The following is a 72,089-nucleotide window of genomic DNA, read 5'->3' as shown; positions in this document are numbered from 1 at the left end:
AAAGAAAACAGTCTCCTATCATACTTTATCTTATTTTATTCAGCAATTTTGTACGTGTACACACTTGGTATAGATTTTCACTCAAGCTATCACTCAGGCTAGAGATCAAGTCAAATCATGTGCTCCCAGGATCATGAAGATATGTGATGCCAGAGATGTGTATATTTGCGATAAACCTTGCAAGGCAATGTCTGAATGATGATACAGGTTTTTAACTTTATCTACACATTATTAAATAACAGAAGTTATTTTCAGTTGGAGATTCTCTTGAACGCTGTTATGATGATGGAAATTCATTATTTAAGAAATCGCCTTCCTTGTGCTCAGGATTGTTATGTGTTCTTTGTTCTTGTCATGCATATTGCATTGCTTCTTTGTCATTCAACTAGGAAAGTGTGTAGTTAAGCCCATTTTTGTAAGCTTGCCGCAATTCTTAATAACCATGTCTCTAAAAGTAGTGATGTACTTGCAAAATCTGTTCCTCATTTTTGTACATACAGTATACTGTATGAAAGAAAGAAAGTCAAAATCATTGCGAATTTAGGGTTTTTGTTTGAGACACAGATGTAATATCATTTTCTGAAGTCATGCAGGACAGCAGGAAAAATATACATTTTTGCTTTATTTGTTAACAAATACTAGCCGTGGGTGATGTATTTTAAGTACTGTATATGACACATTATGCAATGTACTATACATGTATAATGATATTGTATGAATTTGATTAAGGCCTATTTTATTTTCTGTCAATGTAACTTTATTAAAAGTGTGTGCTGCAAAGAATTGCCAGAATTTATGACATGCAGCATTTCTAATTAATTTTCTTATGGGTGAGCAATATACAGTATTTCAAAATATTAACATATAAAAGCAGTAAACACTACTTAATAAAATACTTTTTCAATATTTCACTCCTGTCTGGAATAGCCATTGACATTGCCAAGGAACTGGGGTGGTTTTGTAAAGAGAACAATATACAGTACATTGCTTTACAGTGGAGTAAAAACATGCCAAAGGACACATGTCAGTGTGTTAAAAAGGGGTAGAAATGTATTCACTTTGATAAATTTCAGTATTCAGTATACTCAGATCAGAAAATTTCAGAAGATTCTATAAAGGCTGTTCTCATTGTTAGAACACAATATTAGTACAACAGTAAGATATATGAGGAATAATATATAAAGCAGAAAATAATTCAATGTTCCATCAATAAAAATAATGAAATATGTTTGTGATCTAATACATGTGTACTGTATAATTCAATGCGTAGTATATTATAATCTTGTAAAATCATTTAAGTGGACGGGAATTTTGAAGGTCTTAACACAAGCAAGAATTTGAATTCTTGATATAAATGGAAGTCTGTAGTACTATACTGTATTTTAAAAGACTTCTTAACTTACAGTACAGACGTGTGACAACCACAAAATAATAATATCTAATATCAGAGTGACTGGGTGCATCTGTGTGCAGTGTCTTTTGTGTGTTCTCCCTGTGTTTGTACCAGTTTTTGCTGGGTGCTCTAATTTTTTCATACAGTTGAACGACATACTAGTAGGTTAATTGAGTGCTGGGAGAATGACCCTGGTGTGAGTGTGTGTCTGTCTGTGCCCTGTGAAGAGCTGGTGTCCCATCCAGAAAGTATCTGGCCTTGAGCCCATTGCTTGCCAGGATAAGCTCTGGCTGCTCCCCTGCAAAACTAAATTGGATAAAGCATTTAGAAAATGGATAGATATTAATATCAAGACAAATATCCTGACATAATGATCAGTCCAATTCTAACCTCAGCCACTTCTGCTCACTACATATTAAGTATCAGGATTCTGGTGTACTTGACTATTAAGTTTTGCCGATAAATTATAGACATACTGTTGCACCTGAAACTTAAGACATTTTTGGATGCAAAACAAATATGAAAGAAATCAATTGCAGAAAGAATGTGCCTACATTCACATATATCATCGAGTCCCTTTTAAAAATGAAAAGGTAATGTTTTAAAGATTAAGTATACTTTATGGACTTGTTTAAGTGCTTCATTGAACTTATTATGAATATGTACAGTAGAAAACACACAGAAATGTTTGGAAGCTTATTAAAAATATGTATTTAATTCAGTTAATTCAGTTCCAAATTTGGCCAGAGACATTACTGAAATAATTATTTTTTTCTTTATTTGATATACTGTATAAGCATGTTAATTTGTTCATATTGGAAAATTTGGAACTTCTGTGCTGTGTTTTCCCATTAAGTAGTAGTAGATTGTTCTAGATGGATCCGGATTTAACAAAACACCCTGCCCCCCTAACTAAAGCATTTGAATTAAACTTTATTTAATAGATAAGACAGTTTTATGAGGGGGAAAGTGATTCTCATACGCACATGCTTGTTGTGTAGCATTCTCTCATGATTTCATGCTTTACTGATGGAAAATTAGACCCTGGCGTATTAGTAAACGAACAGGGAATTGCAGCAGAATCAGGCTGTTATTGCCTCAGGACATTTCACTGACAACAAGAAAAAATATTCCGACAAAGCAATGTCACTGGTTGCTAATGCACTCTAAACAAAATGATAAGAACTCCAAATCCCAAGCGTTGTCAAGGAACTTCAGAAATGTCTTTTTTTTTTAAATGCTAAACTTTATTCAAAGCAAATTTTTAAGATGAAATAATGGATTACTGCTACCAAGTGACATAGTGGGTTATCTAAAAGCTTATTTCCATTTTTTTTTCTATTCTATATACTGTATACAGTATACTGTACGATCAGACTAGTAGATGTTACTTTGTGGCACATTTTCATCTAAATAAATGCTACCATCTGTATGCTTTATATGTGCATTTTAAGAAAAAAAATGCACTTACTGTACCTTATTAAGTTAATTTTTTTTGGCATATCGGCTTGAAAAAAACATTGATTTCCGTGATGGCATAATCATTAGCACCAGCAATTGTGACCACAAATCCTAATTTGCACTGCATATGTTTTTTAAGTTTGTTCTTCAGTTTAGAAGACAAGGATGCAGCTGCCAGTTCGTTAAATAACATTTCTTCCTAATGCATCAAAAATCTAAGGATGGGGGCTAAACTAATGATTCACATGACACAATCTGTTCTCATGGGGAATACTTAAGAAAGACCATCCATAATGGAAATAAGTGTTCAAAATGTACAGTTTTTACTTTTGGTGATTAAACACTTGCATCTCTTTTGTACATCAAATTTAAATGAAGATGATTTAGAGGTGGACCGTTCAGTGACATTATGCTTAGCACTGCTACCTCACAGCTTTTAGTCGCTGAATTTAATTCCAGATTAGGGTGCTTTCTGTGAGGAGCTGTCAAGTGTTCACATGGGTTTTCACTGGGTGCTCCAGTTTCTTCCCACTTAATAATGGCATGGCTGGATACAGTAGGTTAATTGGCATGTCTAAATTGTCCATACAATGGATCAGCATGCTTAAGTGTAAGAAAAAAAGTGCCACAGAAAATGAGGTTCGGGAGAATAAGAAAAAAAATGTCCCTGAATGAAGAATCAGATTTTCGCAGAATCAAAATGTGTTTTTCTTTAAATACCCAATGAGTGTGACGATAAAGATTCATCAATCTGATTTTAATCAACCAATAAACCAATCAATCAATACAAATACAGTGCAAATAGATTTTTGCTATAGACAAAGAACAGTAGTTAACATTTTTTTAAATAATCACCCAGTAACAATCAAATATTAAGTAATATCAAAATATATTTGTTAAAGGAGTTTCATTTAAACATACTGTATGAGGTAATAATTATCATCATTTTTAAAATGGAATTTTAACAGTTCTGTTCAAACTACAAAATAAATTATTGATATAAGTACTTTCTTTCTTAAAATATGTACTGATGCTTTGTGAAACAAAAAAAAGATCATTATATGCAATTTGAAAAAAAATCTTTAACAGACTTAGGGGAAAAATATGCTACATCCATCAACAGAAGAAATGAAAAAGGAAACAATTGCTCATAATAGCCACGTTAAAGAATTTGTTCAATCATGCATTTTCATTGTATAAACACTGTACATAGTAGTACTCATGATAAAGGAAAAAAGGGCAAAAAGAATCGACATTTTGGCATTTCATCAAGGAATTCTTGTCTTAAGATCAAAAAGGAACACAGTCATTCCCTCGACACTGCCAGGGTGTCTCCCTTAAGATCCTCTTTGAACAGCAGAATACTTCAAGATCTTCCACCTTATAGTGTATTCAAGAAATAGCTTCCTCATTTTCTCCCCTCAGCAGCTGTCTTTCTATAAAATGCCCCATGGTGACAGTACAATACATACAGAACACAAACATGCCGTTACTGCCCTCCAATAAAACAATACGTTAAGAGATGGGGAACATGAAATAAAAGTTGTCTATAACAGTGGTTTTCAGTCCTGGAGAGCCCTGTGTCTGCCAGTTTGGGTTCCAACTGGGCGTTTAATCACCAGTGCTAATTGCTGCCAGTAATTGATCTGCTTGCTTGTTTAGGTGTTTTTTTTTCTGTAATCAGGCCTTTGTTTCAAAAACACCCCAGTACAATGGTTCAGAGGTTGAACAAGACTCAAAATTTGTCTATAATAGTGGTTGTCAGTCCTGGTCCTGGGTAACTCCTGTGTCTGCTAGTTTTTGCTCCAGCAAAACAGAGTCATTTATCCTGTGTTTTAAAGCCATTTTTACATTTTCTTTTAGCTATTGAAAAGCTGAATGTTTTTTGTAATTGGTATGAGTTCTGTGCTAATTAGTGTGTTTCAGGACTATCCACATGCAGTTGTGCAGGCTCAAATATAACCAATCGGACTTAAGCAGATGGAAAATACTGAGTCAGTGGTAGTGTCTGATACAGTGTCATTCCCACCTGTGTCTGCTCTTCATCATTTGATCGCCCATTTCAAGCTGTTTAGTCAGAAATAAGGAAGAAACTTCTTACTTGGCAAGTTGAGGACAGACTGTATAAATTTTTTTGTGTTGAAATTTCTGGTAATTCTGCATTTTAACTGGGGTATTGAAGCAAAGGACTGAGTGCAGACAAGCATCACCCCAAGCCAGTAAACAGGTCAGTTGCAGGCACCAATTAGCACTGGAGATTTAAGGGTCTAGTTTGCACAATGCCTTTTCCTTAAGATGTTTAGTGTTGTTGTAGGAGCCATTAAAGCTATTTTACTTGACAAAATAAAAACTTTCTCTAAATGTTCTTTCTCAGCATGAAACAAAGCTTATCCCATCACTAGCCACAAACACCTTTATTAAAACATGCACTCCAAGGCTTCTATAGTTGTTGGGACTGTGCTAGGAGAGAGAGCCAGAGACATGCTACTGATGTCACATGCATGGAACAGTGTTATACTCTGCATACTGTGTGCCTACTAAACATAAACCTTGATTGTCCTTTGGAGCTAGTTTTTGTTTGTTTTTTTCTCTGATCGCCTTTCAGTTTATTCACCTTTTCTTAGCATTAGTTTAGGAACCCAAGTGCAATGTACTGTATATTAAAGCATTTCCATTGATTGATGTATTGATCTACGGGAATACAGTATTTAGGAATTAAGTGTGGCTACTGCAGATCTGATTTTAATTATTTAAGGCTTTCTCCAATGTAAACCAACACTGACAATAGTGATATACAGTCTCCTTAAAATTATTGAAACGAAGATTTTTTTTTTCTTTAAAGCTGTAACTCGCATGAGCCAAACCACCTCCTTATAATATCATTATTTTATGGCAAACAAAATTTAACATGCACAAAACATTCTTCCAGGACTTATCAACACAACCACTAGTGCTAAAACAATAAATCGGACAAGCATTTCACACAATTTCTGAAGTGCCTAAAGGCAAAAGATTTTTGATGCTTCTCAATTCCTATTAATGTAAAAACAAAATACAAACTTAGTTTGCATTTATTTTGTAACATGGATCAGCAAATGTTTTATCTACAGACTTACTTTTTAAACTGTAAAATCCGAGAGTGTGTTCTTAAAATTCATACTCCACCAACATCCATGATTTCAGTAACTGCTTCAGGGTGGACCACTGATGCTTGCTCCTGACAGGTTTTAAATTATACAAATAAGTTAAAATATACAACACTGTTGAATTTGAAAGAGTGTAAAATTCAATGTATGCTTTAAAAAATAAACCTTAGTTTTTCATTTACAACAAGGATTTGTAAAATGCACATAAAAGATGTAATTGTAATTACAGTAAGTGTACTGTATCTAGTATAAAACTTTATTTACAGAAGTGATTACAGGCAGTTAATTGTTGGAAACACAAGACTGCATATTAAAAAAAACAATCTCAGGTTTAATTGAGACGCAGGAGTGATTAAAGAGGAACCAGCTGAATTCTTTTATTATTTTTTGTTCTGGTAAGTTAATGGTTCTTGACACAGCATTCCATTGTAACGTGTGATTAAGCAGCTCCAACAAACTTTTTCACTGCTACTGAGGTATTTGTTTTGGAATTTGCACAAAGGATGTGATTAATGATCCAAAATCTTTACGCCATTTTTTTTCTGTGAAGATGTGTTTAAATTGTAATATTGAAAGCAACATACCAGCCAGCTAGCTCCCAATACCCTCAGTCATACAGTTCTTCAATCCCAAACATGACTCAGACACGTTGCCATCCTACTGTAAACTTCATGGCTCAGGCCATTAGACCAGGTTCAGCTTCCAGTGGAAAGTTGACCTGTACTGTAACTGCCTTATAATATAAAAGATTAAGTGGAAACTAGGTAAAATAATCTCCTTCTTTAAACTCTTCACCTGAATCTTCAGTGGATTGGCAGATTTGTAAGAATTAAAATCAGATTTTGTTATTGTGTTGCACAACTATCAGGATCCTGGAATGGAACTTGAATAGTTTGTGAGGAGAATGAATCAAACCTGCTTTAATTTACAAGAATTCAGAGTAGCTGTTGTGCTGCTAAGAAGTGTTTTGAATTCAAATAAACTAATCTTCACGTGCAGTGTACCTATACGTAAATGACCAAGATGTCAGATGAATTTGCAGATTAATGCATTAAATTCCTGCACTCCTAAAGAATATCATCTGCAGGCCCCAGATTTATGCCTTGCGTTATTCCAAAGCAAGTTGTCTTGAGAAAAGGTATTGAACGATTTTATCTGACACATTTCAACGTCTAAATCATGAGGTATTATCATAGCATGTTACTATGTTTCACTGAAAATCACTTGCAAAGCCTTTGCCTTCATCGTTTGTTGCTATTATTCATAACAGTTGGTGTGCTGGCTTCCAAACAGTGCTTCTTTTCACAAAATGTGCTACTGCATTCACAATTTTTAAATAATTTGACTATAATTCAAAAATAAAATGGTAGAAGTACATCAAAAAGTATTCCTAAAATACATTAGATTTCCCGAATAAAAACAAATCAAATAAGTGATTTGCATTGTTTTGACCATTTTTCTGATTTTAATTCTATTTTGGAAGAAATTATTTATTTATCAAAGTGTAAGTCAGGGAGCAAGGGAAGAAGAGAATACCTACATGTCAGCATTCTTCAATACACTTAGATAATCCCTTATAAAGAAGCAAAGCAAAGGCATTTTGTGAGCCTTCTTTCAAGAATGGCAGACAGATCAGACAATCAAATCTTTTAACTTACCTGTTACAACTGGCTTTACTGTGCAATGGAGGGTAACTGTGAGGATGTCAACCAAAACCTTATTTCAGTTGCTTCATAATGCAAAGTAATTACTGTTGTATTTATAAACACCCTTGACTGATTCTCGGCAATAGAGAAAGTGGTCTTTCTCTTTGTGAGTGAGGCCCATTTGAGGGACCAAAGGCTAGTTACTGAACTCCCTGGATGGAAGACAAGGAACTTCAGGCAAACAAAAACAGAAAGAGCTATGGGGAACAGGTTCTGTACCTTTATGGCCTGACATTATGTTGTTTAAATAAGACAAAATTCTTCTAATAAGTTAAATAACTCCCTCTTGAGCAATTTCCTGAATGCTGATTTACAGCCAGACAAAACAAATGAAGCCCAGTACAACCATATTACATCATGTTAACAAAACAATGATTGTCTATTGCTGTAATTTGCCTGTTGAATGTAATTACAACCAAAGGTCCAGTAACAATATTGTTAAACTCAAACTATCTAGGAGTAATCAAATTCTGGGCAGAATGCCCAGGTGTATGGTGTTGCTCACTCCAGAAAACAAATGGAAATAGACACTTGTCTATTACTAACTGGCAAAGGAAATATATTCTAATAGCTCTGAATTAAGAATAACTGTGACTAAATTGGCCCAATTACCATTACATAAATTTACTAATACACAATGAATTGAAATGAAAACACTGCAATAAACCCCTCTAAACGTGAAGCAAAATAAAGTTGCTCAAAGAGTCTTTTTGAATCTTTAGTGTTGTTGCACTATAATGGATTATTATTGCTTTTGGAATAAAACATTGTGCTGTATTTAATGGATCTTGTTCCAGAAATTAATCTCTTATAGATGTTTGTTGTTTCAAAGAGAATGGTTAATCCATGAGTGAAATGCTGGTGTGTATGTGAATTGGATTCTGACACTATGTAGAGAAATAAAAAAACAGAACATACAATTAACTATTATATGACATTTTAAGACATTTAGTTTTTGACTGATCCTTGTTATTTATTTAAATCATTTCTGTTCACTGGAGTACCATAAATAGCAATGTTTTGTAGTGGATCGTCATACCTACATACTGATGTTCACAGCCACACAAATATAGAATATGCTGTACATTCAAGCCACACAAACATTGTAATGTTATATTCCAAACCGTGAGACACTTAATGTCTAATAGCAGTGTCACAGTCAAAACATCACTGAAGTGACCAGCTGTAGTTCCAGAATTTTATATGCTGTATGCGGGGTGTAGGGAAGTTAAAGTACATATTAATACAGTACAAACATGAAGTAAGTCTGGATTCAGAATAGAAGCAGTAAGGTATTTTGTTAAGTTCCAATAAATAATTGAAAAATACTGATCCTCTATTGTGTCTTTCTGCTTGTCCATTAGGCACCAAAGTATGACCGATTCACCTACAATGAAAACAGAAGTAAATTAATTTAAGAAAGGGACTGACAAATCCAAGACATTTAGCCGATTTATTCCAAGTACGCAACTAAACATTATGATTATGATCTTCAAATGAAAAACTGCAGTACATTTATGAATGGAACACGTTGCTCAAGACACCGTATAAGCTTATGAAGTTGTTACTCATGTGTGCTCTTTTTAAGATAAGTCTAGCTGTTTTACTGTGGCTGTAAGAATGAGTGATTAATCAGTGATCTTAAACAATGTCCCCATCTTAAGTTTTACCTTTAGCAATTTAAGTACCTTTTAATAAAACAGATGGCAATATGGACTTTAAAATAAAGTATAATTAGCATTCTAAGGCCAAGGTGGCTCCCAAAGCCTTTGAAAGTGTGTTTTAAGACTTGGCTAATATTTGTCACAGTAGCTGTTTATATTTTCATGTGCATTTAAGTTGAAGCATTTGCTTCTTCAATATGATTGAAAATCTGGTGTGCTGCAACAAAGGGTTTCACTAACAATGCTTTCCAGAGAAAGCTGACACTGGTGTTACTGCTATTTACATACTGGTAACACATTGGCAGGAATTTGCATAATGTTTTGTAGCTGTGTGCTCAGGGGAGCTGCATTGTAACATATTGGTGCTTAATGAACTCTGAAAAAATTGATTTTCCACAGAGTAAATTAAGAAATGCATTATAGCTGTTAAACCAATCTTGAGGGAAATCGGAAGCTTCCACTGCTAAACTATGCTTGGTAAGTAATAAATTACATGTTATACTTATTTGGCTTAATTCATGCTAATTTTGCCCAATTAATGTATCACAGTAATTCCAAAGCCTGTCACAGGAGAGCTAATTATTTATTGGATTTTTGTGTTCAACTCCCTGGGAGTCTACCAGCAAACAAACTTGTGATTGTCTTTCGATTTCAGTCCCAGTGACACTCCTGCGTGGGGGTGAACAGCAGCTCTGCCTTCTTCTACACAGCGAGAATGAATCATTGTTTACAAGACCTTGCTGTTGGTGACAACCTGCTCTCCTATCAAAGTTATGTGATACATTTTTTCCATTGTTTCACTACCTTCAGATGTCGTAATTTGGCCCTTTTGGGTTGAGAATTCCCACTGAGGAAGACATTTTCTTTTCTGTAAATGCTTTGTAATTTTCCAATGAAAGCAGGGCAGCAGTCATTTTGGCAAATTTGGATGAAGCAACCAACCTGAACAGACAGAAAAGAGACAATTAAAGTTTGAAAAGAGAGATAAATGCTGTGGTGATTTTTGTTTTCAATTAGTCAGCTTGTCACAACACTATTTCTTAAGGATCCTGATTGTGATTCTCCGTGAATGGTTCCTTATCACTTTAGCTTTTATTTTTTTCCTAAAAAAAGAAGCATATTTATGATAATTAAACAATTAAGATACAGTATAAATACTGTGATACTGATCTTTGAAATGAGACCTGATTTATATCAGAAAGTTTATATGAAGGTGTACTTGCAATTCTAAAATCAGAGTTGGAACTTTAAAAAATGAAACAGGTGATAAATGGCTTGTTGCCTTATGCTCTTTGTTGCATGAAAGACACAAGTGCATTATTAATTATAGCTATATATAAATAGCACAGTTTGTTGCAATAAAATGCATTAAACTTTGATAAATCCGACAGAAATCAGGAAAAAATATAAACTCACACCCTAATGGAACATTGAATGGAATGACAAGGCCTAATTGTTCTTAGAAAATCTGGCAGTGTTCCTGGAAAATGTTACATGCAGGCAAGCTTTTTTAAGCAAGTTGGAAGAAATAACATTTCTACTATTTTAACTTAAAGTTCAAAGAATGGCTTCATCAAAGGAACGTTTATTAAAAATAAATCTAGGAAGAAAATATACTGTCAATTTGAGAACTGGATTTTATTTCAAATTTGTAAAATAGATCAGATGAATGGCATGCATATTTAAGGTGGGTGATTGGTTTGTAATAAAGTTAATATGTGTTTTGCTCAAGCTTGACTTCTTAAGAACCTTGAAATATCTGTGATAATAAAAAGTAGCTAAAATAGCTATTGAAATCAACATATATTGATTAGTCAATTAAGGGCCATACTGTATTAACCAAGGAATTAATTAAAAATTACAGAATACATTTTAAGAATGGCTAAGGGGAAGTGTTTAAAGAGCAGATTAAACAAATGTTGCTCAGTAAAACTTACTGACAGTCACTTGACATCTAACATCTATGCAACTAACATTAGATAAACAGTGTCAAGCTGTGCAAATCCCAGGATTCTCCTTCATAACGGTTAGTGAATGAATAAGAAGTAGGGAAAGCAAAGCATGACTAGTTACTACTGTTTCAAAATGACACACAGTTCATTTTAAATACTAACATTCACATCCACACAAATGTGGAATATAGTTATGTCCACTTATTTTCCCTTTCAAAGCCAAAATTAATACAAGTCAATTGTCTCTTACTTTTTCTAGTTTGTAGGTAAAAAGAATTCATACCCTAAGGTCCTACGTGTACTTTTGCACTTCAGTATAAACTGAGTACATTTTGTATTGACGTGTTATAACAGCATGTTATTATGACATTTACGTAAAATAAAATTGCAGGACTTCATCTCTATCAAAGTGATGGTACTGCAGATTTTTAATGACAGACGTGCCATAATGGGTTTCTAAGTCATTGTTAATAAGTTTGAAGATTTACAGATATGACGAAAACAGAATTTTTAGCTGTGTTTTACTGTTTCAAAGTCCTTGGTAGGCGTACCTAGACATAGCAGTTCGAAGTGTATATTGCCTTCTCAAAGTCACAGTTTGCCAGTACAATGCAACACTTGACAGGTCTTACAGAAATTCATCACGCTAAGCTGAATTATTTCTGCCATGTGTTAATTTATTAACAACCAGTGCATGCTCTAATGTACAAAATTAGCATATACATTTTTAACCTGGAAACAGAATCATGAATATTCGTCAGGCTTGTGATTCTTCTTTTTTATATTTTTGGGGGACTGAGAAATGGGGGATAAGGGTGACAAAAGAAAATGATTTATATTCAAGACAACTTTGATCAGGGTGTCACATAATGAATGTGTAGAATTACAGACTATTGATGCAAAAAGGGGCAAGATGTAAACCGACGAAATGTCTCAATTAGTTTTTAGCACATTTTACAGGGTCCATGAGACTCCCTATTTTTATAACCTTAGCCCTTGATTACTGTTAATTCTTTTGTGAAACTTTGATAAATCAGTACTGTACCAATATCAAAACTAAAATACAATATGAATCTGAGATACTTATGTTATTTGCTCTCTATGTACGAAACACTCACACAAAGTCTTGGACTACAAATAACTAGTACCCTAATCCACTGTGTTTTATCTTAATCCATCAAAGAGATACAGTAGCATGCAGGCTTCCATATACTGTACTTTACCAAGACATTTCTATATTTACCTTAGGAAGAAGACATATCACCAAGGAATGGTGCAGGTCATTCACTATGCTTGCTGGATATCTCCTTTACCATTTATTTTGGTAAAAATAACCAAAATAAAGGGTTATTTTTACATCCTACTAAACACAGAAAAGAAAGCGGTTCCAGAAGATCATGAATAAAAATAAAGCCTGATCTGGTCTATGGAAAGGCCTTGCCAAGCATCCTTGACACTTTTTTGCTAATTTTCCAGCTCCAGTTCCCGCATGTACAATGGCAATTCAGCTGACCTACAGTATTTAGAGATCAATTTCACAACAATAACAATGATTAGAGGCATTTTGAAGTGCAAGGACCATTAAAACAAACAGCTGAAGGCTGCTGCAGCATGGATTACAGAGAAGCTAAGCAAATAAAGAACAGCAGATCACCAAAATATGAAATAATTTTAGAGTGATTATCTACAAGGCTGCACTGCTACCTACTCTCTACATTTGAAGATTCTTGTGGTTGCAGACCTGCTCTGTACTACTTTAAACATGAACAGAAATTAAAGAAAGCAGTCTACAGCAAATGTTTGCAACTTATGTCTTCTACCATTCTTCACTAGCTACTGAATGTTTTTTTTTTAATGTGAAATTTAGATCACACATAAAATTGGTATGTAAGACTAAACTGTTGACAGATTTCACTCAATTACTGGGGTATAGAATAATCTTCACATATTATCCATTTAAGAATTATTGGTGATGATGCAAGTGTGAATTCTCTCCTCTTAAATACACTTTCTTAAAGGTCTAGGAAAGCGGCAATTTAAAATAATGATAATAATAATAATAATAGTGAACTGTGCAGTATACTGAAATGAAATTTGGGGTTATAATAATTGTCATGCAGTTGCAAAGGACCCTGTCAAATAAAAAGGCATAGTTGTGATCTAACTCTCCATCTCCTGTATGCTTTAGAAGAAATAAAGGTGTAAAATGCATGTTTAAAAGATGCACCGATTAACTTGGCATATAAAAGAGATGCTATTAAAATGATTGAAATATTCCTGCTTGTATTCACTGTTGTTCTGGCAATGACAGATCCTGATTGCTTGTTTCAGCTTTGCGGTATCTAAACATAAGGCTCAATATATACTGTACTACCATCATCTGAAAGGATAATTCTTTACCCTGGCATGCATGGGAAAAATGCAAATTGTCATCATTTTTAAAAAAGATGCCTCACAGTCAAGCTTAGAAGTGCTCACACATGTGTCAGTCTAAGGCAACAGTAAAAACTGACAATGGCTACCTTCTTACTTCTTACAGCGTCTTACAACAAAGCAATTACAGTTTGCATGTGCTGTTTTATATGCTAGTATCTTTTGAAGTCCTGTTTTGTTTAATGGATACCTCAAGATGTATAACTCCCTTGAGGATATGATGTGCCTTGATACTGTTTACTGCTTTTTTTCCAGTAATGGTGAATGTACTGTACTTCGAGTGGGGAATAAAAATACAAGTTTGGCACTTTGTGAATATTTTAATAATGAAAAGTTCTAATACGTTTTAAAAAAATTGACAGTGCAAATCAATAGGACACCTGCCAAAAGAAATCAAAGCACTTACTTATTTATGAACACTTTTGTGTTGGATCCGCCCTGCTTTTAAGTATTGAACTCAGATGTGTTCTAGAGATTAAATGGCTAGAAAGTATTGGGTGCAAGTCTGGCATCCTTTCTTCTTTCAGGCTACAACAGATACCATAATGGCAGATATACTGTATATTCTGATCCAAATGGTGAAGGAAATCTCAGCTCATGTTTATTCCTCATTCTCATTATCTTATGATGTAAATATCAGAGTATGTTTAATTTGATTCAGCCTCTACTATGGTTGTTCTCCAAACAAACATAATATCTGAAATTTTACAATCTAAAGGTTTGACCTTGGGTGGGATCCATAAGCTTTGAAAGATAGTGAAAAAAGATCAATTTACAACAACAAAATAATAGTCTTTTGTTTGATTAAAAAAAGCAAGCTTCAAGTTACAACTATAATTTAAATTGTGTTTCTTTATAAGAAACATTTATTCTGTTGTTATAAAAGTTTTTTTTGCAAGAATAAAAGTAAAAGTTACAGGATTTAGTAAAGCACACAAATTAATCATCTGACTTATTTTGTTCACTCCTCTCAGCTTGCACATAATTATGAACTGTAGGTGCTAGAATTGCTGAAAAACATATGAATTGGAACAGAATTGGAACTGTAAAGTTTTTACAGTTTATCAAATGCATTATCAAATGCATTTAGCAAAAACATCATCCAGGAAAGAGATTAAAAAGAAAACAAAGAATAATAATCTCTAATTACAGTAACAGGAGGATCACCTATGAACTACTTTTTTGATTCTGGAAAAGGGGAGGGATGAGAGACTGAAATTTGGCAGGAGCAGAGTGGCTGAGAAGATGGCAGATAAGAACCAGAGTTTTGAATCATGATGCAAAAGGGAGCCGGCAGAGAGACTGGAGTCAAAGAGTTTCATGAGGGAAACAATGAGGGGAAAACATAAGGCAACTGGCAAAATTCTCCATGAGTTAGAGTGGACAGATGGTCAGAAAGACTAAGGTGTGATAATGTAGGCAGGAGAGTATCATGGCCTTCACCAGAAGCTGTGTAGATCAGCTGATAAGGAAGGGGGGCATTAGCGCTTTTTAGATGATAAGAATAGGACTATGTGTTGGGAATAGGGCAGGGAGGGATCAAGAGACACAGCAGGATTTTTAGCGGAGGAGGAGATGGAGAGGGTGGTGGCTGAGCCAAAAAGGCGGGAAAGAGAGGGAGAGGCCCACAGAGGAAGAGGAAGGAGAAGGAAAAAAAGATTCAGAAGGAAATGGCTGTGCGACAGGTAGAGATTGGATGAGGTGACATGAGAGAGGTTTGACTTCCATCAGGATCTGTTGTTGTTTAAATAAATTGACTTCAGAACTATACAGCAGGGAGAAAACATAAGTTTTGATTTGGAGAAAAGGTTTGTTTTATCACTGCTGCTGTAAAAAAAGACTGAACTAAACGTGAACATACTCTAGACAATCTGAATGAGTCACATTTGAAGTATACTGCCAGTATGTTTGGATTTGTAAACCATTTTTGAAGAAGAACTTTGTGTTGTTTTTAATTTCCAAAGTGAATTAACAACATCAGCCAGACCTAGTTTGCCTGAAGAGTCCGACCTTTAGTCAGAAAATTGAATTGTATAAATATACTTTGCATTTTTAATTTTATACAATTTCTAGGACTTAAAGGTCTAGGGTTTTTTTTTATCACATACCCTCTTTATCAGCATTATCTGTATTCTGTCATGAGGAACAATAGATTACCATCATGGCTTGGGATTTCTTTTTGTAATGATGGCACTCGAATCCTCTTGTCCCTTCTTTCTCCTACTTCAACAGCAGCAGGAATGTGGCAGGCTTCAGACTGCTCCTACAGAGAAAAATCCAAGGTCAGACACATGTTGTCTGCAAGACATCTAACCGATTGGCTGATCCGCCAGAAAATTTGAAGAATGCTTTTCCTGATTGGTTAGTTCATCAGTTGGCAGCCTCATACCTTGGGCATTAGAGTCTTGTAGGAGTATGGATTTAATAAGTCAAGAGTGAACTCAAGAGTGTTGATACAAATGCTTTCTTTTTAGTTAATAAAAGATTTGGCAGGGCTGTCCTTTTTCATTATATTTCTGTCCATTCTTCCTGTTTATTCTTTAAAAATAACACTGATTGATTCATTTTCACTTTAAGAATAATGTATCATTAGACAATGCACTGTTTTACAAAATATTCTGTCTGAACATACTGTATATTATTTGTCAAACGTGGTACAACAAGTCTCAAGTTACAGTATGTGATATCACTCCCCTAGGTCATTCACTTAAGAGTGTTTAAACTTGCCACTGCCTGAAACTGGGCTTTTGACTGAGACTGAGAAAGCTTGGTGCTTAGACACCAGAGATAGAATTATCTGAATGTACCTGTCACGGGGAGACCTGCGGTTATGCTTAATTTCACAAGACTGAATCCTTCCCAGATCACCAAGGTTAAAAACTGTTCACTTTAACTGTTACGGATAAAAAACAGAATACACTTATTTAAATTAAAAATTTGTGAGCAACCTTGTCCTGAACTTTGCAACATGTCCAGGATCAGTTAATTTACAGTACCATATTTACGATTCCCTCCAGAAATCCCTAATAATCTACTGTAACTCTTCTGTTGAGGCACAGACTATGTTAACACCGGTTCTTCTCCCCTTCAGGGAGATTCAATCACAGGTATGTTTAAATTATTATGAAGTTACGAGTTTTATGATTGATTCTAAAAAAAGAAGTTCCTTAGCAGGCCTGGATTCTTAGAAATCCAGGTGAGGTATACAAAGCAATTTATGTGTACTATGATTAATGTCTAGAATTTTTCACTATTCAGTTTAAAAATTAGTGGGAAATGATCGGAAACAATTTTGTATTCTCAATAATACAGAACATCTTCAAGCAAAACATTTAACATACAGGACGAACAATCTGTCATCAATCCATGTCAGTACTGTATTTAAGTTCAATATTTTTTATTTCTTTCCAACACTTATTTTAAAATAAAAACATGTTTACACAACAACACAGGGACAGACCTTCCTTTATCTAAAAAAAATAGTTGCATAATGCTGCAACCCACACCTAATGTTAGAATAATAAACACACCTAAGATACAAAACAGTGTGTTATAAAATAAAATTTTAGGTCAAAAACATTTATTTCTAATTTAAATGCCAGATTTAATATTATATAATAATTCAAAAAGGCATTACAAATATTTCAGTGTGCATACAGTATGGCGTATGAATAATGAATTCAAAAGAGAAGGGTTTTTATTTGAACTGTTTCTTGAAAACTTGAAAAGTCAACGTGTATTTCATTAAGTTTACTGTGTGAAACATGACAGCGTTATGTCACCGTACTGTATGTACCAATATATACAAGAATATACAAGAAAGCACTGTGAATAACAAAATTGTCAAACTGTCAGGATAACTTCACGCCAGTCAACTTGCTCATTTAAGTAATTTTAAAAAGAAAAATCAAATCATAGCTTTGTTAGCTACAACACATTCCTGTTATCAATTGACAAATAATGATGGTGACATCTAATTTATAGTTCAAGGACCATGTTCAAGCAAATAAACAGGAAATTTTCTACCCACATGTCCTCCTCAATTTGCTTCTACCACGGTCCATTAAATTTTGAAAAAAGTTTAGAAGTGCATCACTTTATTTTGATGTCTTACTCGTAGCAGCCATTTCCCCCTCTAACCTAAACAAGCAAGCACACAAACCTAGACACAGCCATGACATTTGCATCCCACTTGATGTTTAAAAATACTACACACACATAAAATTCTGTTTCAGGCAGCACGAGCAGGGGGAAAAAAGCAGAAGCATTAAAGCACCCTGATATAAAGTCTTTTTCTTTCATTTTCAAGTCATTCATTGTCAGTACAAAACTTCAAACCTGAGTGGCAGGAACTTTGAACTTCCTCAGTACTTTAAACTAAGGAACTGATTTCTTTGCTCTTTCCAAGATCTCTCAAAATGCTGCCTGCTGGTTTTTACAACATCATGGTAGCACCTTAAGGTAACAGAGAGATTAAACACGGTAAGGTGAACTTGTAAAGTGGCAAAGGTTTCAGGAAAGGGATTTTAAATATTTAAGTATTACAACTGAATATAATGAGACATGCTTAAAAACAACAAATCTGAAATAGGGCATGTAGGTAAGATTAAAGACCAGCAAATCATTTACTTTTCTCATGCCATACTCAAAAATCTTTTTGTATGCAACTACAAAATCTTGAAGATAGAACATCTGAGAGAAAGGAAGACTTTATATTTATGTGCACTATATTTTTTGTTTCAGATTTTCAGACCAATTCAATATTTTTATATATTCAGGGAGTACAGTCCACTTTGATTCTTTTGTTTAAAGAAACAAAATGCTAAAAAGGTATTTGACTGATAACTTTATCCAGAAATAAGTAAATAAAAAGCTGAACACATAATAATAATGACACATTATCAGCTGAATAGAAATTTGCATTTGGGATTGATGCAGCAGAAAGCACGATTGTCTCTAAATAAGCTCAAAGCTTGTCTTCATGATATTCAGGACCCACTGGGACTCTCTATTATGATGACATGTACAACCACAAATTATAATAGTGAGACCTTATTCAATTTAAGCATTCAAGATAATAAGTAAGAGCAAGCTACACTGACAACAATATGCTGGGTTCCCAATCAAAGATTTTTTTCCAAAATGACCTTCCTTAAAATAGGGGTAATATATGAAGAAAGTATATAATAATGTGACTTATATTTGAAAAAAGTGTACATGCAAATAAATATAAGGAGGAAACATTCTGCTCCCCATGTCATACCCAATTAAAATCTCCAGGTAATGACCCCATTTGCATAGTAAGCTGTACCCACAAGTGGGAATTTTAATGGGGGCACCACCTGAGTACATTAATTGAGTGTGACATTACTCCAACTAGTTTTGTGCTTACCCCACTGAAAGATCTATTCATATTATTTTTTATGTCATGCTGCAAGTCAGATTTCAAGAAGATACCAACAGTCCTTCAAACTTTGATGTGAATGAGAAGAAAGGATATTATTACATTATGCATCACATGCAAAGTATAGGCCCTTAAATTGGTAGTACCTAATGAACCTCTAGAATGCATAGTTGCTCAGCTCTTATGCATGTTACATCTGAATGTTAATTTGCAGAGAATGAATAAAAAAAGCTGGTTTTGCTCCCATTTTCAAACTGGCACTGTAAAACTGTTTGGTCTAAATCAATGCCAAAACTGAATTAGTTCCACTTGATATTTGCTCTGCTGGAATTTTTTTTTGTTCTGTGTTTCGTAAACCAACAGTTATTTTCCAATATGATCTGTGCATAACCACTCTGAATCATTCAATCACATCTGGTTCAGTAATGTAAATTGTTATTAAGCCATTCAGGGCTGGGGAATTAATAATCAAGTGCATATACAGTATACAGTATTTAAGTTAACAGTAACAAAAAGCTTTGAAGCAAATGCACAAAAGGAAACAACACAGTATTAAAACAAATTTCCTTATTAAATAATAAAGAAGAGAATTCAAAAGCTATAATGTGTATATTTCTGTAGCTAAGGGCACCAGACGTTCATTTTGCGGACCTGAGTAACATCCGACTGAGAAGTGAAAAAAATGCTCCTCTAATGACTTATTTAATATTGTAAGAGAAATGACCTCAGGTCCAAGCAGCACTAAATTTCTTGAGACTGAAAACAGAAACAATGGAATTTTCTTAATCAGGAAATTACAAGCACTTGTGCTGAAATGAACTGAGGGAAATTGATTAAAAGGATAAAGGTGGGTGACTTTGCAAAAGGTCACAGCACACTTACCTGGAGATGTTTTTTCCCCCCCTTGCGATTAAAAAAGAGTGATAGCCATTGGGAATATTTTCAAATGCCATTAGTGAAATAAGATGGTAATTTCTGAGCAGAATTTATCAAGGCAGAAAATATAAAAGGAATGGAAATGTCTTGCTGGGACTTGCAGGGGGTATGCCAAATAGGACAGTGTTGGGGTTAATTGAAAGGTTAATAGGGGGTTGTTCTTGCCAAAGGTCAGAATACAGCATTACCCAGCAGGGGAGCTGTTTTGGTTCTTGAGAACAGGTAGCATATGTCCTCCTGAGTGATCACGGGTGTCTCTGTGTAGCACTGTCTACGTGAAAGCATTTTAAAAGGATCTCGGAGCTAACCTTGGATACACAGGGATCCCTCTCTTTTTTGTATTGCGTTAAAAATTCACACACCTTTACAGTACAGTATGTAAAGACGGCTTTGATGACCAATGCTGTACTTACTGCCTTACAAGTTCCTACTTTACAGGAAGCCGTAGCGCAAATAGAGGCTGGCTGTCCAAATCAGAGTTTCAGTTTTGCACGCACTTACTGTAGCTATGATGAGTCACCACCGCAAAAGGATTCAGCTCCGATTTTCAAAGACAAGGGCATAACAGGAAGTCAAGTACAAAAGAATGTCTGCATTTAAGCGGCTGTAATAACTGAATGCAAGTTCAACATAAAGACACTGAAGATAGATAAATAAAATGCAAAACACTGAATATAAGTCTTTATGCATTTTATTTTCAACAGTATTCAGTTTTACAGTTTACACCTGAAAGTTATACACACAGTAAAGTTTGGCATATGCTGGGGGGGGCAGGGGATCAGTGAGACAAAACAGAAAAAGAAAACACTGAAGTCTAATAGGGTATAAAACTAAAACTGTACTTTTAGAGAAGATAAATAATATGTTATCAATGGAAATAGTACTTTCACATTATCTACATTTAAGTTTGAGAGTTTCTACTATAAATGGTACTTAAATGTTAATTCTACCAGTAGAAAAATATAATGGCTACAAATGACAGAATAGATTAAGTAGAAAATACTATTAGCATCTTTACAGTATGCATTACTAAACATTCTCTGCTTCAGAGACAAATACTTTGTGCTAATATATTATGCAGGAAAACAAAAGAAACTGACAACAGAAGACAATGTAAAGCAGTCATTAAAAATATCAAGCACCATGTTAAATCTCCTCTTAAGAGTTTCCTAAAATTTGGTGACATTTTCTGTGTGAAATCACAGAAGTATATTTTTTTCGGTCCTTTATATAGTCTTTTCATCAAATACAATAATGGACATGCCTAACAAGGTGGTAACGAAGGTAGGATGTACAGTAATACCATAGTGCTTCAACGATCACTTTTTAGCTTGTAAAAAATGGGCCGTTAATACCAGTCCCTAACCCTAAACAGCAGTCAAAGGGGAAAAGTTTAAATCAATATGACCTGAAATAATTATATTTATAAGGAAATAAATGCAAACAACAAAAAAGTGATATTCAGTGAAAAAGTGAAATCGGCTGAATAGAAAGACCAAGTTCCTCTAGTATTTAACTAGAAGTTCTAATAATAGGGCTGCATGTTAGCTGCACTGACAAATGCTGCTGAGTTTACAGAAAACTCCTCAACAGCAAACAAAAACGCAGCGTGGGACAAAAGTGTAAAAAAAACCCCACTTCACTCTGTATAGCAAAGAGTATACATCATACATCCACAACTTTGTGTAATCCACAGTGATTCAAATCCAATATCAATCCCAGGAAACGAGTATCCCTGCCTTTTGTAAATAGTTGAGCATGATTATTCACATATTTAACACACTTGAAATGCTCCTAACTGTAAACTATTTAAGAAACCTTTAGAAAAGTTTCATGAACACACCAGACTTAGCATTTTTTCCAAACATCCAAGGTTCTGTATGTGTATGTTTATAAAGATAAACAATAGATCAAATTTAAATTGTGTTGAGATGGTGTTACTTAGACAATGTTTGTGGAAACTAAAAAGAAATTGTTAAAGATGGTACTATATCAATTACCATCCCTTACACATAAGGGTGAATATTTACGTTTATAGAATTTACACACTCAAAAACATGTTAAAGTTTTAGAAGAAGCATGGAAGAACACAGAAAAATTCTAAGCATTTTTTAATAAATTTACTGTATTTTCTATTTTTCTTAGTTTTACAGTTTTCATTCATAAAAAATAATATAAAAACATAAGATAACCTGTTTACCAAACTACAGTAGACAATGTTAAAATAAATCTTCTAAAAACAGTATATTGTACATTTATGATTGTTTTTTTAAGCCTGGGAATTTAACAATAATGTTAGAAATAAGACCCAGGAAACTCAGTGGGTTCTAAAGCACTCAAGACATTAACTGATAAGAGTATCACAAAGCCTCTGTGCCACCTGAACATCTTTTGGTCATTTCATTGGAAAACCTTACTGGTAATTAGATGGTCTTTGCAACGAAAGACAAAAATCCTGCTCAATCTTTCTATTTTTGTAAAAAAAAATTACAATACTCTCCAGACCCTTCCATAAAAGAGCCCACCCAAAGAATAATGTGAAAGTGCCAATAGTACTATAAAAGATCTTCTTGAGCACATCGGAATAAACCTCAGAGACATGATAGCTGTGTTAAGTTAAAATTACAGTTGCCTACAGCTTGAAACATTACTTTTTATTTCTTAAATTTAACCTCAGTTCTGCATAGTTGGTAATACTACTCTACAACAATTTTAAAGTACGCTCATGTCGATTTTACGTTGTCGCGTAATTCCACGTACACAAACGGCTTTTGCGTGCTCTCCAGTACAAAGGCCTTTCTGAAATCTGCGTCCATGTCATGAAGTAAGGAAAAGGATGCATGAAGCTTCAGCAGTTAAACTCTCACTGTGTACATCTCTCTGTAACACTGGTCACCCTAGTTGTCCACCTCCTTTATATAGGACTGAACGTGTCGATTGCGGCTTATGTGGGGAAGCAGATTCCACAGCACTCCATGCAGATCTCCAGGCAGTCTGACGACTCGCAGCAGGCATCCATGATGCCGCAGTCCATGTCACAGGGGCAGTTACAGTCGTCCCCCAGGTCATCCCCGCAGCAGCAGCAGCAGGCCTCCGAGGTACAGGTACCACACGACGCCTGGGCCACCACAATGTTACAGAGGGCCAGGAACTCGCAGAAGAGGCAGGCCAGGATGCAGTGAACGCAGCAGTCTTTCACAGGGTCCAGGGGTGGGGAGCAAACAGTTGGCCATTTTTTTAAAACGGGGCGGGGGGAAAACAATATGGAAGAAGACAGCATTAATGACAACTGAAAAACGGGTCCAATAAACTTATTTTCTTGTCTTAAAATAAAATAATATCAGAAAGCAGTGTTAGGTCTTTCACTCATCAAATATTTCTCGAATTACTTTGATGCAGGCCATGTGACATTTAAAACTGTGTTGTTTTTTTTTAAATGTTAGGAATGCATAGAAATTTAAAATGCAGTAGTCTCTTCAATTCAGTTTGTTATGAGCACCTGCAGTACAATGTACTTTACATGAAATGTGATAAAGTAACAGACAGGTTATTTTAACCCAGACAGAACACCACTAGCTTTCGGGTAAGCAGAAGGTAGCAGGTCTCTTATCTCCCTTTTAAACTAGACTGAAACATTAAGATTTTTTTTTTTACTTTCTTATATGCTAGCTTAGTGATTCAACTGACACATTCAACATAGATTTAGGACAGAAGTATGAAGAGAGCTCTGACAGGGAGACAGATGACAAATGCATAATATTTACAGAACGAAAGGCAGAAAACTTGCATCTCCTGAAATGAATCTTAAGCTTGCAGTGAAAAAGGGACAAAAGAAGGGGGAAACCAGAAGAATCGACATCTGAAAATCATTTCAAAAGAATGAATTACACTTTTGGGACTGATTAGCAAATTTTCTAATAATGGGGACATTATCATGCAAACGCACTAGCTGATCATGTAAAGCTGATTAACAATGTCCCAAATTTCAGCAGCAAATTGCTGCACTACTGCTGATGTTTTTCTCCTTTTTGATTAACATTTAACCTCATTTTAGAATTACGTGTTTTTTTAGTGTAATGACAAATTACTTTATTTCTGTTGTTAGGTAAAACTGAAGATATTTTTTATATCCCTGTTACCATATTTGCATGTGTGTAGTGTGAGCTGGATCATTTGCTTCATTGTCTTACCCAGAAATGTTTCCTACAAAATACATGCTACCATAATAATTCTGAACATATTACTGTCTGTAATAATGTTGCCAGCACAAATATTTTGAATATTTAAATGTCTATCTATATTACATACAGTATACAGGTACATATCCTTCAATCCTGCATGGACAGTTAGTGAATTTTGGGATTAAGCAGCATAAAAATCTTAAAATTAGGAAAGTCTGTTTGGTGGGAGGCCAATGTGCAACTTCTGCTGCAGCAAATTCCTCCAAAGGTGGATGTGAATGACTGACCGGGTTTTCAATACAGCAACACTCAAAATGTCAAAAACACCATCTCTAATCTGGAAATCATCTAGAAGTCTTCTAAGAAATAACTTCCCTAGTAATCAATGTAAAACTACTAAGCAATTAGAAAAATATCTAGATAATACAAAATAGTTATGGCAACTCTACAACTGGTATGTTTAAAGGTAGCACTAAATTTGACAGTCTATGACAGATGATGATGACAATCCTCATCACTATCCTTCATTTAATCACGTCACTTACAGGGACGACCAGGCCACGAGGCTTCCAATATTGTTGAACAGAAAATAAAGCTGTGAAAGAAACATTAGAGGATGTGACAGTTTTAACATGTTCGAGTATCAGGCAGAAAAGATTAAATCAAACATCTGATAACGCACTCAGATATGAAGGGAAATTATTTCAGCTAACTCTGCGGAAACTGACGTAACTTGTGTCCAAGAACAGGTAGTTGATCTTAAAAGGTACTTTTATCAATTTAAACACCTTAAAGTACTGTATAAGATGGCACTGAGAAATGCAATTAAGACAGGATGTGTTTTTCCGTATTGAGGATCTTTAATTTAATTTGAACTAGTGAAGAATATGTCTGGTATGACGAGAGGGTCAATCAAACAAAAAGTTTAAAAAATGCAATGATGAGTGCATTAGGGGATGTATACATACAGTAGCACAGAAAAGAGTCTGTCTGAGGCAAATTACTGTTTTTCATATTTTCTATTATCTCCATTATTTGTGAGTTTTTTTGGGGGCAGTAAGTCTCTCATTTGCAAGGTCTTACCGTTAAATGTTCAAACTAAAATAGGCTTAACTGTTTCTCAATATGAGGGGATATTTTATAATTAACTGCTGATTACTTATTCTTTGGATCAGTTTCATATAAGTAGCTTGATTACCATCTTGACGTTACACTGAAAACCAGGTTGGTCAGTCATTCGTATTCGCCTGTGAATTTTGTAGGGTCTTAATAATAAGATGAGGCTTGAGCACGCAATCAAGCATTTGAAGGCAAGTGCTAACATTTTTCAAAGAGTACCGCGGTCCTGGTGAAGTCAAGATAAAACCTTTCAACCCGAGAAGAATCAAAGCATGCAAGCTGCGAGAAAAAAAAAAAGTTCAAAGAAATCAATTTGGAAAAAATTGTACATATATCACTTGGAGGTTTTTTGAGCAGTTAAAGCACTGGTCAACTTTCTGACACAAGTGCTGTGATGTATGAAAATATTTTGAAATTACATATACTTCCTTCAGCAAAACAATCTATCAGCAAGCACTGCAGATCCAGCTATCCCTTTTTATGCTACTGTCCTTATACTGTATATTACTAGTTTTCCCCCCTGAATAGTTTTGCACCAAGATACAGCTCACTGAACCCAACCCCTTTTTAAAGACAAGCAGATACTGTTAGGAGTGTTTAACTCTTGAACATATATTATTTTCCCTGGAACACAAGCCTCCACAGTTAAATCCTTGTTTCCTTAGGAACAGAAGATTACGTTAGGCTGCTCAAGTATTGTATTGTACTTGTGACGAATGAACTCATCAGCTGTTTTAGTATGCTTAAGTAGGCTGATAAATAGGAAAGAGCTATCTGTCCTGTGAGACACATCTCCCCAGCTGGTTTATATATGGAAGTTAGCCAATATTTCAGTAAGCTTTCATGTTGCCCTGAGAGGTCATACATGACAGAGGTTTCTGTAACTGTTGTACTGGCTAATGTGTTCACTTACAGATTATTGACCTTGGCCATTTCTCTTTTTAAACTAGCTATACTGGCAGAGTTCAGAACACTCGAAACAAATCTCCAGGCACTCAGCCGTCTCGCAGCAAGAATCAAAGAGGGCAAAATCACAATCGATGTGGCAGTTGAGGTCCTCAGCAGGGGTTTCCTTCAGGCCCACACAGCAACAGGAGCAGCAGGCACAGCAGGCGCTGCAGGCTGCATGTAGGCAGGAGGAGCCGGCCTCCAGGAGGCCAAGGGCGAGCTCGGTACACTGCCAGAAGAGACAGGGCCAAACCAAAGAAACACAGCGCTCTGACACAGACAAGAGACAAGAAGAGGGCCACGCTGGTCAACACGCATGGGCACAGCAGAGGCAACACAAAACACAAAAACACGTGGACAAGAGGACTGCATTGATCAACAGGTTTCGGCGCAGCTGAGGTAACACAGATCAATCAGAAACACCAACACAAAAAATAAAAACAACCGGACAAGAAGAGGTGAAGCTGTAGAGGTGAAGTTCTTTTTATTATTGATGAAAAATGCTGCTATTTCAAATTCTGTGTATTTCTTGCTGTGATGTAATTGGTTACTGGTATGAGAAAGTGTTTACTTTAAGGCTTCCTCTAGTGAAATAAGGTTTTGAGGTTTATGAATTAGTGAAGCGCAAAACAACTGTTGCCTTAAAGCTGTTAGAGATAGTTAAACAAAAGACAAAAAGACATATGTGCATAATTAATTGTACATAAGATTAGTGCAACAAGTCGCATTCACAATGATTCATATCATTTACAGTATGAAAGACTGCAAGATTCTTTTTGAACACTATCTAATTATTTGAGGTTAAAAGTATAAAGGCAATTAAGTGAGATTCAATTTGTACAGTAGTTTTCTCGTTAGCTGCATCACATTTGTATAAGATTACTGATATGCAGGACTCACACTCTGTTGGACTTTTACAATTTTTCTTCATTTATTTTTCCTTCCTTTCTAGCTAAGATTAGGATTTAATAAAAATGTTGAAATTATTACACCTTCATCCATTTCTGTGTTCTATCAAGAAAAACAAGGATAGCAACAGCCCTTGAGCACAAAACCTACGTCTGGGCATGTCATTCAGGTTATTGTATTAGGCTGTTCAGATAAATACAGATCACTGAAATCAATGTTAAATGCTTTGTAGGACAATAGAAGGATCCACTTCATCTTGACTAATTTGAGCAACACGTCTGTAACAGAAAATTGTTTTAAATAAGGTTTTAAAGAAAACTTAAATTTACTTGTTTTCAGCCAGACGAAGGTTATTTTTTCTACCCTACTCCTTTGAAAAAACTGCATTTTAGTGACACCATTTATAGTATTTGGATTGTTAAAAGGAAACACAAGGTGAGGAAAGTTAAAAATCAGGTTAATGTACCTTAGGCCACTAGACACCCTTTGACATTTTGAATACTGAATATTTTGAGAAAAAAGAATGATTTTGAACACTCATAGACATGTTTTTATTTTATGTTTAATTTCTATTTAATGTCAATCTTTAATAATTTTAACTTAACACTATACAGTGTACAGTCAATTTCATTTGTTGTTTTATTATTTCAAAAATACTAACTGTTTTACTTGAAATGTTATCCTGATTATTTAATCGTATTTAAAGCTAGAGATTGGGGACACCAAGAAGAAGCCAGATTTCAGACAAATCAGCACCTATGAAATTGTTTCAGGACCCTAAGTTTGAACTGCTGACAGGGGCACACATCTACAGTAAGTTCAAACTAACATCAAAACTCAGTACTCTTCTAAAACCTAGAGAAATGTCACCACTTTCCCAAATATATTCAATTTCACACACATTTTTTTCTCAGACTAGAAGGAAAGGACAATAAATTGAGGATGAAAACAGCCCTTCAGTTCCAAAGCCCTTCAGCAAAATGTGAAAACGGATGGCTATAAATAACTGTGATATAACAGACTTACAGGGATTAATAATATGCCATTATTCCTTATTCATCTAGCTCCAACAATCAAAAATCTTTCAGCACGATTTAACAAGATCTACAAGACTAGATGCACAAAAACTCAATGCAAGACTGTTGTTTCAATTTACTTTCCATCTCTGCAAGAAACCTGTGTCCAATCTTTAGTGGACTATGTACTTTGCTTTTTTCTTCCATTCTACTCTTTGTTGTTGCTCTGCAGACAACCACGACCAGTTTCCTGCCTTACCCCCATTCTTTTTTTAGAACCACTGGTTCATTTTCCCACCATTTGGAACAGTCAACTATGTTTTTCACATCTTGACAGCAGCTGCGACTCCCTGTGACTGTACACAGGAGAGAATGAGGAAATGAATCCTTTCAGCCACTCGTCTTTTTGAACACGAGACTGGCAACACAAGCCCTTGCCAGAGGTCTGGGGTCAATCGAAAGAGAGGCACATCCCTCCTGGCGGCAGTTGGCAGCTGCCAGGAGGCTGCCTGGGTCTCTCCCTGCCAGTGAAAATCACGGCCACAGTGATATGACCCTGGTTCAAACCCGTAATCACATAGACCCTGCACTTGAGTGAGCGTCTTTCCTGGTTGAGCATGATGAGAGCCCCACCTTCCTTAAAATCCACTAGTTATTAGCAGGCTTAAAACATTGTAGGTCCATTTGGAAGCTTATCTAGGCCATACAACAGCTGTAACAAGGCCTAACATGTTTTCCCTTTAATTATTTCTCATTTCTTGAGCAATGAGCCATTTACTGCAAATCCATATACTATATGTACAGTATATGTACTGTAAGAATTACATAGTGTATGTACAGTATTGGGAACAAGTAATAGGTTTATTCCATGCTGAAAAAAGAAGGCCGTGGAGCCTTCGACACATTGCACCACAAATCTACAGTAAAAAAATAGTAAACAGAATTAGAAAATAAATGCGTTACATTACATCTGAAAAAGTCAGAAGGGTAACTGGAGCAGGTGGAAATCCTAAACATTACATCTGTTTTTTATTTGAAAGTAAAATGCCCCTAATAATGGTTCCATTGATTTTTATCCAACCCATTACTCTGTATTCAAAACTTATTACAGTTCTATCCAAGAACCTTGTTTAATGTTTTACAGTGGAAAAATCAGACAATCCCATTGTAACGAACACACCCATACGCACTAGAGGAAGCAACAAATCATGTAGCCTAAGTTAAAGACAAGACTTCTCAGTGTTCTGCACTCGAATTTGTGAATTACTGATATCTTTGTATTCCTGAGCAGATAAATTCTATTTATAGACATAAAGCTTGTTCCTTTCATTGAGCAACCATTTTGTCCTTAAAGGGTATATAGATCTTATTAGCTTAATGACCATTAAGTAGAAAATTAATAGATTTGGAATACCAAATTGTCACGTTCTAATGTAAAAATTAATTGTTGTCCACAGGTGTTGAGTTGCAGTTTTAAATTGCAGAGCATAAAAATTCAAATTTTCTATGATGCAAAAATGTCAAAGAATTCAAGAATATTTCAAATTAGAAAGACAGGAATACGAGCAATCTTTTAGCCACAAATAGCAGTTCTCCTGGTATGGGGTCATTCATTAGCACAAGCCGTTTCTTCATTTTTTATTTGTTAATAGGTTCCATGCAAATAGTGTTTCAATGTTAATTTTAAAAGCTTTTTACCTTGCGATGTATAGTACTTCTATAATCACTAGGATTCTTGACTTTGAACAAAATGCAAGAGCACAATTTTAAAAATATAGGCCAATCTTTTCCCTTACATTACAGTAAACAATGTTAATTAGATTTATTTTACAATATGCAATAGGACCAACAACACTTGTGTACTCACTGTAGCCAGGAAATTAAAACAATGAAAAAGAATAAGCGAAACAATAAAAGAGAAACAAGAAAATAGGCTGAACCTTAAATATAGGTGAAATGTTTCCAACTATTTCATAAAATGAACATAATGAGAAATTCATTTTAAATGATCAGCCCCTATTAAAAATGAACGGCATATGCAGCAGTAGTATGAGAACGCTACAGGCGCCCTCCACTCTAACCTCATTATAAGGTCACACCTTGGTGACTAACAACAATAATCCCCTTCATTATAACACAGATCTCATTATAACATGCAAAATGCTGTGCTCCCAAGGACAGTTCTAAAAAGAGAGGTAAAGTGAATTAATAATGAAAGACGCGTTTGCTTTTGTACTGAGGTTTCATCATAATCATTAATATTAAAAAAAAACTTCTGAAAGTGTTTTGTGTTTGACTTTCAAAAAGAACTGTTTTCTTGATTTGGGTGTCATCACAGCCTTTTAGACATCTGAAAAATTCTACAGGGCACTGTTATTTGATCATGTATTAATTGGAAAACTGGTATTCGACGATATTTTCATTACCTTATACAGTACTACAACGTACTGTATAAGGTAATGAAAAGGGCCAAGGTGATGATCAGAAAGTAAAACCTCTAGCCCCGGTGTCTTGATATGACCACCGGACTGCTAGGCCACCCCCTTACCTTCAGGTGATGATCCTGGCTTCTGAGAGTTCGCCGAGCTGGCTGCGCTCTTCTTGCTGCCGTCGCTGCTCACGGACAAGCTCGACTGCAGCTTCCTGTGCACTTTCTGAGACACGGGAGAGGGGAGTTTTCTGTGCTCGGGCCTGGCGGGCGTGACCCCGTTGTGAACCCCACTTCCGTTGCTCAGGCCTGCGTGGCCCTTTAGGGGCCTGCCCACTTCTCCCTCGCTTCGCTCCAGCGATGAAACACTCGGTGGAGGCTGGGCTGACAAAACAAAATGGTTTATTTTTGAGCCGTGTATTTTCCACCAGCCAAACAAACCCCTTAAAACAATGCCATTGTTATTGACTGCAATCTAATGCCTCTTTTCTACCACCATAGATTCCTAGTCAAACCTTAACTAACACTGAGTTTTACACTTTTGAACACAGTATTTTTTGTTGCTTTTTAAAGTTTTAACACAGAAAATATGATTTTATACATGCACATATTTACAAGTATCTAAAGGGCTTTACAACTGTTGTGAGCATCAAAACATGTATGTTTTTAGAAAGATATCATGTCAGGAGTTTGGATATTAAGTGATTTTGGAGTGCTTTTCATGAACTGTCCACTGCACAGTCACTCACTTACTATACTATATCACCTATACTATACCATGTCAATACTATATCACCTCACAAATGAGGGAGCTGACTGGGCACAGGTGGTGAGGGGATTTAACCTGTTGAATATCAAGTCTTGAAAGGACGGAAGAAATCTCATCCAGTTGTTTTTTGAAAGAAGCCAGGTGGAAATCAAGAAAAACATAGAACGGATCCAATATTACACGATTATTGAAAGAACAAATGTTAGAGACCGGACTGAACCTCAGCCGCAGATGGACAAAATTTAAAAAAATTCAAAACATAGCCCAGCTAAGAGAATACAAAGCGTTATGAAAAAAGGTTTCTAACTAATTGAGCTTTCAATCCTAATGCAGTGCTTGGGTATTTTGAGTTTTCTCACATTATATAAATTGTATTACTTAAACAATATAAGTCTTTCTGCAGTTAGAATCTTAATATCATGTTGTATTCCCTTTATTATTTTGCAAATTTATATAGTTTTTTTTAACATGAGCAGTCACAATATTGAGAACTGTCATAAGTGTTTAGTTCTGTAAGAGGACACACAAAGAAAGCTGTATAATACTCCAGCAAAGCTTCTTTACAGTAAGCAATCACTCAACATTCTTTGTTCCGCTCTTTAACCATTACAGAAAAAGGAAACCAGGCTGTTCATCTCCTGCATCCAACAATGTTCAGGTGAGTTAAAGGGCCTCAACTCTCTGTGTAATGATGCTTTCCTTTCATGATGCCTTATGTCCCCTATTCCACAGTCTTTACATATGTGACAGCTCTGAAACGTCAGCCATGGACCATCTGATAAAATGAAACAGTGGCATTTTCAGAAGTGTAACTTGTGCACATTCAGCTCTTCTGGGAACTCCACGTTATGTTCCATCTGCATTATAAAAGGAACAGTGGAAGGTATAAGTTATGAGTTGTTCTGAATTATTCATTTTTTTGTCTGTATATTCAAGATTCTTTCTTTTTTTTTACAAACTCTGCATTTTACAGCGCATAATAACACACAATAATAAGCACCTACAAACTTTCTGACAGATCATATCTTGTGAAAGTATCGTTTTATAAGATACCTGAACTTTTCAAATTAGACAGATACATTGTGCTACATGTTGTGCATACATACCAACAAATGCAATTATTGTTAACAAGAAAGGAAAAACCTAGCCCACGCTTTTTAATAACACATCACCCAAGAGGCATCTGATAAGAAAGTAAAACAATGCAATAAAAATAAACGCCGAAGATCTCTTAATCTGTAGAAAGATGCATTTATTTATAAACAGTTGTGGCTTGTTTTCAGTGAAACCTTTAAAGTAAATATAAAACAAATAAATTCACTACTTGAATACTCTGCTACCTTTCTTTTACAAGTACTACTATATTTAAAAATGAAGGTTACAGTAAACTATACATTATAAAATGTGCTTCCTTTATTAGTGAGGGTGTATTAGTGAGGGGAGGGGGGGGGAATATAGGAGCTTGATTACCAACTTTGTGGAGTGGTGTCATCTTAACCATCTCCAGCTCAACACCAACAAGACTAAAGAAATGGTCATGGACTTTCAAAGGAATAAGTCTCCGCAGAACCCTGTTTCCATCCAAGGTGAGGACATAGAGGGCGTACATTCGTACAAGTACTTAGGGGTACACCTGGATGATAAGCTGGAGTGGTCTGGTAACACTGACGCCCTGTACAAGAAAGGTCAGAGCCAACTCTATTTTCTTAGGAGACTCAGGTCCTTTGGTGTGTGTGGAACACTGCTACGCATTTTTTATGAATCAGTGGTGAGGGCGGCCATCTCCTACGATGTTGTGTGCTGGGGCAGCAGCATCATGACAAAAGATGCAAATAGGCTCAATAAACTCATCAAGAAGGCTGGCTCTGTGTTGGGGATGAGCCTTGACCCCCTGGAGGTGGTGGCTGAGAGGAGAATGCTGACCAAGCTCACAGCCATCATGAACAACGCCTCTCATCCGCTTCATGGGACTGTTACTGGGCAGCGGAGCACTTTTAGCAATAGACTGCTCCAGCTCCGGTGTTCAAGGGAACGTTTCCGCAGGTCTTTCCTCCCGGCGGCTGTCAGGGTGTATAACGCTGCCCTAGGCTTGGACTGTTAGCCCTTCATTTGCTCGTCTATGGACAGTATGTTGCACCATTGTACTTTTTTTGGACACTCAATCTGTAACATATTTTGCACATATTTTATTGTTTTTACAGTGACTATGAGCATATTTTGCACACACCTATGTATTTATTTTAAATTTATTTTGTATTACTGTATGTATTTTAATTTTTCATCTATTCTGATATATGTCTTTGCTGGTCTTGGGCTGGGCTGCTGTAACACATCAAATTCCCTTTGGGATCAATAAAGTCATATCTATCTTTCTTCAATATCCATGATAAACCAGTAAAATAAAATAAATCTTTTACAATTTAAGTCACCACTTAGTGTCAAAATATTCTCAGGTTAACAAATGATTCTAATTCATTAGTTCATAACCCGTGTTATTTCCATTCATGAGTTCCCAACCTCTGAAGATAAAAACTGAATTGTATCATCTACATCACCCTTAAAGTATAAAAGGACATGTAAAACTTTCAAAATATAATTTTATTTAAAAATTGTTCTCTATTTTTTACATTTATTATTTTTTTCTTCATCTGTCTTCATCAGAGGAATTTGGTTGACAACTGCCTCTTATTCTACCAATAGAATTTCCTACAGAGATTATATGCTTTCAGAATAAAATGGGTATAATAGATACACTACTTGCAAATACTTAGTTTAAGGACAGTACTTTTTCCACTTATAGGCTGTTAATGTGCCGGGTATTCTTTGCACATTCTTAAGAACATACAGTAAGACGGCAAATGCAAGGAAGCCATTTGGCCCATCTAGGCTGTTTGGTAATTAGTAGCTGACTGATCTGAGGACCTCATACAGGTAATTACTGAAAAAAGTCCAGGTACTGGCTTCAGCAACGTGGCTGGGTGGTTTCACCATGTTCCCATAAGCCTTTGTATAAAGAACTACCCCCATTCTCAGATTTAAATGCAATTCCACTGCACTTTCAAATGTCCTTCACACTCAGCAGATCTTCCAAATGACTACTCATACATAACTGACACAAATGCCATCGTTTTTTCTAGTGCTTTCTCACTGATCAAAATGGCAATGAAAACTTTGTTTCCTCTTGGTCCTAATCTACTAGTCAGTAAGTCATATTGATATTCAAAAAGCATCTTTTAGTTAAGAACTAACTCACATGTACTATATGTTAGCACGTACAGCACAGTATAAGTAAAAGGAAATTGGACATTTCTGTAAAATACAAAAGACAAAAAGCTCAATGGACAGGTACTAACAAAAAACCTACAAATATCAGATTTATTGAGGGACAATAAACTGAAAGCAACAGCACCTACACAAGTGTGGCTCATGTGTTAAGCAGATAATATCGGAGCAAGCTTTGGGTCATGTCTAAAAATGCTGGACAGGCCTAGTTGTCTATAATTATGGCTAACACTGTATCAAGGGCAACAGGGGGTGGAAACGCATACTCTAGGATCATGACATCCCTGCATTAAGTCAAAGTGCAAGGCCAAAACAGGCCAGTAACTGCAGATCAATTGACTGAAAAATCTAACCTGGGGTGTGATCAGACAGTTTCACCAAAAAAGGTCCCTGAAGAAAAGAACAGGACACCATAGTCAGGTTGGAGAGTACAAACTGCTCCTCACACCTTGCAATGCACATTTGTTCAGTAGCACAAAGAGCATAGGTTTAGGAGTACAGAGAAGTAAAGAAATGTAATATGGTCAGGTGGATAATCCTTCATCATATTCTTGACAGACAGACAAGTGTATGTGTGATGCAAGACTAAAAATCTTTACAGCCCTGAGTGCTCAGTTCCAGCAGTGAAGGGCTTTGGTGATTCTGTAATGTAGGATGCATGAAAGTGGGTGCACTTAATCCCTTAGAAGGCAAAGTCAATGCTAATAAGTACTTATTGAGTAATCACTTTCACGCCTTTTACAGCATTTGTGTCTTCAGGACTGACAGTACCCCCAACCACTGAGTGCATGTATTTGCCCAATGGTTTGATGATCACAACACTGATGTAATCCCAATTTCATGGCCTTCTCTGTCATTAGACCTCAACCCAATTGAACTTTTATGAGATGTTCTAGTACAGTGGTTCTCAAAGTTCTATTGTCCGCGGACCACTTACACCAAGTCACAGATGCGGCGGACCATCTATGCCTATGTCCACTTCTTACCCTGTAAAAATCATTAGCTATTAATGTACTAAAAATAACTAATCTTGAATAAAATTTTATGAAAAGTACTAATATTTTTACAAACAAAGCTGCATATTTTGCAAATGTTTTTATTACTTAAAAAGTTAGTGAAGAATGGAGCTGCTTTTGTTGAGCAATTAGAGAAGTGATATCTGGATCCAAGCTGGACAACTTTAGTCTCATGTCCCGCTCCACGTCCAGACGATTTCTCTTTTTTGTTTTCAGTCCAACAAGTGTCGAAAATCCAAGCTCACAAGTGTAGGTTGTTGGGAACAGTAATAGATGCTTCAGAGCTACTGTATGTCACATACTTGGATCGTACATGGAGCAGAAAACCGATCATTTGTATCTTAAATTAAAGTGATTTTAAGGTTTAAAACTGACATTTTACCATATTTAAGCCCCAATTGGTTGTTTCACAAGGTAAAGCAGGAGAAAACGTAAGTAGACAACTGTGTATTACAAAGAAAAAAACATAATGGCAACATTGTTGGAGCAGATCAGGACATGACTCAAGAACAGCAAGATAAAAATAAAGAAGAGAGAGGGACAAAAGAGCCAGGTGGGAGAAGTTTGGTGAGCTAATCAGCATGACAGAACAAAAAAGCACAGGTTATGTTATCTGCATTGATTGTGAAACAGTTTTTCAAAAATGACAGTCACGAGACTAGGCTACTTTAGTCTGTTTAAAACAAGGAATGTGGATATGCTGTTTCAATAAATGTTGATCAAATGAACGTTCGAATATTCTTCGGTGTAATTTCTAATGGAGCGGGTTCGGACCGGCATCGGGTCAGTACTTATCATTTTAAATCGGGTCAGGCGGGTGCGGGTAAAAACAAAAGCCAACCCGTGCATCACTAACGCCAATAGACTGCTGCACAGCGGCAAGGACGTTGCTGCCAGACTGACTGTCTCGTTTTCAATTTGTGACATCATTTCATTCGTGGTGCATAAAACTGAAACACTGAAGCGATAGGCGCTGATGGGGAAAATGAAGAAGCGAGGTGGTCCCCCATAACTCAAGCTTCATCAAAACACAAAGGCAACAGAAGGGTACAGCCAGGGAGAATTAATGGAAACTTTGCCCTTTTGGCAGACCCTCAAGCCAGCCAAGCCTACGACTAGGCTGATGCTCGCCCCATTACTGACATTACTGACCATTACAGTCCCCTTAACGACTGGTGAAACCCCAATACCTAGAACCAACACACAAGTCCATCCTTCTACTATTTACAGCTTGCAGTTCTTACCAGTGCTCCTAGAGGGAGCCCCTTAGTAGCGGACACTACAATATTCTTTCCTCTGATTTAAACAGCGTAGACCTCCTTTAAGAAAGATGATTATGTCAGCCTGCGGACCACACTTTGAGAACCACTGGTCTAGTATAACACCAGAAACTGAGTTTTCCACCTCCATCAACCACGTATGAGTTGACTGACTTTCTCATGGAAGCATAGACTCTATGCTAAAGCACAACAGGTCATACTGGCTACATGTGGTGGCCCTACCCCTGTTATGTGACTTTATATTGGTGTTTCAACTTTTTTTTCCACTACCTATATTAGCAGAGCAACAACGAGTCTAATGGTTTGCACTGCAGAACTGCCTATTTTTCCTACATACACTGAATTTGAGCTTTGGGGATCTATTTTTGCCCTAGTTGGGCTCCTACAGTGCACCGAGATGACAAAGACACTTGTCTATAAAAGCAATTACCCAAAACGCATTTTGTTATAAAACAGTTTATTTTTATACCGAGGTCACAGAATCCACTATAAAAGACAAGCTAAAATAGGCTGGCAGAATGATTACCTTTCCTGTTCTGGTAAGTCAAGCTTTCAATTTAAAAAATATATAAATAGTTATTATAAAACCACCACATAAATCCCAGAAAACACAAGCAGTATTTCAGATTTCCAATCCATATGACAGTCTCAAACATTGGTTTAAGTACAAGACAAGCTAACAAATGCAAAGAACAGATTACTTTGTACTTGCTTTAACTCTTCTATGCCAACACTTTGAACAGTGAAAACTGGGTTTAAGGATGACAGTTTCCAGTTTCCAACACAAGCAGCTTTTTGTAGGTACAGTACCATTATGATGCCAGATTTAAACATTTACGGTCTAGGACATTTTAATTTAGGAATGAAAAAAGTACAAGAAAAGCAGGAGGAGAAACTGCAGTACACCTGAACAAAATCATTACCAGTTTTAGGCAGCTTCTGTTTAAAAAAACGGTTAAGAGAATATCTGACAAACACAAATAGTCACCAGCATCAGAGAGAATCTTTTACACCATGCTTTGCAGAACTTGAGTGGACCCGGGCATCCTGTCCTTTTCATACACTGAAACCACAATTAAAGTGTAAGAATGCTACAGTAAATATGTCAAAGATATATCAAAGTTAACGTACTTAAAGGACACTTGAATCAAATAACAAACAAGGTGCTCCTACATATAATGTTTCTAGTTTATATCCAGTCTCCTACTGTATTTGTAGGTTTCAAGAAGCTGCCATTTTTGGATCATCACAGATGGGACCATTTTCTTGTAGCAAGTTTGTCAGAATTGTTTTTTTGGGGTTGTTTTCCTGGGTGTTTCAGGGGATAGAAAAGTGCCCTATAGAACACCTTCACCACTAGCTGCAAATAACACATTCCATCAGTGCAACCATTCTAAAATAAAGATGTGCACTGCTAGGATAACTTCAGACTACCCGAGACTATTATGTAATTTCATTGCTAACTCAATTAAGGCACTATATGCATCTTGTGTGTGTAATTTTAAAATACTACGAATTTTAGTACTTTTTATGGTTGTCAATCAATCATAAATATATATATTTCTAAAATCTAGAAATTAATTTTCTTTAGAGTAGCATTATTCTATAAATGAAAGAAAGGATTTAATGTATTTAAAAGCATCAACACATTTCACAAAAATAAAACACGACACCTGAATAGCCTGAATGTTAAAGGAATTATAAATCATGAAAATTTAAAGACTGTGGTTTACCACAGCGGCTTTTAGTAGCTCCAGTAGTATATCCACATGCACATCAAGATGAAATACTACGCATAAGGAGAGTGGCTTCAATGAACTGCAGTTTGAACAGTTTTTCTTTGAATATATCAGAAATACATTTTTATACCTTAAAAGTGTTCAATTATTTCTGAATAAGAAAAAACATTTTCTTCAAATAAATGAGCAAATACAATATGTACTGGGGTTAGGGTGTGAGTGTTGGATGACTGAAAAGATCTTTGTAAGTGGCATCCCAATTTGGTTCCTAGCATGGTATTTTGACAGGCTCAAATATCTTGGGAACGTTTTCAAAAGGCCAGTATTTGATGGATTCATGAAGAACACACAAGTATAATTGGCATTTGTCACAAGCTTTCACTGAACACCCCACACAGGGACAATGCAATTACATCAAGGTAACATGCATTTTCGATACTTGCCATATGTATATATCAGTATATTTAGTTGGAGCACAACAAGCTATGAATGAATAAAATAGTAAAACACAGCTCTACAGTTCTATGAAATATTTCCCCACTACCACAGACCACCTCAAGATAACATTTAAAATTACATTATGAGAACAAAAAAACATGTTAGATATCCCAAGCAAAATGAACCATATATCAGATGTAAAATGTGATATCTATTCAAATTCCTAAAAACAAGTTTAATTTTACATGCATCAAAATATGAAAATAAATATTTAATTTTATCTTTGGTACTTTAAATGAGTTTCTGAATGAGCTCCCTTTTTGCCAAAACCCTACATTTACCTCACCAGCTATAACCAGAAACATAACGGGGAATTGGTGCTGAATATCAGCAACTGTACATTCTTAAATTTCTCCAACGTCTTCTTCTTTCTGTTTTTGTGTTTTCAATGCCACCTTATTCAAATAATAAGCTGCATTGATATATTAAGATAACAGCAGGCCCAAATATACTGTTAAAGTCTTTGTGTTTTCTGTCAAAAAGTACTGTTGAAGTCTTAAGTACAACATCTGGTCTTTCTGGCCTTTTCTGGGCAACAGAAAACTTGTAAGATGGTTAGAAGGAAAATGCTATCAGCAATTATCTAGACATGATTCAGCCTCTGCATGATTAAATCATTTTAATTTTTACGTTCATAAAGTATTGTTTAAAATAGACTGAACAAGTAACAAGTAAAAAATCGGTTTCAGTTTATTATTAATTTTATCAAGTTATACTAAAATTTCACTAAAATGAGCTGCAATGTTTTCACAGTTGAAATGGTAAGTTGACCATGGAGTGTTGGAATGACGACTTCCCTGCTTCGTATTCCTGTGCATCGGTATTGCCCTCCAAATGTGTTGTTAATCAGGACGATAATGAGTTTTGTTATTTCATCACAGCGATTCTGTAGATTGAAGAAGATGAAGACAATGATGACTGTGCAAGATAATTGCATCCATACCTTCATATTTTCATTTTAAATGGACCGTGAAAATGAAACCAGGAAGGGGCACAAAACGTATAGAAAATGTATCATTCACATACTGTACACTACTTAAGAACTGCAGCGTTACCCTAGAAGGGAAGCCCAAAATGTCCAATATAACACTGTAAGGAAGCAGCCTATAGCTCTTGCAGTCAGATGTCTATGCTATGGTCTCACATTGTCATTTTGTGTTATAATTCAGTCAAGTTAAACAGCTCAAGGTTGGTTTCCCTTTTGAAGTTCTAGGAATAAATAACATTTAGGGGAAAATTAGCAGCACTGTATAGTTGGTTACTTCAATTATTGATGTATGACACTGGTGTATTGTGAAAAACAGGAAAACCTAAATTAGGTTACAAGAAAATAATGAATTGTTTAGATAAAACCTGTAGCATATCACATGCAATAAACATATCTTTGTGACAATTTTATTAATCAGTTCTGTATCTTAAAGCACAGAACTGACTTGTTTCTGTATCCTTAAGAGAACCTTCGTCACCGGGCATACTGACATTGAAGAATAATTATTAAAGGCTGCACATGCCTGTAAGCATCTTGGAACCATACAAGCATATAACAAGAAAATAAAATTATAAATATTTTACTTATATTACTTTTCTTATTCATATCATAGAATACTAAATAATTCTACAGTTCATCCTTCAGAAAAAATGAACTGTTGAACAACAAAGCAAGACATGAGGCCGCTATGAACATAGAAAAAACACTACAAATATAATAAGCACAAGTAAAAATCACTTTTTTTAGCACAACTGCACAGTGGTTAGCATTGCTGCCTCACTGGGGCCCTGGGTTCAATTCCAGGCCTGGGGTGCTATTAGCATGGAGTTTGTACTGTATGTCCCCCCTGCATTTGTGTGGGTTTTCACCAGGTGGTCCAGTTTCTTCCCCATGACCCTGTACTGTATGAAGCTGTTAGAAAACTGATGGATGCAAAATAGCTTTTTTACTTTCACAAATTAATGTCCTTTTTTGTAGCTTTATTGTTCTCAAAGTTAAATTCTGATTCTGTCCCAAAAAGTACACAATTCCACAGGTTAATGCACATTTTAATAAAGCTCTGCAGACGTTTTTTGTATTTCCATTAAAGAGTTCAGCTTGTTCCATTTATGACATTGTCCACAACACTTACCTAATGATCTGCTTTTGGAATCAAAGAACAAAGATTTGATTCCCACCCAACACCAGCCTTTAAAACTAACCTCAATGCACTGTTTATATAAAGAAAACTCTGTAATTGAGAACATGGCCTTCACAGATAGTCTGCAACCGAATTTAGAGAGAGTGCATTAGTGTATATGTCGGCATTTATTGAAACAAGACACAGTTATTTCTGAAATGATCACTATGGTATCGGGCTTGTTGCTCGTTTGTTTGGAACTGTGTTTTTTCAAATAAATTCCTCTTTAATCCTTCCCTGGTTTATCTGTATTGTTGGAATATAAAATTGTGAATATGCAATGACCTACAAGGAGACTATTCTTTGTCCTCTGAACACCCTAAGGTGTTGTTTCTCTCGTTAATAAACAGCAATAGGCTGATTGTACTGTAGGTTTCAATTCAAAGCAAAATCCATACCTCCCTTTATATTACAAACCATATCTTATCATCAGTGTTTATAGTTACAACAACATATTGAAATGATATAATAAACGTATAACCAAAAAGACTTCACCATATAATTTTCCTTTGCTTACATTAACTCATTTAAACCATGACCTTCAAACACCTTAACAAAGAATTGTTGTTGAGCTGGGAATAAGCTTGGAGTAACAGTGCTATTGGACAGAGTTGAAAATGCACTGCAGCAGCTAAGTGGCTCAACCAGATTTACTAGATTATATGTATACTGATAATACATCCTATGACAAAAGGCAGACAAAGACATCAAGACTGTAGTAAGCATTTCAATAATAAGCTTCATTAAGGAATGTTGAAAAGATATACAACACTGCTAGGACTGAATGTCCTACTGAAAATGTTAATCCTATCCAGCATCCTGACGTGAATGTTATTGCGGCCCTGATAGATTTTTTTCCCCGGCAAAAGTGAGTTCCATCAAAACAGAACCCTTCACATTGTCGTTAGTGGAAGACTTAAAAAATACCTTTATTTTTATGTTACGTAGAGCAGGCAATCCGTCCAGATCGTCAGAACTCAATTGTCCTGTCTCATAGAAGCCAGCATCACAAAGAAGACATGTTACCTGGCAGAACAGCTATAACTCTATCAGCCTACCTCCAGCCTTCTGATCATTATGTATAACATTTCATTGCAAAGAAATCCAGAGTTTCACATCTTATTTTCTTCCAAATTTTCAAGTAATAAATTTGCAGTCAGTATTACTCAGCTATACATGGCATGGCATACTTTTAATTCTTTATGACAATCATTTAAATTTGTTCCTTTAAATGCAACCTTCTGCAGAGATCTGACACACGAGAGGGCTATTAATATTCCAAGCAACCCTTTCTCTTGATAACAATGACAAAGAATGTGGGGCTGCCGGGATTTACTAATTTCAAATTTGGCAATTTTGCTGCTGATTGAGTGGAAAAAATAACCCCTTTGGACTTCCCAGTTCAGGTTAATTACATTTTACAGTGAAGAAGCAAACTTGAAACGTGAAGCTTGATTTTTATGACCTCAACCTTTCAGCAGTTTTTCAAGTTGCGAGTATCATCAATTATATTCTGATTTTAAAACAGGACATTTACGTGATTAATAAATCTGCCTTTAACCCAAATTATTATAATATACAATGAACAATTTCCTTTCAAAGAAACAGACACAGTCAAGCTATTCACACGGTTTCATTCTTAAAAATTACTAAAAAAGAGTGCAAATGTAAAATAAAAAAAATTAGATAAATGATTCCTATTTGTTTGTTTCTCAGAGTGGAAAATGATTAATGCATCATGCTGGATATTTCAGATCAAGATCATATAGAATTTAATATTATATTCCTCCTTTACTCATTTTAGCTGTGCAAATGTCAGATATCCAAAGTGAGCTGAAGATCTGTACTTCAATTTTAATATTTTGTATCACAAAACCCAAACCTGTTAATGTTATCCAGATATCTCATCCCCAGGTGGGGCATTTAAGAACAACCTGAACCTTAAAGAGTGTGGCAGTTACATTTTTTACAATGAACCAAATCTTAATGCACTGATTAGAAATGTAAAAATAAACTTATAAACTTGGTTGAGAGCTGAAAAGACAATAGAATCCAAAATGTAAGTGCCACCATATTTTAATCTGAGCAAAAAATAAGTGAGCTGCAGATGAAGGATTTGTTTTCCAGTTTTCTTGCTTGTTTTAACAATGGCCAAATTCCATGGAATTAACCACCACGACAGACATGGTAATTTTCAAAATGAATTGAGCTTACATATAACAGGTCATTAATGTAAAGGATTTCAAGGTGCTCATCCCAAAAACTTTAATTAACACTTTATAAGTTTCCTCCTTTACTTCAGGTAGTTCTTATGTTCTTATGTTTAATTCATCATATTCTGAATTTTGATTAGAGACTATATTGTGTATGGGGTGGAGGTTAACAGCCCCTTCCTTTGTTGATCCAAGCAGGATGAATGAATGCATCTGTTCACTGTCACTTCATCATGCAACCCTGTGCTTTCTGGCCACCCTCCAGTGATCAGTGATGTTCACAGAATGACCTGCCAGATAAGCAGCTGACGTGGAAGGGGCAGTGGGGAGCTATATGAACATTTCTGTAGGTGAAAGGTTTTAAACTGCTATTTAAAACTATTGATCTTTTTCGTTTGCCGCGCCATTTCCATTTTTGTGGTCCCAGTACTCTAGGTAGTGTGTCGGCTGAGAACAGCTATTGTGTTCACCTCAGAGGTGACTGCACTTCACTGTTACAATGCTGGTTCACTGAGTCATTATTTGAAATGTTGTGTGATCCTTATATAAAAGCAGCAGAGCACAGATGCAAACTGGCATCATTTAACCTTGCCAGAAATAACTGCAGAAAAATCCTACACTATTTGCTAATCTGTAGCCCAGACTGGCCCTACACAGATAGGCTTAGTGGTGCTGAAAACTACACACTACATCCCACTGCAATGGAATGGCACAACAAATCCCCCTTTCAACACTTAGATGAGATGAGAAGTGTCACACTATATGCAGTTATTGTAATTTTGGATGTTGAAAGCACCTGCTCCGTTTCAAGAATTCCAAAACACTCTGAAAACAATTGCTACAAAGTTCTAAGAGAACGGGAAGCAACTTTTTATCAACACATTTCTTTTGCATGTTAACACTGAGAAAAATTGATAAACATCAAGTTACACACATTTACCAAATAACACACAAATCTCTTCCAGTTCTGTCATCACCCTTACAATCAGAACTTCAAATAATTTTTAAGAATAAAGGCAGAGTTGAAGAGTAACTTCAACTCTTACAGTATACACATTTTCCTCCTTGTTTCATTATGGAATGAAAACTAAAGTCTGGGGTGGCTGTGGTTCAAAAAGATTGGTTTGTATCTTCATGTTCAGACATCTTATTTGAAGCCCTGCTTGCAATCAATGTCTATTTTTTTAATTTTGCTATCAATCAATGATGCACAAATATCTTTAGTTCATCTTCTAAACAAGAGGTTTCTTCAAAAGTTTCCTTTACACTGCAGTAGTACAGTTACTATTAATTAATATTAGGAGGAACAGAGACACTGACTCTATATTAATTACATTCAGTGGTACTGTACTTCAAAGTACTGGCACTGCATATTCATTGTCTAATAGAAGATACTTCTTTGCAGTTGATGCAAATACAAATAAGCAAATATGATTATAAAACATTTAAAATATTGAGATACTATGATAGAAATGTAGCATAATATTCATCATATTTAATCATTGTGACAATTATTTTTTAATTTCTAAAATTAGTAGTGGCTCAAATACCTCAGAGAATAGTAATAACATGCCCAGCAATTTTGTATATAAAATAGATCTATAACAAAACGATGAGAAAATAATTACCACAGAGGTAGAATTACAAATGCCATTTTAATCAACCCCTGTACTAGCATTTCACCCTATTTATACAGTTTATGATTCTATGGCCTACTGCTAAGTAATCACTTGAAAATTACTCCTTCTGTTCTTAATGGGCTCTTAGTTTTAACAGATGATTTCAGTGGTACCAGGGGTCTGAAGATTAAAAATAGACATTATGCTCTAGTACGACAAAAATCAGCTTCAGTTGCATGAAAGAATTGTTTGCGTTAAAATTTTAATCAGAACAAACTGAATACTCAAAACAGTCTGAAAAAAGTAATCGATTAAGTTTCTTTTCCAATAGTTTTTGATTATAAGGTTCTATTATGAAAATCTTAGAAGCTTCCGATCTGAGAAAGTCTTAATGGAGCCTAAATGTTAACGTAAAAAAATAAATCAAATATAATACATTTAATACAAAATATTTTATCTACATCTAATCTAATCTTTAACTAATATCTAGTTTTTTTTGTGAAAATACTACATATAAAGTACATTTCCTGAATGGCTGTCTAACATTTGCTTATTTTCAGACACTTATCAACAGAAATACAAAAATGACAAATTTACGTCCCTGATATTAAGCTGAATCCTGTTAATGAAATTACTTGCATTAAATTCATTTATGATGTCCAATAAACAGTTCTCATTTACTTATAAAGCTTATCAAAAAATAAATGGATTAAGTCACTGAAACCTGCCAAACCCATTTTTCAAGCCAGCCCACTCAAGAGATATTGTGCAGAGGGCCTACACACTAGGTGATATACATACCATATGCATCATTATTTGTAATACGTATTTGCTTTAGCAGACACCATTATTCAGGGTGAATTACAATGCACACAAATGTTTACATTAAATGGCTTGTCTTGTCTTAGTATACCATAAAGGATGACCTGATGTCTTTTTATCTGCGGTCTTAACTGACACACAGACTATATTGCATTTGAAGTATGTCAGATTATGGTGCTTTGATGAGCCCTGAATGCCCAAGCACCTTTTGACACATTCTTGCCAGCAACATTCCCATGTAATGTTTCTGTTCCAATGACCTTCTGTGCAGAACTGGTGAACCCAAATCCCTTTTGTGTCCATGAGCACAGCTTTAGCACACTCAAACTCACAAGTGTTGGTTTCTTACTCTTTGTGGGTCGGCACACGTCAGTTCACAAGCAGAAGAGAACAAGGGAGTGCAAAAGGGGGCCGTGACATCTTTTACAGTTGTATCACAACCTCTTACAATATCACTTTCAAAAAGGTTAATCGGTTGACGTTGAATAATGAATAATTAGGGTGAAAATGTGTGTTGCAATTCTAAAGTGGATCGATGTACATATACGAATAATTGTCGTTCTTAAAATTGACGGACTGTGCCTTGAACAAAATGTCAACACCATAAAGCAGAGGAAGTCCTTAGTGATGAAGCATTAAAAGCAGCACATCTCTCCGCCACTTCAGACTTAATCACCTTGAGTTGTTAAAAGTCTAACATCAATCACAATGGAATAGCCCTATTGTCCTTAATTCCCTTTGGCTTCTAGTTCTTCTCTTCACTTGTGAGGGCACATGGTCACAGCCAAGGGAAGTTCTTACATTGTTACTTAATAAAGTTGAACTTCCTCATTCTCATTTTGCATCTGTCCTACTCTAGGTCTGCTGGCATTCTGCTTCCAAGACACCCTTTTAGTCTGAATCTGGAGAGCCCAGCTGTGAGAAAATGAGGATTCCAGTAAAAACACAACAAAATCACGGAAGACCTGGTACTCTTTTTTAACTACTATGAAAGGGTACTCAGAACACTCTTGTGCAGACTGTGGAATCATCTGTGCATATAATACAGTAGTTTCCACTTTGGTACTGAGTACAAAACCACAGAAAAAAATCTACAACTTAAAATTCTTAATTAAGGCTACAAAGATCACAACTACCCATTACTAATCTACAAAAACATTAAAACTACCCACAAAAAAATTTGCAACTAACATATTGAAACCATTTCAATTCTTCACAGTTCTGCTGATCAGTCCATTAAAGCAATCTTAAAAGGGAACTGTTGTCATTGAATAGCAATCTTATACTTTAAGACATATCTTCTTTGAAACCACACAGCTAAATAAACAACCTGAAAATTAAACGCACAATCTCTGTTATACGAGGAGCAGGTTAATTTCTTTTGCAATGTGCAAGAAGACATTACTCGACCTTCAAAATTTCCATGGATAAAAATATCTGTGCTTCAGCATGGTCTTTGCTACACACAAGAGCACTTCACTTAAAAGTATTAACAATTCAATAAATAACATGATGGTAAATCCCTAAACAGTTATTATACAGTACCAGGGAAGCTTATAGCAAGATCTACATCTCTGCATTACTGGTATCTATTTGTATTTGCTTTTCTCTATCAAGTGGAAAATTTCGGTGCATTTCTTAAAAATAAATATAACTGAATGGATTTTAAAATGTTTTTTTTACTTATACAAGCTGGTCACGAATAAATGGGACAAATAAAGCCATATGAGTGTTAATCTTCTATTATTTTCACTTTAAATCAGTACAGTATATACAGTATATATTTTTTTATTTTAAATTTTGAAAGGGGCTTTAATTGTGTCAACCAATTTCTTTACCACTGACAAAGCTTCCTACAGTATACATACTGTATTACCCAGGCTTTCCATTTTCTTTTTTTAATCAGTACATATTGTCTTGTTACTTCACCCTCCCCATTAACTGCCATTTGCTCATAACTCTTTTCTCCTTCATCACTGTTATTTGCTAAAACAAATTAGTCCAAACAAAAAAAAGTCTGAAAAACAGAAGTCTATGGAATAATAGGTTTATAATGTCTTGTTTATTTTACATTTAAATTTAAGGAATCATTTTAAGAGTCAATTTCCTTATATTGATATAACTGTTTTTTTAATCTATTAACAAGAGACAGAACCAAAAACAGAACAGTGTAATTACAAAAACAAAAATTTACCAAGAACAAATGTAGAGATATACTGTAGAAAAAATGATAGTCACCTAAAAAATGTTGACATGGGTTCTGTTAAACTTCCCCTAAAATCCTGACACACAGCTTCCCATTGGCTGCCTCCCCTTCAGTGTTGTTTGTAAATTACCACAGATTACAATGTCCACAAAAATCACAGCACCAGGCACAAAGCAGTTTCATGGGCTGTATCCTGTGCAGCTTCCGGAGATTTCTAGAACTACATCTTCCAAATTCTGAATGGCCTCCATGCATATGTACCACTTCTTATCCAGGGGTTTCAAGTCAATGCAACCATTCTGCAGGTTCAGAACAGTAACAGAGGCATGTTATAATTCAGACATACTGTAGGTAGGACTCAATCCTTCGGAAAGTTCCAGCCCCCTAGCTCCTCCTCCAAATAGCAGTGAATTCCACTATGCCAAAGGGCCAGACCCCTGATGCAGGAAAGCTCAAAGCTGCTGAGGTTCCTAGGGAGTATTATATCACCAAACAGGCTCAGATGAGCTCTGTTACACAAAATGATAACAATACAAAATAGCCTACAGTACATTTCTGCATCAAGAATAAATCAGAGTACTCTATCAAAAATACAAGTTTCTATGTATTATTTCATCCATATACTGTAGATATACTGTACAATTATGCTGCATATGTCTATAAACGTACATAATAAATATGTATATACTTTACATGTAACCTATTTAAGTATATCAAGAATGAAATTAAATATTAACAAAATGGACAGGCCAACCATAATCGATTTCAAAGTGACAGGTGCTCTATGGTTCTGCCTTAAAATTAAAATGAATTACTAGGGAAGTTACAGTTTATCTTCGTGTCACATTTTCTATCTACATATCAGGACTGTGAAAATTACTAATATAAAAACAATAACTTGGAAAGTTTATATAAATTTGCCTAATCAGGAATGAACACAATGTACAGAACCTCATAAAAATGTATTAGTGGTGAAACTGACTTGGAACTTTTTTGCTTAAATACTCTTTCAGGATTTAGATTATTTCTTTTTTGGTAAAGGCTATTTGTCATGTGGTCGTATTCAGTGGAAAAAAAGGAAATTAAACAGCTGCATACTGTACATAAATTCATACTAAGAAAAAAACACGTAATCCTTAGTATTTTACTAAGCAATTTTCTATGTCAACTTCTTCTTTTATCCGTATTTTATCTCCTCAGTCTTCATGAGAAAATGTTTCTGCAGACACACCCTCCATAAGCCATAAGGCTCGCTGAATGACAAGATAAGACCCTGTGTACAGGCTTCAGCTTGGAAACTGGAAAACGTACCATCTTGACATCCCTTCTGTACATCAATACGAAACAGAAACATGAAACTCACGGGCAAGTGCAGAAGTTTTAGAGATTGACGATTATAATAATTTGAAAATCATAATGATGCATCCATCCATTTTCCTATTAATAAAGTGATTCTGTGAAACACTATTTTCAGGTTATATCTTCAAATACAAGTCAATTTGTATGTGCATTCAAATATATTAACCTTTCTTCAGCATTAAACCATACACTATCACATTTTTTGCTTAAAAAACAGTTTAATTAGATTGCTACAGTACCTCTTTGAAAACACTCATAGTATTTCATGGGGTCTATTATATTGGAACTTCATTCTCTTTCAGAATGGTGTACCATCATTTGTGTCATTTGTGATACTGTCACACTTTCTCAGTTAGAAACAGAAAATGATCTTCCCTAAAAGAGTCCTTAAAATGTTATTTTATTTTAAAAACTTGATGCAAAGGTGCTATTTTCTCTATAAACAGGTTTAGACTAAAGAAAAATAGAAATGTTTGTTTGCTGTTCTTTGTTTTTAAATTACTCTTTCTGCCAGAATCAATATCTGTAGTTCAGTAAAGCTTAGTAAATTCAATACTGGCTCGACTGGTTTGGCAACACTGCTCGTTTAAAAATGTAATTCACAGCACGTCACTGGTAGAAAGAAGATATATAATGAGGCTCAAACTGGAAAAGTTTACAACTTAGAAACAAAGAGCTGTTGTGTGAAATACAAACAATCATCTAAAAACTATGTGGGCGGAAACAATATTTTGCCATTACTAGACACCACAAATTACTTCAGGGAACAGCACATAAGTTTCATTTAGGTACTGAAACCTGAATTTTCTTCGTGTTAAATCATTCCTGCCGGTACTTTCCTTAAACTGATTTTATTTCAATAAATCAACTGGATCCTTTACAGCTATCTATAACATTCTCGATCAAGTTCATTAGGAGATGCGTCTGTGAAACAGTCTATGGAAATAAATTTCAGTATTGTAGATAGTATAATAGAAAATGAAATAGCCATAAAAACTAGCAAAAGGTCTTCATCTTTTAATTTATACCATGTACAGGTGGTAGGATATATATCTGAGACTTCTATTAAGAATAAGAGAAAAATAAGACTGTGAGTGGTAACAATGCTATATTTAATAGTTACTGCTACAGTATATAAGAGAAAAATCAAAAGAGTCTGAAAGTAGAACCTTTCTAACTTGGCTCACCAGTTATGAACTTTTAACTGATTACTGTCAGCTAAACAGAGTGTGAAGTTTTGAAATAAAAACCAAACTCAGCAGAAAGTTTTCAAAAGGGATGACATTTTAAACCATGTATCCCTAATATTAGTGATAGGTTTGCTCCTTCCTAAAGACTGCTCACCAGAAAGATTCCCTTTCCCAACTGCAAAAAATGCTAATTTTAAGATTAGTGCCCTCCATTTGCTTCATTGTTTTTGGTGATTAAAGCCCACAGCAGCAGAAACCAGTGAATTATTAGCTTTGTATTTGATGATGTGCACGGCACTGATATGGTTATTTTTGTGAGCAATGTTCCTTTCTTACTTTGCCAATTATTCGTATTCTAGCAAGTAAAGGTAATACAACACATTTCCACTTGGTATTAGAGGTGGTGGAAGCACATTATTCAGATGTGAAGACATAAGACCAGAATATAATTCAAAATGATGCCCTAAAAGGCATTTCAGGGTGTGTGCTGATAGTTCGGTTAAGGCAGAAAGCAGGATAACACAGGAATGGCTGAATGCTGCCCTACTGTATTTCTGCCTTCCATTTATGAATAATGAAGTGTATTCTTTTCCTTCATTAGAATCACTTGTCAATTGATAAATTAATAGATCAGTGTTGTGTAACAACTTTTAAATGCAGCAGTTCGGACAGGTATATTTGCATATTCATTAAACATTCATGCTCTCCAGAATGCAAAGTTCACAGAAATGACAAGGGACATCGAGCCAAAGAGGGAAACAGATACTTAAGCAAGGACATATAATAGTCTATGAAAAAAAAAAACATTTAATAACCAAATAATGTTCAAATTTTGTTGTTTTCACACGAGTCCAGACATTGACCGATGGTACTGTACATAGACACAATCTGATAATATGAATACATGAACTTTTCATAAAGTGTATGGAAGAGAAGAGAGGCCTACAAAACAAGACCAGGCAAGTCACTGTGGTACGCTTGGATTTCTTACCCTTCTTAAGTGATCTGTCTGGAATGCATATGGTGGCAGCAAATATATTGATTTTTTTAATTTTGTCAGAGTAATAAATGTATGTAGAACTTTAGAGTGAAAACAAACTTTTAAAAAAAATGCAATCATAGATTTTGTGCAGAAACAACCTATTTGAATTTTCATATCATGAGACACATCATACCATTTTTCTGTTAATATAACATGAAGCTTATACCCTAAGGAAGAAGCGAATCTGCAGCCTGAAATAATTTCAGCACCCAGTAAAGACATTTTCAAAACTTCAAAAGCTGAATTAGTGCCGAAACATATTCTGTCTGAATCGGCCACAGAGAACCTTCATAAAAAATGTTTTGAAAAAATGAAAACATGAAAATTAACAGTTTTGAATATATACAGACAAGTTCATCAATTGTATCGCTTATGCTTACGTAAACCACAATTTATAGGAATTAAATTGCATTCATAATGATATTAAATGTCATGTTTTATATGTTTGAGCAAATAGACCTTGGAGTTGGAGTGTCTGAGCACAGAACACAATGCACGGTTAAAGTCGAACACTTCCTCAGAGTGCCTAATGACATGCTAATCTGCATTTTAAAAAATCAGTTTTAATTAAAGTGAACAATTCCGACTGCCTCCCTCCAGGTCTTTGGGTTCAAATGGTGAGCAGTGAATTTGCTGTTGCTGCCTGTTGCTGCTTAGGAAACGGGACACCGCGGCAGTAGCCCCTTCTTGAGTGCACTGCATCTGGCCTTACATGAGTCGAGTGAGCAGGGGCCGACAGCTCGGAAAGAGCTGCCCAGAAAGGCCCGGAAGACTGGAAGACAGCCTGCTCTGAAATCTGGCACAGTGGAGCCATAGAAGAAGACACCCAACTACCAGAAAAGTGCAGAACCACAGGCCGTGTGACAAAAAAGGTTATGCTTTGTCCTTTAATAAATTTTTTTTAGTTTTTTAATTGAAGTTGAGCGATTCGTTTTCCCCTTTGCTTACTAGTGTATATTTTATAAATGGACCTGGATAAGGATCTCCTTTAAGCAAATAAATGGTGATTCTCTGTAAGCGAGGCCAGTATTCACAACACATCCACCACATGACAATGGAGTGGAATATGAAGGCAAGTCTTGGCTTAAAAATAAATCCTTCCACTAAGGCTCAGGATACATGTTATAATTCACCCAATTTTAAGTGCAATGAGCCATTTTTCACCATTTTAAATTCACTTGTATTTACTAACCATAGCATTGTTGGCTTCTGTAGCGTCAACATTATCGCACAATCAAAACTATAGCATGGACAATTCATTGCAAAACTTTTTGGACAATTTGTAAATGCAATTAATTGAGTACCAATAAAACCATTCAAATAGCACTTGTATAATACTTGTAATTAATAATTAGATAAGTCAGACAGGTACATTGGTAATATGTTAACTCACAATGACACCATTTACAGTCCTTCAAACAGCTTTTACCGTTTTAGAAACAATGACTGAAATACCCAGTAGATGTTTTGTAAAAAAAAAATCACATCCACCAAAAAATCCTTTCAAGCCATGATTTGCAAGCAGAAATATACAGTATAGAATAGCTTGGCCTGAAAATCAATGCCTTTTATGTTTGATTAAATTTTTTATGATTGTGATATAACATGTAGAAAACGCTATAATATACACAAAATTTTCATCAATGTTTAATCTTTTATTATAAGAAAAAGTTTGAATCATGCAGATGCTGGTTGTGATTTAGCACTAAATATTTCAATATTTGAATAAACCACTTATAAATCAGAGATGAAATCTACCAAAAATATTAATCAAAAGTTCAATAAAACTTTAATACAGGGTAAAATCTGATTTTCAAGTGCAGATGTAAATAATACCAAAGTTGAGCAAGATCAAAGTCTTTCAGTGAGACGGTGCATAATTTATATGTTCTGATCTCAAAGGACATGGATTTGGATGTCCTAGTTCTATAACATCAGTGTGTATTAGAGAGAAATCCTTGCAGAAATTACAATCCATTTATACAGGACGCATCCATATTTGCTGTAACTACATGAAATCAAATAATATTTGTTTTTTGTTAATGCACTCAAAGATAACTTCCTTCTAATCATATTTTACAGGCATTGCAGTGTCTGCTTAACCATTGCTAGCGAGAAGCACATAGTACTTTGACAGCTGTGATTTTAAATAGGCCACTTGATTGAGATGGATTGGCCATCACTGAATTACTGCTTAAGATATCAACAACTCTTTAGATTGAAAGACTTAGTCGCCACTTACTTCGAATGAGATCACCATTGGTGGAAGTACCCCAAGATACCTGGCCTTGCCCATCTTCAAGCTGGTTTCTGTGAATCAGTGCCTCTGCTGTTTTCCTTTGGTGTCCTGGTTCACAGGGACTGTCAGATGCATCTAAAAGAAGAGAAATCCATATGCAATTAAGACATGCACATTACTGTCTAAAAAATCAGTTTTGAAACGGGATTTGTACTAGAGAAAAAAAAAGTAAGGCAACGTTTGGAAACACTGAAAATAATGGAAAGCATCAGAACAGAATTTACCTTCAAAAGATGTCATATTGATAAACTTAAAAAATATCACAATTTACTATGTAGGGTAACGAATATCTTTAAGTTTAAGTTCTTATTCTAGACATTACATAGGACTTAACTAAAAATGATCAAGTGGTCATTTTGAATTATTGACTATTGAATAGAAAAGACTGAATAATAATTTCCCAATAATGGTGACACAAACTGAACATTTTAGTTTTCCTGTACACATCACACTCCCAGTGTGGAATGTCACATTGTATCCCACTGCTTCTTTTTCAACGTGAAGGGTTCTTAGCCTCTGCTGGCAGTTCTGCTGGCAGGGGGTTTACCTTCCTCCTTAGCCTTCTACTAAATTTTTGCTCAACCAATGCAAGTATTTTACTTTCTTGGAGAACTGTATATACATATGGATTCTTCAAACGGCTTGACTAATGTCACTTTCCTAGCCACTCTAGGTTGTTTTGGCTTTGCTTAGCATATTAATTTCCCACCACTTACGTGCGGCCATACATTAGACTTTTTTAGACTCATATTATAGACTCAGCTTTTTGTGGATTTGGCCTTTGACCCATAGAACTCTTATTATAACGCCATCTTACTAAAATGAACACTCCTTCCACTTCCCACCAACAGTAAACCGACTATGACAAAAATCCCCCTTAATGAAGCTCTGTTTCTGTTTCTGTTTGGCTTGGCCATGCTGCCACTATTTACAGTAACACCCTAAGAAGTAATCGGTAGCCTAACTTCTACAAAAATGTGTCTCATTCTTCTCCTGCTGCACAAATGATCTGTGTCCTATGAAAAGAGAAGGACAATGTCATGGGAATACGGGGCTGAACATTTACTTACAAGTCATAAACAACATCAGTAGGCCTACTGTATATGGATGCCTTTAAGTTGGCCACATTCTGTCTCACTGAGAATGGTCACAGTAGTCCTGCACTCCTTTTCTCCACAATCAATTTAAATGCTTCAGCTAGCCAACAGACTTGCTTTTCTTCTCTAAACAATGTAAGCCTTACATGTACTGTACACGCCATGTAATTCTTTTACAAAAACTTACATAACTATAATAGCTATTTACTGACTTCACGTCATGGACTCACAACAACTACACCCTCCCCTGCTTTCATGGGTTTGTGTTGCCCTCATTTTACAGCTGTTGATGTTGCTTATTTAATTGAGTTGGTACCTAAATGAGACCTACTACCTGTGTCCTGGGTACTATTTAAGATAAGATCAATAAGATCACTTTATTGGCCTTATACAATTTCTTGTATTAGGAATTTGTCTTTTCGCATACCCCAACTTATTCTCCATGAGACACACAGACAGGGAGAGAGGCTTGGGGTCAGAGCGCATGGTCAGCCATTTATACGGCGTCCCTGGGGTTAAGGGTTAAGGGTTAAGGGCCTTGCTCAGGGGCCCAACTGAGTAGGATTCCTCTGCTGGCTGGAGGATACAAACAGGCAACCTTCCAGCCACAGGAGGAGATCCTTAGCCACAGAACCACCTCACTGCACTTTGCTATGAATTTGTTACTAATCCCAGCAATGCATGCCTGAAAGTCTGTTTTGTGTCCTCAGGCATAAAGTGTGCTGCTTTCACACCTGTGTCAAAAACAACTGGCCAGGTTTCCCAAGTACCTAACTACAATCTTATTTCCAATTTGCCATTTCTTTTTAAAAAACATGTAGAACAGGTGGTGGCAGATGAATTATAATCTTTTCTTGCAAGTAATGAGCTCTTGAACCTTTTAAGTTAGGGACAGGAGAGAAACACAGCACATACACAGCTCTTGTTAAGGCAGTTAATGATTTGCTGATGGCTTTTGATTATACATCACTTAATAACCTTCTCTTTCTGGATTTAAGTGGTTTTGATTATATCAATCACAGTATCCTGGTGCATTATACTGGATTACTGTAAATTTTCCTAGGAATCACTGAGGTATCTGTTTGTTGATTTGGCTCTTGATTTACAGAAACCAATTAATACATCTGGGCTGTTTTACATCTGACATTTTCCCCACTTATGGAGTTCCACAGGGTTCTGTTCTGGGACCTGATGTTTCTTGGTGAGAGTATTTGCCAACATGGATTTGGGTTTTACTGCTATGCTAATGACATTCGGTTTTATTTGCAGACTAAATCAGATAGAACTTTGTGCACTTTTAAAATTACTCAATATTAAGATGTGGATGCAACAGAGCTGTAAATAGTTATACTATAATATGACTAAGGTTATGCTCATAGGCTTCTGACATATTTGTGGTCTTCAGTCTTGTTTTTGACAGCACTACCTTTGATAGAATTACCCTTAGTATTAATGCTGATCTTGTTCTGTCATTTGAAGCTCATGTTATAAAACTCACAGGGGCAGATTCCCTCCACCTGTATGACACCACTTGGTTACAGTAAGTCCCCTGCACTGCCTGCATGACAACATAACATAAATACCTCTGTTTCATCAGGATTAAACCACTCTCACACCTTACTTCCTGTGGTATCTTCTAAGGTGCTGAACAGGTTTTGTATAGGTACATAAAATAAAAATACTCTTCATCAGCATGACTCCTGTCCTTTGTCAATTCCACCTGCTGTATACAGTACATGGAAGGCAATGAATGGTCTAGTCCCAGATTATTTTACTGAATAAATAGAATGGGGTTCATAACATTTAATATGCCAGTTCTGGCCTTCTTTACTCAGCTGAAAACTGGGGTCCACACAATGGGTAATACTATTATTGCTCAAATCCTTAAGAGACTGTCAATATTTTCAAAACTCACCTAAAGCCCTATCTTTTTACAAAAGCTTTAAATATGTAATTTAGTCTTACTCTTAGGTTCACAAAGTAATTTGTTGCATTTTCCTTCCACTTTCATTGTTTTTGTTGTGTATTTTGTGCACTACTATACAGAGCTTTGAATCTCATGGAAAGCACTCATATTATATGATTTATAATATGTTAAAATAATTATCACTGCTGAAACAAAGCTGCATTTTCTTAATATTGGAAATGTCATATACTTCAAGCTAAGGAAATACACTTTTTGTACTTGTCTGTCTAGTGGATAACATTTAATACCAGAATCCTTGGGGTTACACTTGTTCAAACTCTTAACAGTAACACCCTTACCTTAATGGGGTAATGAAATGAAAACCATTTTAAATGGTTTGTATTATGATACTAAGTTTTCAACTCAATGAAGGTAATATTTTTAGCATGCATACCATAGATATTATAATAAGCTGAAATCCAATGTTTTTTAAATAGTGCATAAGGAGGTAAATTAGAATTAAAATAACTGTTAAGGTCCCTATCACAAAAAAACAAGTTTTGGTCTGCCAAAAAAGATAAAGTTTTGTGCAGAATGCATGCCTAACACTGTGGGAGTATCAGATGCAATATTTAAAGCCAAATATAGAGCTCTCTGCAAAAGCTATAAACTAAAAGGACAGAACTCATCAAAATTCAGATTTTTGAAAGATAGGTAAGTTTGTTTAAAAACAATGATAAATCACAAAACAAACTGCTTGTTAAACATACATTAGAAGTATTCACCTTTCATTAACCTGCGGTTTGCCAAGGGTGGTCTTGTGGATACCCAACAGGATACTCACATCAAATATCCTGTTTGGAATTCGTACTTGGCAGACGGTTGGACATTTTTATTTAATCCCTGTTTCTCAGGAGAGATCTTATTTTTAGAAAAGACCTTGGTACTCTCTGTTACACACCCCCTATTCCATTTACCCAAACTTGTAAGAAATTAGTTTTACAATTTATAAAAATCAGAACCTATACTAGTACATTATAGGTTCTGTACAGTATGTCCCATTATATATTAATTTCCATCTCTTGTTTGAGACAAATAATACCCGTTCAATGCTGGGGCTAATAAATCTGAAATACTCCTATCAATAATGTTCTATAAAACCCACTTTGCAATTTGGGCTCCTGTTTTGTTGTGCCTACAGGCCCTGAAACATTCTGCATACTGTATACTGCATTCTCAGGTTTGAAACACTGAATTTAGCACTGTTCAATGACAGCTTTTCTTCAAAGGCTCAGCAGAGGCAGAATGGTCTTTTTTTGTTTGTTTTGCATTTAACTTCCACAGAATTCGTTAATATTAAGATTGTCCTGATATTCTAAAAATCTGGGCTCTTTTGCAGAAAAAAATCAAACTAATCATTGCTATAAGCTATACAAATAAATGTAATACTATGCACATAGGTTAAACAAACATGAACCAAAACAAAAAACTCTGAACTACTGTGCCTATTCAGACAGGAAACCCACATCAATAGTATCCTCTTGAACACAATTAAGCAAATTAATTGGCACTATCATTACAGATGTTCACTACTGTGAGTGTTAACTTGTACTTACTGATGTCAACAAGAGTGTGTTGTTCTTTTAAAAGCCATCTGTCATATACTGTAAGTATTTCAATTACATTTTAAGAGGGGATGCTGTAAAGAAGGAAGTCAGATTTCAGAACATTAAACAAATTCCATGTTATTTCCTGTCTGTCTTCTCTATTGTTTCAGATGCAAAACAGCAATAAAAAACAGAAAAGTAACCTTTGGAAAAATAGCATTCGAGTATCTGCATCATACAACCAATTCATGTCAATATGCCCCATTGTAACGAACAGTTTCAGACGTCCCATTTGCAAGCTCGAAACATAGCTTTATTAAATTAACAACTTCCTTCACAATTCACTATTTTATTATTGGGCATTAGTATTCAAAAACTGAGCTTGTGCACACCCTTGATCAGAACAGGCTCGGCAAAGCTGATGCTGCAGCTTCAACAGGTACTGTAGGGTTCCTGCAGCTTTCTACTTCGGTGCTATGGTTTCTGTGTGAACTCAGACTACTGCTAAAACAGAAGTGTGTGTTGTATAGTATATGCAGTATGAGGCGATTACTGCTGAAAATCTAGGGGTCTGTTCTCAAAACATTCCGTTTTTCAAAAGTAAAAACCACTCTCAAACGTGAACCTTTGATGATCTTGCAAAAATCCATTTGCCATCAGCTCTAATGATTGCTTACTTTGTCCTGCTTTACTATTTTTGACAGTGCTGTAATGATGCTCCGTATAATATAGAATGGTTAATGGCTCAGTGACTGATTAAAAATGGGGACAAGCTTATTTTGCATAAGATAATCTTAAAGGCAACTAGAAAGTTAATTAAAAACTATAATTGGCTGTGGCTGCTGCTAATAGGCACCAAGGCGTTCCTCCAATTTATATTTTGAAATAATGAAAACATTATTATGCCTAATGCCTGTTTATGAGTACAGTAGACCAATAAAACTATATTAATATCATTTCTAAGAACCTGCAAAGAAGCACCAAGTGATTCTCAGTTACATTCATGAAGAAAAGCTGTACCAGTATCAGGGCTCCTCCTATTTTGGCCTGACAAAAGCATGGTTTATAATCACTTTTAAAAATTCAGAGACCTGCAAAAACATTTTGAATGAAACAAAACAAAATATAAGAAATAAAAAGTGGGCAAAATCAGAACTTCATGAACAAGCCTTTCAGTATTTTAGAAAATGATAAATATAAGTGGATACAATTAGGATTCATATTTATTTAAGACAGATGAGAGAATTCATGTTTTTTGTGGATCAAAAACATGGTTTCACAACTCATGTCATATGCTGATGTAAAAGTTTGAATCTGTAAAATATAGACCTGAAACTTGACAGTTCAGATACCTTTGATTTAATAAACACAAAGCTATTGCAAAAGCTAGTGCCAGCTGCTCATTGTAAATATTATCATCAGAAAAAAGAAGAAGACAATGTTTTCTGAGAATAGAAAAGTATAAAAGTGTAGTTGAAACATTTATTGTGGCTTGCAAAAATCATAAAAAATCCTTAAAACAAAAGAAAACTTCAATGCATGAATAGTGTAGGTTTTAAGCTTTAACTGGAATAATTAAAAAACAATTGCAGCATCATTGTTCTAAAACTGCAATTTTAGAACTAGTTTTCTTGGTAGGTACTGAAAATGACCTAATTTAAAATCAAGAAATGTAAAAATATCCATTTATAAATCTTTAGTATGCAACAATGAAATCAATGATTCACACTACTGAAAATTTATATTAATTTCATAAAGTCTTAGTAAATGTACTCGTACTGCAGGTTTTTCCAGTTTCCAGATTAATTAAAATATATAGGTGACAACCAAGTGAACACTAGTCTTGAACCGTTCAGTCTTACAATATTAATATTATTGGAGTATCAGAGCCTTGATGCTAATGGATGCAGTGGGATGACCAGCCTCAGTCCTGTACAACAATGTGTATTATATTTTCTGACTTACTGTGCCTCCCAGGCTAAAATGTGGCAAATTTAAAATGCATACGCAGTCTGTTAATCTAATCCCCCCACCACCTCCGTTCCTCATTTGCCACTCAATTCTTACATTTTACTCATGTAAGAATTGAGTGGTACAATATTGGACGTTTTGCTTCTTTTTGTAAAATTACTATGCAGAAATATCACACACACACACCTGTCTAATCCAGATATAAACACCCTCTATAGAACACCATTTCAATAAAATCTTTCATAGCATAAACTGCGATCTAATCATGAGAGGGAGCCGAGCAGCCGCGTACTGTAGCTGCTAGAAACTGAGGGGGCCGGTAAAAGAAGAAGAGGCGAGTGTCCGCTCAGAGGCGGGGTGCTGAGGTGGTCTTACCCTGTGGTCTGGAAAGAAGCAGGTCTGTCTCCTGAGAAGGTTCCTTCCCCGGCCCTGCAGGCCCAAGAGGAGGAGGCGCGTCTGTCTCCTGGGACATGGGCCAGGTCTCTCTCCTTGAGATCAAGTGAAAAACCTTGCAAGAAAGTCACTCTCCGACCCTACAGCGAAACAGTGTAACAGTTCAGCTAACAGAGCCCTCTTCACGTGTCACATTGTGTACATGGTTAAAAACTTTCCGCTAAAATAGAAAAAACAACAACAACAACGGCTAACTATGCACATTGCATAACACACTTTAAAAAGTTTGGAAAATATAAAGATGTTTCTCTTGGCAATATATGAAAATACAACAAACATGAAAATAAAACAATTATCGTACACTGTTTTGTGCAAAAAGACCATTGTTATACCAATAAGACCCACTCCATAGGTACCTTTCACACATGTCAACTGCTCCAAGTTCAAGTTCGCCTTGTCCCCATTTTCATTTTTTTTTCCTTTCAGCGAAACTTCATTAGCGCCTCCTTCATTAATTTCTTAGCGCAAGAAAGAAATCTTTCTTCTGCTTTTCCCCTCCCAGATCCTTTTTTACACTCAATCTGGGCTGCTGCTCTCACGAATTTCGCAATATCACCCCAGTCTTCTCCATTCCGTCACTTTTGCTCTTTCACCAAAAAGACTTTTTCGCTCTGAAACATTTTTCATCATTTCCGGATTCCGAAAACAACTAGCTCTGGCTTCCAGCCTCAAGTGAGAGAAAACGGTTCCTGCAGGGTCCTGCAGACCGCTAGATATGCAAATTAACTGGCTGTTAGGAGGATCCTGTCCCCCGAGAAGGAAAAAAAGACACTTGACTAGGTTGGACATCTTTATTAAGAAAAAAAAAGTTTTTTTTTTTCTGTGCGACGTAACGGGAATGAAAAATACTTTATTAATTTGTAATCTTAGATGATGTTCACATTAAGAAAAAAAAAGCCAAAAAGTTGTTTTATTGAGTTCCTGCTTGTTTTAACAGTTATCAGTACAATTATGAGACAGTTCTGTGTATCAATATCGTATGCATTTAGGAAAAGTTACAATTTATTCACCAAAGCGTGGGTAAACTGCCAAACAGTGCTAACAGTTGACCTGTTCCCGGCGTTCAGAAAACGTATCTCGTTGAAAGATGTTGAAAACGGCGATTACCACTTAAGTTTTCTGTAGCTGTGTGTGCGCTGTGGAAGCGTTAGAGACGCACAATATACTGTGAAAATCACCACTCACTAAAACTGATAAACGTCTTGCACTCTAGCCCCACTGATCAGTGATGTCTTAGCGATATCGGAGTAGAACAGCAAACTGGAATAATCTAAGTTTATCACTCCCGGCTGCTGAAGGTTAAGATGTCACACTTGATATCAAGGATTGTCTTTTTATTAATAATGCAAATAATTCGAGTAAAAAATATTAACACGAACTCTTCAGTAAATCATTATAATTGAGTTTTCATAATTCTTTTTGTAGATATTTACTGCAACAAGATGTGATAACAAGATAAAAGTTGTTTTTTTACCATGACTACATACTGTGTAAGTCACTGCCCTTAAAAAAATGGCCATATGAAATGTTAAACTTCAATCATAATGTAGCATAATTCGTTTTTAGAATCAACTGCTGCCTGTTGAAAGAGCAGAAGTGGTAAATGAATAGGCTTTGTAAATATTGTATGGAAGGAGCAATATGGTATAAATACAGTATATCAGATAAAGGGAAAATCTATCATCAGCACTTATGACCTTGTGTAAAGCTATGCAGGACCACTTTCCAAGCATTTATTAATCCTTTATTTAACCAGATAAGACAATTGAGGAAAAACTCTGATTACAGTGATGACCTGGAGAGCATCAGTTTACACAGCAGGGCACTTGTGAGAGACATCTGAGTGAAGTAACCTGAGAAAGGGTTCAGCAGCAGTATCCCACACACAATTTGAACCAACAACCTGCAGTCTTGTGCACTAAACAGCATTCCACAATACTACATGTTTCCCTAATTTTGCAATGTTAGTGGAAATAATAAATTTCTCATAAATCATACATTTCTATTATGCAAGCTTCTCTAAATTCTGTTATGAATTGCTTATATCCACATGCATAAAATGCATCCACATACAGTACATCGTCTTTTTTCTCTGCATTGTGATAAATGACAGTTTTATTAAATGCCTCTGCCTTAATAATTCTCTTACTAAATTCAGTCTTCTTCATACAAAACCCATGAATATCCAAAGCAGAATAGTTCATCACTGGATGTTTAGAGACGGGCATTGCCAGAACGTGGAACACGCTATCCCTACTGTATGTAGTCAAGCCCTGCTTCTTTCAAACAGTAGCAATATCCTTGGATCATTTAGTAACTAAAAACCAAATGAGCAAAATGGGCAGAATAGCATCCTTTTATGTGTGTACTTTACATCCTTATTTTCAAAGATGTTCTTATCTCTAAACTGTAGAAAATGCACTAAATAGGATATTACATAATGTAATTCACATTTTTTAATACAGACATCACCCCATATACAATGAGCTGAAATAAATCCTTTTGGTTTTGCTGCAACAAATTCATATTTTTTTCAAGAAAATGGTCAAATGTTTTTAGAACATACATTATCATACTATTGAATGGATGTGACATTGGTAAATTCCTTATGCTGAGGACACTGTTGGTGCCAGTACAAACTGTACGTTTGTGATGCATGCTCTGCACCAGGTTAAAGATGCTGTCCCATTACTCTTGAAGAGTCTGTACAAGCATGCTCCTGTTCACTGTTTTCTGAGTGTACTCAGAAACCCTGCCAACTCATCCCACAATGTTCAGTGGGGCTCATATTTTGGCATCTGTAAGTACAGCTGTCACGTTCTCATCATGAAAAAACCCATGGTTACTTGAGCAGCATGAGGTGTGCATTGTTACTTCCAGGTAAACCCACAAGAATAACAGCAAGTGAGGTCCCAGTAGCAGCGAGACACTATTGCTATCACTATCTCACACACACCATCACAGTTGGGCCTACCCTTCAATTAGTCTGTTGTATATCACACTGACATCCATTAAGGTGGTCTACACAAAACGCTGATTCATCGCTAAACAGTTGACACCATTATTGGAAAATCCACCTAAAGTGACTCAGTCCAGCCTCCAATTTACCAGTACCATGAAAGCATTGTTTTCTTAATAAGCAGGACATTTGGGTTCCTTTGCATGTTCTTCTTCCTTCATTTTCACCAGACTCGACTTTCAGCAGGTTAAATCACTTTTTAACCTGTTCCCAATCATCCCTCTCACCAATGAGGTCATTTGGTGCTTATATAACAGTCAAAGTCACTCAAGCATGGTCACTCATGAATTAACAATTAATCAAAAGATGACATAAACATCCTAAATTTATGTACTTAATATTTATAAAAATATAGATACATAAATAAAGAGATGTTTCTCTGGATGCCCAGCTCATTTACAATAGGCATGTCTACTTTATAAGGTGGTACATTTTGCAGATTAGAGTTCTTTGAACCAAGAACGACAGTAATGAACACACACAGATTAGATACAATATACAGTATTTACACTTTCTGAAGGTTTTTAATAACAATTGACACAAAAGACTAATGTTTAATTGCTGTAGGTATCAGGCAGTCAAGATAGCACAGATCATTGAAATAAGCATTGATTAATGGATAGGAAACTATGAATACAGAAAAAGGGTTTATGTTTAAAATCAGGGGATTCCATTATTGGAGTACCACTGGGATCTGTATTAGGACAACTGCCTTCACTAATTTATATTGTCAAGGAACCATAACACTTTAGCGTAATTGTAATTGGCAAATACAGGAGGACACAGACCTGAGTTAAATAAGCTACAGTGTGTACCAGTTTTATTAATATAAGATAATGTAACAGAAAGAAATGCACTTAACCTACATTACTCACAGCAATTGTACTCCAAGATAACAGGAAACTGCTCCTATTTATCCCACCTACTGGGTGTGGTTAAGGCATTCATTCACTCAGGTCCTTCAACTACCTGTAGTTTCACCATTCACATTCTCTCTTTCCCCCCTGAGTGTTTCATGACAGCTGCATGCCCAGAGCTCACAGCTCCTATACTACCATTCTTCTCCAAACCAGTTCTTAATCACATGCTAATTGATTTCGGTTGTCATTTTGAGGTACATTTTTTAAATTGGTTTCACCTTCTAAATATTTGATTGGGATTTATACTTTGTATAACAGTTCTGAGGTTCAGACCTTCCCTCCTTAAGGTGTTGTGCCTGAAAAGTAATCAAGTAGACCTCTAGAGAAACTCAAAACTGCTCACTATGGACATGTCTGATACATTGTCACTCCCACCTGTTTCTGTTCATCAGAAATTGTTTTCCTGTTAAGAGTCGGAATTACAGTGAGTAAGCTCAAAAGGCAAGTTGGGAAAAGAGTGTTCTCAGTGCTGAAGTTGTCAGAAACTGCTTGAAATAGAGTATTTGTGACACCAAGAATGAGAGCAGAAACAGCTAAATAAACAAGCAGATCAATTAAAGGCATTAATTAGCACCTATAATTTAAGAGCTCAGCTGGAATTAAAAACCTGCAGACACAGCAGTCCCCCAGGAACAGGGATGGGGACCACTGATGTACTGTAGGTTCTCATATAGTTAGTCAAATTTTGCTGATTATACCAAAATAGGATGATTAGCATTGTAAAACTAGCAAAGGATATCCAAATCCAAGACAGGGCTAACACCTGGCTGATGAAATTTAATGTAGACAAGTACAGAGTATTATGTGAAGGTAGCGAAAAAATAAACTTATCTTTACCGCAAGGATGCCTTGTGTGATGATTCATCTGACCTGTCTATCAAAGTTCCTGTTTTATGACACCCCAAACCAGGACATGTCAGAGACTGATTATGGGGAAATCTCCCCTCTTCAATGTTAAATTCTATCCCTAAGGACTCTAAGGCCAGTATAGTGGTCAATTTAAAGCTTCCATAGTAAGTCTTCACCACAGACATCAAGAGAGTAGTGAAGATCTAATTAAACAATCTAAATTGCATTGCATTGCATTTTTGGGTCATGGCTAATTTAAATGTCAGTTCATGATGGTATGCATATTTAAGTCACTTAAATGATGTCCTGCCAAAATCACTTCCTCCAGTAATCAGCATTCTTGCAGGCGCTTGAGCATTCACGCTGTATTGATTTCTGCACTCATGCATTGCAGCCAAAATTCATCTGGCATCTAGTAGGCGAAGGTACCCAACTAATTAGTGAATATTAGGAACCTAGACTTATGAAAAAGAAAGTTCATGATTTAGTAGTTATTTTTGGTTCCCGTTAAAAAAAACCCAACTTAATCATCCAATACATTATGTTTGATTGTTTTCCTTGATGCTGCCTAGCTATGGTAATCTACAGGAGACAAACCCTGCGTTTTGTGAAATCCTTTGGAATTTTAGTTAAAACTGACAACCTCAAGCAGATGCTTCACCATGTTCAGATTGTGTGATCCTTCTAGAAATGTTTCCATCAGAATCCTTTTGATGCTCTTGGGTACCCTGCCTGATTGCTGAAGTAGTATTGGCAGAGGAACTTATGTAATTACAGTACCACATCTACAAGGACATTCCTGAAAACTTTAGTATTTGTTCTTTAATTGTGGAATTAAAACTGATTGTGAAAAGGCTGGTCATCAACAGTGGGTAATTTTACAAATAAAACACTCGTTCCTTCTTTACACAAAAAATCTAATTTCTGAGTTTTGTCTGAATGGGAAAATAAGGTTATTAAAAGACTGGTAAAAAACTACTTCAACAGTCAAGTTAGATCCTAATAAAAGTCTGAACTATGTAGAGAGTGTTTGGCATGATACATGCTCAGGTGTCTGAGGGAAAGGCAGCTTAGCCATGAGGATAAGGCTGCCCAAGCCTCCTCACTATTTCAAGGAATGAGCCTGGGAGCAGCTGCAGGGGTGAAAATGGAGAGGCAGGCGGGATGCAAGAGAGATACACGAAAATAATTTCTGGGTAACGATAAGTTCTAATGGAGATATAAACTTCATTTTGCAATATTTTTGTGACAGTTTACTAACAGCTAACAAAATTTGATTCAACTACAGCCAGCAATTAATTTAACTACAGCTTGCTTTCTTAACATGTCAAATCAAATCTTAGATCTAAACGTTTATCATCTATGGTATACTGGAAATTTTATATTCTGGGTCAATAAAGAATTCAGGGACCATTTATTGAAATGCGTAAATAAAATGTGAACTACAGAAATAGTACTGCATCGAATTGATTTGAATTGTAAAGTGCAAAATCAAACTAGAAATCTGCAAACAGTTTTGAATGCTTTAAAGGATGTCCAAGTGTCATGATACACTAAAGTAGAGCAATGTAGCATCAACTCGTTTTAAGCACTAGTGCTTTGGATTATGGGCCTTGTATCAACATACTGTCGTTGTACTGTAAATAGAATGATGCCTAAGAAGCCAAACATGACACGGTGTGTTTCACCAAGAACATGAGTGCATCACTGCAATCTGTGTTGTACAAAGCAAGTGAAACCTGAAGCAAGTTTGAGTCATTCATTCATCAAATTTTTATTGCGCTTTCTATTGCACTTTTCATCATAAAAGGATCCCAAAACTTACACTTTATTCATATTTAAGGACCCACTACTGGATTACTCAAAACAGTTTGGGTCAAACTGTGAAATATCCTATTGAGTGTTGATGAAACTCACAAGTTTTGCATTCAACTGTCACAGCTGTTCCCAAGCAGGTATTTCATTATTAGCTTTTATAATTTCTCCTCTCACACTGTTCAGATTTAGGTACAGTATCTACAGTATCATTCTAGTTACAATGCATGTACAATACAGTTGCAATGCGTGCCCCCGCTGAAACACTGTGGAGAGTTACCACAGCAGTCAGTCATGCCTCTACTCACCTGTCAGTGCCTGTTGCCATGGCTAGACAATCAGACAGGAAACCTGTTTCATCACTGGGCAATTACATCAATTAGGTCGATCCGGCAGTGCTCTGGGCTCTGTGATAGTGTTCGCTTGTAGCCTCTCAAGTTTTACAGTTCTGTACATATCTAGTTTCCTGTCTTATGTTTTGCTTGGATTCTTGACTTTCTTTCTTTAGACCTCATCTCCTGGACATTCTCTTTGAGCTACGATTTACTCAGTAATGAAAATTGCTTACTTGCCTCCAACCCGTTGTGCTAAGACTACAAATCTGGACTGAGTCTGTTTCCCCTGCCTGTTTGTTACACTTTTCCACTGCCTGCCTGTTCTCCTGTGTTTCTCTTGTCTTCTCTTGAGGTTCACCTCATCATCCTTGGACCACTGCTTCTCTTCAGCATAAGCAGAGGCCATTACAATGGTGAATTACAATTCGCTAATAAGTCAGCATGGTCGCCTAATTGCCATTTTGGTCTCTTGCTGGTAGACATTTCATTTCACAAACTGCTCCTGAGGAAAAACTATTTGGCCAGTTATTTCAATTTTTTCAATTAAATCGAAAAAATTGACATATACTTCACGTATTTTGGAAAATAGTTCCTGTATACACGAAGACAGATATCTGATTGCCATTTTGTTCTCAAACTTCAATCTACTGTAGTTCTTGGTTTGAAACTTGGAAGGTTTTATCACACCTGTTTCAGACGTGCATTATATGCGTTGCGGTGATACTTTTTAAACTCACACCAGATCACCACCTGTTTGGCAAAACACACCCTGTACCACAAACTGCTCTTCCTCAAAAACTGTTTGGCCAATGATCTCGAAGCTTGGAATGTATTTTCAAGTTTCCCCTTTAGTTTACTCACAGTTCACCCTTAAAGTAAATTGGTCAGGCCTTTCTTGAAAACCTACTGTATTACCATTTTCTAGTTAGCCTTAATTTGCTTATTCTCACTTGTGTGCAGTGACTTGAATTATGAAACTTATTTTTTTCTTGTCTGAGCGATAATGGCCAGCAAAAGAAAGGTGTCACTTTGAACTAGAGCTACAATACACATCAGTAGCTGATCAAACCTTCAAAGAATTCTTATAGATGTCTCGCCAGAAAAAGAAAAAAAAAGACTTTAATAAGTCAAGCTTTGAAGTTTAAAAACTCTAATTCCAAGCTGTGCTATAAATCAGGATGAAGCCTGATGCTCCGCATGAGACATGGAATTACAGTTATTTTTACAACATGCTTTCCTTTGCCCATATGATCAATACTACTAATAGAAATGGCTCAGTCCTTACATGGGTGGTGAAGGAAGCCATTCATACAGTACTTTCTAAAATATTATTTTAATAAATAAAAGTGCAAAAACAAAACTGATGAAAAATGCCACCCACCTCCCACAAAAATATCAGTGTTTTAATATGTGGTTTTCCAGTTCTATAATTATAAATTTCATATTTATTACTACAAAAAATCCTTAACTATTGAGAAAATAAATACATGAAAAATGTAAAATACAATTTCCCACTAGCTGCTTTTACACATCTGGAAACAGAATTTGGTACCACTTCAGAATGCACATAATGAACCACATATGTTCACATAAACTGTTCATGGTTTCATAAATATGTATTTTTTATACATAGAAAAGAAAATGTTTCAAGTGCAATAAATTGTGAAGAAAACTACTGACAGCCCAGATTTGTCAGTAGAAGAAAATGTATAGCCTGAGATTTCACAGCAGAGTTCACTTGTGAAAAGTCAGCTGACAAACACAGGGGTCAAAACATGGACTACTTTTTGTGTGTTTTGTAAACATTTACTGAGTAAAATGGGAAGGCTAAAAGGAACAGACCTGGAAAGGGTAAGGTTCATACAACATCAGTAAACTGATAAGGCTAGGAGCTCCATCTTGACTTCCGGCATGCAGAGTTTTGGATTACTGCTCTCTTGAATCCAGACAAAGCCATGTAAACAGAAATCCCTGTTTTGGCTAGTGGTGTGGAGAACAGAAAAGGTTGGTGATTGTCCCTGATGGAGCAGCAGACTTGACAAAGTGGTTCAACAGCACATCTTTATTCACTCTGGAATTGAACTGACTGAAACTGAACCAACTTTTGGTTTGTTTCTGTTCCACAGATTTTCTGAACAAAATCAGATTAAATTGGGACACACAGGCCCCTCTTGATATGAAGTGCTGTTTTTTTCTCGACAGCTTATGAAAATTGACATATGCTTAAAATATTCAGATTTCAAAAGACCATGTATAGGTTAGTTACAAATAGTGTGAGAACGAAGTTTGAGCCAATTGATAATCCCCATAACCACACGCTACTTGATGATTTACACTGATTTTTAAAGCACAATATTATGAGGGCAATTTTATCACCTATTCTTTTTTTCGACGTGGAGCAATATTTTTTTGCCTTAAGAAGATGCTTGAACAAATAAAAGAAACAGGCAACCTGTCTTTGTCTGCTGCTGTGAGCATAAAACATAACAGCAGGTGTTTCACTGGAACACATCCACCCTATTAAACTGAGCGTAAATACAGATACAGGGAACAGTCAGGTCCAATACATGTAACATACACCATGCTCATATAACAACATAAATAAATAACAAGCTCACAGAGCATGTGTACTGCATTATGATGGTCATGTTCATAATCAGAATATTACATTTTATACAATTTAAAAACAGTACTACAATGTGGTTTTTATGTTGCACAATATATTACAGTCTTCACAACATTTTTAAATGCCGCTACTGTAGTTACATTCTATTCTTGCATAAAAATGTGAGGGAAAAATGGAACAGGATGTCTCTGAAAAGTGCTGATTGGCAACTGTGCAGAAGCTCTGAAGCTCTGTGCCTCTTACTTTCTGCATGAGAGCTGCCTCCTGCTATGTTCCTTGTCAGACCCACCCCCCCTCCAGTTTTCATTGCAGTTGCAGACTATTTTAATGAACATGTCAGGGACATCTGAGACGATGGGAACTGTAACTAAAATAACTGTAATGTCACGTCATTATACTAAAAACAAACAAAAAACAAGATGAAGGCTGCTCTTCAATGAATCATAACCATTAGTGAAGAACTGAAGGTACTGTGCCTGTTATTAAGCAAATCAGTGTGTTTCCAATGACTATATATTTTTACAAAAAATGGACTTCTTAATGAGTTTGACTTAGATTAGATAAAAAATTAGATTATTATACAACAAAATATTTTAAAATAAAATCTATTTTTCCAATATTTCTGTCTTAGGGATTAGTAGAGGAAGTTCTTAATGAAATACTGGTTAGTATACTCAACTCTACAGGTAAATAATATTTCTGATTCAGGATTTTAATGGATAGCTCATGATAACACAATATTATTTTACAGTGTGGTATCCTTATTACTCCTCACCTGGTTTTGAGGGAACAAAAAATGATAATAGCTGTACCAATTTAAGTCCAGCTTTGAGCAGTTTGAAGTAGTATAGACTTACACCCCAGAGTCCAGTTAGCTTACCCCTGGGTAACTATAAAAATTGGTAGAGATAGATAAAAGAAGTCACATCACACACATACTGGAGTACCTATACATTATTAAAATGTTGCTAAAGAATGTTAAGCATTTTTGCCTATTTTGATTAATTTAATGCCTGACTAAGTCAGAGATTAGGCTTTGACATAGGTTATAATTAAATATTGAAATCATGAAGTGCAAGAATGTTTAATTTTTAAAATATGAGTTTTAATTTACCTCATATGGAGAATAGCTCTGGTCACCTGTGGAGACGCGATCTACCACTGCATTTCCTAATGTATGATGGTGGGGTAAGACTGAGCAAACAGTTAAAGTAAACTAATGCAATTTATTGAATTGCAGTCAAATATTTATCTAGTTGATGAAGTAGACACTATATGCAGCTCTGACAATAA

The 72,089-nt window shown here is 35.6% G+C and overlaps 1 protein-coding gene and 1 long non-coding RNA gene across 2 annotated transcripts in view; both read right to left on the bottom strand.

Moving 5' to 3' along the window:
- The window catches only part of LOC148654958 (uncharacterized), a 17,108-nt gene extending 1,012 nt beyond the window's left edge, over positions 1–16,096 (bottom strand). Inside the window, exons 1-3 of the long non-coding RNA XR_015941164.1 lie at positions 15,913–16,096; positions 10,175–10,312; positions 7,659–9,093 (exon numbers count right to left, since the gene is read on the bottom strand). This is a non-coding gene — a long non-coding RNA (uncharacterized LOC148654958). The remainder of the gene's footprint in view (positions 1–7,658; positions 9,094–10,174; positions 10,313–15,912) is intronic.
- A 4,674-nt stretch (positions 16,097–20,770) lies between these two features.
- mdfic (MyoD family inhibitor domain containing) lies at positions 20,771–61,912 on the bottom strand. The gene is made up of 5 exons (XM_088644899.1): positions 61,589–61,912; positions 61,155–61,312; positions 54,142–54,273; positions 30,817–31,080; positions 20,771–23,287 (listed from the first exon to the last, which is right to left on the bottom strand). Exons 2-5 carry the CDS (start codon positions 61,249–61,251, stop codon positions 23,040–23,042), a joined length of 741 nt encoding a protein of 246 aa, XP_088501025.1. The 5' UTR covers positions 61,252–61,312; positions 61,589–61,912; the 3' UTR covers positions 20,771–23,039.
- Positions 61,913–72,089: the final 10,177 nt, after the last annotated feature.

Source organism: Lepisosteus platostomus, chromosome 9 (assembly GCF_059453375.1).
Source record: "Lepisosteus platostomus isolate fLepPlt1 chromosome 9, fLepPlt1.hap1, whole genome shotgun sequence".
In the NCBI taxonomy this organism is placed as follows: domain Eukaryota; kingdom Metazoa; phylum Chordata; class Actinopteri; order Semionotiformes; family Lepisosteidae; genus Lepisosteus; species Lepisosteus platostomus.
Note: the sequence above shows the minus strand (reverse complement) of the source record. Positions and strands in the feature narration are given on the sequence as shown.

What these genes read in the sequence shown, in the direction of transcription:
- mdfic (XM_088644899.1), bottom strand. Translation starts at nt 61,251, where the DNA reads ATGTCCCAGGAGACAGACGCGCCTCCTCCTCTTGGGCCTGCAGGGCCG. An exon ending in GCTTCTTTCCAGACCACAGG is followed by an intron (nt 54,274 to 61,154) that starts GTAAGACCACCT and finishes CTCTTCTTTTAG; the next exon opens with ATGCATCTGACAGTCCCTGT. An exon ending in CAATGGTGATCTCATTCGAA is followed by an intron (nt 31,081 to 54,141) that starts GTAAGTGGCGAC and finishes TTGTTTTGTCAG; the next exon opens with CCCAGCCTCCACCGAGTGTT.